The sequence below is a fragment of the Chenopodium album genome, chromosome 23 (genome assembly GCF_948465745.1).
Source record: "Chenopodium album chromosome 23, dcCheAlbu1.1, whole genome shotgun sequence".
Lineage (NCBI taxonomy): Eukaryota > Viridiplantae > Streptophyta > Magnoliopsida > Caryophyllales > Amaranthaceae > Chenopodium > Chenopodium album.
In genome coordinates, this window is record NC_137856.1 from 27,721,194 (window position 1) to 27,781,555 (window position 60,362).

The 60,362-nt window shown below is 33.0% G+C and overlaps 6 protein-coding genes and 1 long non-coding RNA gene across 10 annotated transcripts; 4 read left to right on the forward strand and 3 right to left on the reverse strand.

The window, feature by feature from the left end:
• Positions 1-1,920: 1,920 nt before the first annotated feature.
• On the reverse strand, positions 1,921-2,874 carry LOC145606577 (uncharacterized). The gene is made up of 3 exons (XR_014105387.1): positions 2,771-2,874; positions 2,412-2,489; positions 1,921-2,159 (listed from the first exon to the last, which is right to left on the reverse strand). It is a non-coding gene; the product is annotated as an uncharacterized LOC145606577 (long non-coding RNA).
• Positions 2,875-4,200: 1,326 nt separating this feature from the next.
• On the forward strand, positions 4,201-9,487 carry LOC145607259 (putative disease resistance protein RGA3). The gene is made up of 5 exons (XM_081662975.1): positions 4,201-4,206; positions 4,410-7,667; positions 7,791-7,914; positions 8,328-8,468; positions 8,933-9,487. The coding sequence occupies exons 1-2, from the start codon at positions 4,201-4,203 to the stop codon at positions 5,853-5,855; spliced, it is 1,452 nt and encodes a 483-aa protein (XP_081519101.1). The 3' UTR covers positions 5,856-7,667; positions 7,791-7,914; positions 8,328-8,468; positions 8,933-9,487.
• On the forward strand, positions 6,017-7,621 carry LOC145607260 (uncharacterized). The gene has a single exon (XM_081662976.1). The coding sequence runs from the start codon at positions 6,017-6,019 to the stop codon at positions 7,619-7,621; it is 1,605 nt and encodes a 534-aa protein (XP_081519102.1).
• Positions 9,488-14,545: 5,058 nt separating the features above from the next.
• LOC145607961 (YTH domain-containing protein ECT4-like) lies at positions 14,546-20,263 on the forward strand. Of its 2 annotated transcripts, none has more exons than XM_081663555.1 (8): positions 14,546-14,729; positions 15,401-15,463; positions 15,554-15,701; positions 15,783-15,856; positions 15,953-16,438; positions 16,853-17,392; positions 17,516-17,728; positions 18,839-20,263. In XM_081663555.1, the coding sequence occupies exons 1-8, from the start codon at positions 14,691-14,693 to the stop codon at positions 19,478-19,480; spliced, it is 2,205 nt and encodes a 734-aa protein (XP_081519681.1). In that variant the 5' UTR covers positions 14,546-14,690; the 3' UTR covers positions 19,481-20,263. The 2 variants fall into 2 exon arrangements, with proteins under 2 accessions (XP_081519681.1, XP_081519682.1); XM_081663556.1 differs by having other exon boundaries at positions 14,698-14,787; positions 18,839-20,261.
• A 1,985-nt stretch (positions 20,264-22,248) lies between these two features.
• On the forward strand, positions 22,249-38,170 carry LOC145607755 (putative inactive DNA (cytosine-5)-methyltransferase DRM3). Of its 3 annotated transcripts, none has more exons than XM_081663345.1 (12): positions 22,249-22,544; positions 23,643-23,731; positions 23,839-23,967; positions 25,346-25,442; positions 25,612-25,658; positions 28,100-28,210; positions 29,271-29,375; positions 31,453-31,552; positions 32,285-32,394; positions 33,434-33,536; positions 33,866-33,945; positions 36,473-38,170. In XM_081663345.1, the coding sequence occupies exons 2-12, from the start codon at positions 23,726-23,728 to the stop codon at positions 37,871-37,873; spliced, it is 2,289 nt and encodes a 762-aa protein (XP_081519471.1). In that variant the 5' UTR covers positions 22,249-22,544; positions 23,643-23,725; the 3' UTR covers positions 37,874-38,170. The 3 variants fall into 3 exon arrangements, with proteins under 3 accessions (XP_081519471.1, XP_081519472.1, XP_081519473.1); XM_081663346.1 differs by having other exon boundaries at positions 22,250-22,544; positions 23,861-23,967; XM_081663347.1 differs by lacking the exons at positions 22,249-22,544; positions 23,643-23,731; positions 23,839-23,967; ... (1 more) ...; positions 25,612-25,658; positions 28,100-28,210 and adding an exon at positions 31,112-31,175 and having other exon boundaries at positions 29,296-29,375.
• A 130-nt stretch (positions 38,171-38,300) lies between these two features.
• On the reverse strand, positions 38,301-42,989 carry LOC145608326 (polygalacturonase At1g48100-like). The gene is made up of 6 exons (XM_081663944.1): positions 42,483-42,989; positions 41,367-41,534; positions 41,222-41,266; positions 40,424-40,631; positions 39,738-39,819; positions 38,301-39,072 (listed from the first exon to the last, which is right to left on the reverse strand). The coding sequence occupies exons 1-6, from the start codon at positions 42,906-42,908 to the stop codon at positions 38,571-38,573; spliced, it is 1,431 nt and encodes a 476-aa protein (XP_081520070.1). The 5' UTR covers positions 42,909-42,989; the 3' UTR covers positions 38,301-38,570.
• An 11,007-nt stretch (positions 42,990-53,996) lies between these two features.
• LOC145606601 (uncharacterized) lies at positions 53,997-56,484 on the reverse strand. Its single transcript, XM_081662394.1, has 5 exons — positions 56,402-56,484; positions 54,849-55,230; positions 54,450-54,646; positions 54,187-54,328; positions 53,997-54,074 (listed from the first exon to the last, which is right to left on the reverse strand). Exons 1-5 carry the CDS (start codon positions 56,482-56,484, stop codon positions 53,997-53,999), a joined length of 882 nt encoding a protein of 293 aa, XP_081518520.1.
• Between the last annotated feature and the right edge of the window lie 3,878 nt (positions 56,485-60,362).

Here is a 60,362-nt window from a genome sequence, read left to right on the forward strand (position 1 = left end):
ATCTTGTACCTAAACCTCAAAAATTTTAATTGTTGAGTTTTAAGCATAAAAAGATTGAAGATATATTTTAATTGTTGAGTTTTAAGCATAAAAAGATTGAAGATATAGAGTTACTTTGTATATGTGGACTACGAAATTTTCCCTTTTTTGATGATGGAATTGGAGTATATAGTTATACTACAAAGAAAAAATTGTAGACAGTTTGATGAATGTGGACTACGTGGAATCATGGATGACTATGCTATATCAACAATCTTTATTTATTTTAATTTTTTTTACAATTGTGAACAAAGTAAACATGGATCAATTTTTTAAAAAAATCCAAATAACTTCTTTTTTTTTGAAGAAAAAACCAACTAAACGTGAGTTGTGGGGAGTTTTTTTTTTAATTTTTTACTAAAAAACCATATAACTTTTTTTTAAAAAAAAAATTATTTGAAGATAAAACCAACTGAAAATATGCTATGAATTGTTTTTTAAAAAAAAGCTCAGTGTGAGAAGTTAAGATTTTTTTTTTAAATATGTGAATTTCTTTAAAAAAAATAGTGAATTAGTAAATTGAGAAGGGCATTTTGGGAAAACACAAATTTATCACCCAAGATGCCCTTTCTCTTTTTTTTTTTTCTTTGAAGGGGAAGATGCCCTTTCTCTTTATATATTACAATAGATGTACTTAATTTTTAATGAAAATAATTTTAAAAATTATATTATGAAACTTTATATTAATACCTATCTAACATCATATTTTATGAGAAAATATGTTTTATGATGTTAGTAAATTTATAATCAAATATAATACATGAATAGTGAAAAAATCTAACATCCAAAGATGCTATGAGACGAAGAGAGTATTACCTTGTTTCATTTTTTTTAAGGGAGTATAACCTTTTTTTTTAGGGGGTATTACCTTGTTTCATATTATTAGCATTGCCAAAAACAAATGTTATACATTATATGTAACATATGTTTAAAATCTTTTTAGGTTGTTACTCCGTATTTCACTGTATTTATCACATGCATTCATATTTTTCTCTTTCACAAGTAAATTTTGACTAGATTCCGTGCGGACCCTAAACTTGCAAATAATATGAATGAAGGTAGTATCACCCTAGTCTCAAGTATGGTGAAAGATTCACAAGAAGCTACATGAACTCCTTACCAAAAAGAGTCACTCGGTCTTGTCACACGTATTGATAAGTCTCAATGTTCCTCTCAAACCTAAACTGGATTACCTTGTTATAAGAAGAGTATCCTACTAACTGAAGTAAATTTGACTTTATTTTTATATAATTAAAATGTTAATGAAAATTATTTTTTTTAAAAAATTATATTATGAAATTTTATATTAATATCTATGTAACAACATATATATTTTATGATAAAAATGTGTTTTAATTATAATACTAAAAAATTATGGCCAAGCTAATACATTATTATGATTTTATAAGCAATTTTTGCCAAATATAAATGTCATACATTATTTGTAACAAATGTTATCAAACCTTTTTAGGTTATCATTTCTTTTTACTCATCACATGCATACATATTTTTGGGTAAATACAAGTTAATCTCTAAGATACACAAAATTTGTTAATCACATGATATTTTTGTAGATAAATCAACAACTTTTTCAATAAACTAGTGGGTCCTACGCACGCGATGCGCGCGAAATTGCTAGCTTTAACAGAAGTATAGAAGTTAGCGCTAATATATTTAGGGTCATGCACGTAAAATGGCTTGCTCTTTAGGGAGAGTTATAGCAGTTTGCGCTAATGTCTTAGGGTTGTGTCCATTATATTGTATTTTGGTACAACAATTTGCGTATCCATGCAATGTTTGGAATTTCGTTAAAAGAATATTATATCGTGAGGGAATTGTATTATATTTACCTTGATATAGAGAATCCTATATAGGTAGGCAGTGAATAAACATTTTCATTACAATAAAATCATGTACAACATGGTACCCTAATATAGATATAATACGGAGTAATTTACAAAAATTCTTGACATATTTATATATTGCAATTTATAACTATAACCTCGGCATATAATTAGCTTTAAGTTATAATTATCTATTTTCTTCATAAGATACTGAAATATACACAAAAGAGGAGCTACATACAACTCGCCCTTCTTCGTCCCAGTAGAAGTAATAGCCTGCAAGAAACAATTAAATTAAACATTAACATTGAAAAATAAAAACAAGTTATGCATTCTGATGAACTTTTTCTCTGCAGTATAAACAAAATTTCAGCAATAACTTTCTTTAACAAAAAAAATCAGCAATAACCTACACTTTAAATATACATTTTAATCTTATTTCTTTGATCCTAACTCACATCCCTAAGAAATACCACCTAATCAACATTTTCATAATTTTTCAAAAATTAACCGGAAAAGAAAAATTACCTATACCACCAGTCCACCATCACCAATAAGAACAAGATTGAAGCTTGAGTAATCAACATTTTGTTGATTCGGCAACGCCTAAACCCAAAAAATCAAATATATAAACCAACATCAGGAATTAAAACGAAATTCAACCGATTGTTATCAAAATATCATTTTAACAAATACGTTCTTCAACACTCGCACGAATTATAAACTTGTACACCAAAAGTCTTTCGATTGTTAATTTGATGAGCACGGTTCATTGATCAAATGATTTGGACCCAAATTTAACATTCAGATCATCTTTTATAATATTTTAAATCAAAAAATTAAAATTAAAAATCAAATAAAGTCTAAATTTTAGGGTAGAAAATGACCAAAGTGAAGGAGAGGATAATACAGAAGATGTGTGCCAGGATATTAGAGAAGAGAGGATGAAAAACGAATAAACTTTATTGAGTCTTGAATGGAGAAGATGAACCAGACAAAGCCAAAGGAGGAAGAATGTATATATTAAAGAGGGGCAAACATGTAACTAAACATTTTGTTGGGGTATAATTGTCTTTGCACTGTTCATAAGAGTATCTTTCCACTTTTTATAAGGTAGGAAAGCGGATCCCACAGTGATGATGGCTGGATAAAACTGTTGATTTATCTACCAAAATGTCATGTGATAAACAAATTATTTATCTCAGAAATTAATAGGGGCTTCCTCCATATTTTTCTCTCTCTAAAGTAAATTTTGACTAGAAGTCCGTGTGGGCCCCAAACTCCCTAAATGATTTTGTATAGTAATAACCCTCAATTCAATTTTCCCCAATTCAATTTCAATTTTTAATTCCAGAAAACCCTAATTATTTCCCTTAATTACCAACTATAACTGCATACATGGGTTCGACCTTCTTCATCATCATCCCCTAATTTAATTTCTTACGCTGTACCTCCATTGAAGCTTACTCGGAGCTCTCCATCAAAGCAGCTTCTGACCATTGTTTCCTCCATTGAACTGCCTTCTAAGCTTTTGAGGTTTCAGGTACTTCTTATTCCTACAATGTTATGAATCTTATGATAATGTTAGAGCTGTCACATTATTATATTATTATTTCAATTGGTTGATTTTTTTCAAAACCGTATTTAATTGTGTATGGAAGTTTGGTTTGTATACTGGTCTTTTGGACTGATAATATTGTTCAATTTGTCAATCTATTTGCGTGTGAATATAGTTTTAAAATATACTGATTTTTAAATGAATTATTTGCCATAGTTGGCACATTCTTAGAGATACAAGTTTGGAGGATTGAATTGAACATGGAGGATTGATTACAATAAAGAAGTTAAAAAAATAATAATATAAGTAAAATAACTAAGTTGGACTTTTCTCGAGAATTCACTATATAATAATGAAGTATGCAAACGAGAATCTAGTGTCATTCTGAAGAGTTCATGATTCTCAAACACAATGTATTCGTACTGCGGTTTACTTTACAACGAAAAACTAACCAATGGGCAGTTCTAATGCATGTGAATAAGTTTTAAAATTATTAACAAATAACAGGGTGATATAAATTAAATATTGGCCATAGTTAGCACATCGTTAGATATACAAAGTTTGGATTCTTGCGAAGAATTGAGCATGGACGATTGATTCAATCTATAAGAGTGTGAATTCAAGACCAACTATGTCACATATAACTAAATTGTACTCCGTATTATTTTTAAGGGAACATTCATCCTTGGGCAGTCCATCTACTTGTGAATGAAGTTTAAAAAATGTTAAATTAATTATTTTTTTCCGTTAGTTCTAAAGATGACCGTTAAGCATCCTTTATTCCTATGTAATCGAAAAAGCTAAGGTTCACCCATTATTTATAGACGGACTTAGACCTTGCATTTCTCACTAACCACAAATAGAATATTGACCATTCTAAACTTTATAACTTCTTCATCCTTTCCCTGCTTTTTCTTCTTGAAAACTTTACTGTAACATGGACGTTGCTACTGCTCACTGTTGCTCAGACGCTGTTTGTGACGTTACAGTGTGCAGAAGTTCGAAAGCTATGCTCCATCTGTAATTATGAATCTGAGCTTAAGAAGTTGCTTGATACTGTTGAAATAATCAAGAGGTGCCTCCTGGATGCTGACTCCAAGTGCCAGGAGCTCACAAATGAAGGCCAATACTGGGTTGAGAACGTCAAGGATGATGTCTATGATGCAGATGATATGTTGGATGAGTTCAACACCATTACTCATCAGTTGAAAGGAATGCCTGGTGGTAAGATTTTTAAGAAGGTACGCCGCTTCTTCTCCTCTAATAACCAACTCATGTTTGCTTTTGATAAGTCAAATGAGATAAAGAAACTTAGAGAGAAGTTGGATAGCTTGGCGAAAAATCGTATGGATTTTGGGTTTAGTGAGTTGTATAAGCCTATGAAAATTAAAGAGGAAACCTGTTCTTATGTGTATGAACAGGATATTATTGGGAGAGATGCTAACAAGGAGACTATTGTGGATTTGTTGTTAAAAGATGATTCGGAGAAAAATATTTCTTTTGTGACTATAGTGGGGATTGGGGGGTTGGGAAAAACTGCTCTTGCCCAACTTGTGTTTAGTGATCATAGGGTTAAAGAAGCATTCAAAGATGAGATGTACTGGGTTTGTGTGTCTTTAAGTTTTGACACGAAAGATATTCTAGGTAAAATGCTTGGGATGAATGAGCTAGGATTTGAGGACCTGCATAAAAAAGTTCGGAATAAGATAGAAGGGAAAAGATTTTTGCTTGTTTTAGATGATGTATGGTATGAGAACGGTAGAAAATGGGATGAGTTGAAGAACTTCTTGATTTTAGGTGGAATGGGAAGTAGGATCTTGGTGACTAGCCGCTCCAAAAAAGTGGCAAATGCTATTGGAAAATGTCAAATACATGATTTACAAGGTCTCTCTAACGAGAAGTCTTGGGAATTATTTAAGGAAATATCACTTAAAGATAGGGATGACGAAGCCATCACTAGCCTTGTTGAGATTGGCAAAGATATTGTGAATAAATGCGCCAATGTGCCTCTCTCCATAAGGGTGATGGCTAGTTTGTTGCGTAATCAAGATAGAGCAACTTGGTTGTCATTCAAAAGTAATGATTTGGCTAACATGTGTGATGGTGAGGATGGTGTAATGCTGACCTTGATGTTTAGCTATTATCACCTTTCACCTGAGTTAAAAAGTTGTTTTAGCTTTTGCTCACTCTTCCCTGAAGATTACATTGTAGATAAAAGAAGGTTAATTCACCTCTGGATGGCACAAGGATATCTAGTTCCATGTGCTAAAAATGAGAGCATGGAAGATGTCGGTGAAAAATATATATCAATTTTATTGCATAGATGTTTTTTCCAGGACATTAATAGGAACAGATCTGGTGAAGTTTATTTATTTAAAATGCATGATCTCATGCATAGCTTGCTAGAAAAGTAGCAGCAAAAGAGTCCACGACATTGACAGCTTGTACAAATGATTCTGAAATGAATGTTCGTCATCTATTAAATGACAGTAATAATGAAGGTTTGACTACCTGGTTTCACTCAAGTAGTTATCCAACTAAAAAGCTACGTACCTATTTGAATATTAAAGTACGCATGACTAGTGATGTTGATGCAATTATTTCCAATTGTTCTCGTTTAAGGGTATTGGAATTGCAGCGTTTTTTGAGAATTAGAAACTTACCAGATAAACTAGGTAGATTGTTGCACTTGAGGTACCTTGATCTCTCATATGATATTGAACTGGAAATGCTCCCTAAATCGATCACCAGGCTTTACAATCTACAAACTTTAATATTGGATTATTGCAAGAGACTAAAAGAGTTGCCAGAGGACACTAGCAAACTAGTAAACCTTAGGGTATTGAATATATATAGATGTGAGAATTTGAGTCATATGCCAGCAGGGATGTGTAAATTAACAAGTCTTCACACACTAACGATGTTTATAGTGCATGGGGATGATGATGATCTCAAGCAAGATGAAAAAGGCAATATGAAAGACTTGATAGCTCTTATCAATAACCTCAGAGGTTATCTCGAAATTAGATATAAAGCTAACTCTAACAGTGTGGTATTGCATTACGTGTCGGTAGATCTCTACTCTTTAAAGCTAAGGTGTCATTTTGATCCTGATCACAAAGAAGGTCAAGAGAAATTGCTGGAGAGCCTGTTCTGTAATCATCAATTTCAGGAGTTGAAACTACATTTCTATGGTGGTACCAAATTGCAAAGTTGGGTGTCAGGGCTTGTGAGTATCACATTATATCGTTGTAACAATATGCAATATCTGCCATCATCACTGAGTCAACTTTGCCATCTCAAATACCTTCGCCTTGATTTTATGGAGAATATGGAGTACATAGAGTGTGATGCACCACCTCCGTCAGTGAAATTCTTCTCAGCTCTAGAGAAGTTAGAGCTAGATTGCATGGTAGCATTAAAGGGATGGTGGAGGAGGGATGTCAGATGGATGGAGAAGGAAGCTTTTTTGATTCCGTCATTTCCTTGTCTCTGTGAATTGAGTATTCAATATTGCGAGAAATTGACATACATTCCTCCATGTCCATTTATTAAAGAATTGTATCTTTACCAAGTCAATGAAGCACTGGGAAATTGTATGAAAGTAGGCAGAGTTGAAAGCAATCCAATCTCTTTGGTGAGGTTTGGTACAGATAATTCATGCATTTACAATTCCATAGGTAGGGAGTTTGTGGGAAGCGCTGTATGGATCGAACTGAGGGGTATAGAAATTTTGGAAACAAATAGGGAGGGATTTCAAAGCTGTGCCTCTTCTCTTCGAGATCTCAAAATAAGAAATTGCAGGGGGGTGGAGAACTTGGGATTAGAGCATCTCACCAACCTAAAATCCCTCAGATTAGATGACAATATAGAAGGGATACCATGGAAATCTCTTCACTCCCTTTCTTCCTTGAAAATATATGATAACAATTTTGTGACTCTTGATAGATGCTCCGAACTCACATCATTGCCAAAGGGGATTCAATACTTGACCTCCCTTCAATCCCTCCTTCTTAAGGGATGCTCCAAACTGAAATCATTACCAGAAGAAATGCGCTGCCTCACCTCCCTCGCTACACTTGAAATACAATACCCCTCCTATGAGATCAAGAGTAGATGCCAACCAGAAGGGGAAGACTGGCCCAAAATATGCCACATCCCGAATCTGAATATTAATTGAAGTGAGCCATCATCAACATAGTTACATTTTACTCAAAGATTTCAAGGTGACAGAACATATTATCTTTTTAATCGATTTATTGATTTATTTAACTGTCTTTTTCGCTTAACCCTGTTATAACTACTCCGAGTCAATCTGAAATGGAGTTTCTATATGGATGTTATAGCAGCTGGCAAAATTGTGTTAATTGTAATACCTACATCTGCTCTGTATCGTCTTCAACTAGGCAATCGACTCCTTGAGCAGTTACAGTTTTGTGATCGGGGCTCGTAACAGCCGTCAGCCAACGTGAGGTAAGTCAGTCCTTATAATGAACATTATACTTCATGTACACTAGCGTACTATCTCAAGTAGTGTTTTTTTTCTTATGTTCTTGTGAAATTTACGAGCAAGGGAAAAAAGCAGAATCTTGCTAGCTTAACTTGTCTGTCAGATAAGTTCTTATTGTTGATGGTAAATGTTGTTGCTCACTTGCTCTATTCTTGTTTCTTTTATTTCTTCAATGAGTTAGGTGAGGGGAGATCTTTATACCTGACTGATATCTAGATTTATTTAAATACATAGTTTATCATCAATCAAATGTGAATGAGTTTAAGATTAAATTTACCTTGGAATTTAACCAATGGACTTATATATTTGTACAAGTATTACATTTCCATTTGCTTTCTGATGTATCTCTCAATTAAATTGTTTTATGCTTCTGCAGAAACTATGTTGGTAATGGTCATTTGACATCAAAATTGGTGCAACATTGTGAGCCGTGGTGATTTTGAGCTGCAAAGTGATTATAAAGTTATGTGATGACCTTGGGCCCTTGGCAATAGGCTCTAGCTTTCTTACATGTAAGGTGCCTTACTAAATTTGTCACTGCAACTTTTTTTTCCTTTGGACTTTGTCATTGCAACCAAAGATATATATGCATTTCCATCTCTTGCAGCTCTCAAAATGCGTAGATGATCGCAGATTTTATTTCTTGAAGAAAAACCCTGGCCTTATGTCAGTTTGCAATCCGAGTTACTAGAACTACATAATGCTTCCTTTCCCATGTCTTGTAATAAATTGGCCAAAGTCTGAAGGTATTCCCTTTACCTAATTTATCAACAATCAATAACCTTATAGTTTAAGCCTAGAAGGATTTCTATTGTCTCAAACACACATAAATGAATGACTTGAGAGTATATGCATCACAATCAATTCGATCCTCGCCTCATTGGGGGAAACCTTGCAGATTTTATGCATCACAATAAGCTCTTTTTTCCCCCTGTTGTGTAAGAATTATGTAGTAATTTTTACTTTTGTGAACCTTGGCAGAAACATTCTCTTGCAATGGCGGAGCAGAGAAATATTCTCTTGCAATGACGCGGCAAGGTTGGTTAGGAGCAATTGCATTAGCTACTACCTGCATTATACACTGCTTTTGAAGGCTTCCTGCAGCTTGGTGGTGACAATTTACTCTGTTCCGTGCCTAGGTTGTGGTGATCTGTTTTGTGAGCAAGAAGTAGATCCTAGCATATACTTTCCTCCACAACTCGGGTTGTGGCCAACATCTGTGTGTCGTAACCTGCCAAGGAAGAAGTAGAAGCAGCCTCCTCCGCAGCTTGATCACTTGTGGACGCATACTCCCCGTCACAACCCGCTCGTTGAAAGCTTGTTTGACATTTACTTGTATTTCACACTATTTTGGACGCTAAAAGGCTAAAGGAGTCCAAAAGAAATGGTTTGGATGATTTTTAAAAAGCAATTTAATAGGCCTAAAAGAGGATAATTAGTGGAGATCTTATTCAAGTATACTGACCGTTCTTGTTTTGCACGTTATTCTTCCAAGCTTTGTCCATTGAAGAATTACTCAAGCCTTCATTAATTTAATTCAAGTTTTTTTTTTTTTTTTCTCTTTTAATGTTATGACGTTTACTTTTATATTAGTTCCTTCTGTTATTTAATTACTTGTATTACGTATGACTGTATGGCCAGTTTTTTATGCAGGGCATGGTTGATTCTTAAATTGAATTAATTATTATGTATGAGTAGTTTTTGATGGTTTTATTTCTTCAGAGCTTCTGCTGCTTCTTGTACTAATATCATCAAGATAATCAACGCTTTACACTAAGGGTTTGTTCTCTTCAGCTTAATTTCAGTTCAGCTCAGTTCAATTCAGTTTCTAATTTCCTTCTCTCATAAACTATTCAGTTCAGCTCAGTTCAATAAATGAGAACAAGCCCTAAGACGATAATTCGAATGAAACATGTAAAAGTGTTTGACCATCACCTTGGGTCCCCTATGGGAAGAAGAAAGACTGCTTTCAATTTCTCGTTGATAATTGTTGGTTACATAACGGCGCTCAATGTTTTCAGGCTTTCTCAATCACAAAAGTTAATTTTCATTAACTCAATTCTGGCGGCTATGGCTAGGGCTGTTCATAGGTCCAAGACCGAACTGGACCAGACCGACCCAGATGGGACCGAAAATTAGAATTTTAAGAATCGAAGACCGGACCGAAAGAATCGGTCCAAAACCCGGACCGACCGCTTTGGACTGTTTTAAGAATTTTTTTAAAAAAGAATACTAATTTTTTAATAAAGCTATGAATAGCACGAAAAAAGTAAAGGAGAAACTATATTTTGACGTCATTATTACGTCTTTTTTTGTATGTTTAGTACAAAAAACTTATAAAGTTAAAGTTTTCTAAGCTTATTAAGGATAATTTTAACCATTATTTAAGGTTTCACGTATATTTTTAATAAAAAAATCGGTCCGGTCCAAGACCGGTTATAATAGGGTTTTAGACCGGACCGGACCCAATTAGTCTAAGGTGCACCCTTGTGCACCTTAGATAGGTGCAACAACGGAAAAAAAATCAACACTACGCTCTACAAAATGAACATTTAGTAAACAAATATGAACATTTAGTAAAAAAAATATGAACATGAAAAAAAATGAACATTTAATAATAAAAAATGAACACGTAAAAAAAATGAACATTTAATACTTATAATGCATATGTTTCATAGTCATATTATTTTTTATTTCTTTAAATTTTTATGTTCATAATTAAATGCATTATATTCATAATAATATTTTATATGTTCATATATAATTTCAAATATTCATAATGTAAATATGTAGTGTTGTTCATGAAATATTAATTAAATCTGTTTATACATATGTTGTCTTTATTAAAGGTTTATGTTCATATTTTTTTACGTATATGTTCACCTTTTAAATGCTTATATTCACTTTAAGAAAACCAATGCTTACGTTCATATTTTGAAATGTTATGTTCACATTCTGAAATGCATAATTCATATTTTTTTATGCCTATGTTCACTTTCTGAAAAACTAATGTTCACATTTAAGGGAGCCTATGCATATGTTCATATTTTGCATGATTATGTTCATTGATAAAAAAAAATGCAGAAAATCAGATAAAATTCAATTCGTTAGAATTAAGAAAATCATATACTACCTCCGTTAACATTTAGTTGCAACTTTAGAATATTTTATGTCTCTCAAGTAATACCCCAAAAGTTGCAACTAAATGTTAACGAAGGTAGTATAACCTAATCAATCGAAGTTAATCACAAAATCACCACATAAGAAATCGAAAATCACACATTTTTATGCCTATGTTCACTTTCTGAAAAGCTAATGTTCATATTTTTTATACCTATGTTCACTTTCAGAAAAAATGAATTTCAAGACCCGAAGACCGGACTGAATTATTCGGTCCGGTCTGGTCCATTTTTTCGGTACATACCAATTTATGAACACCCCTAGCTATGGCTTCTCATCTTCTTTCCTGCTTTGAAATCCCAATCTTAATTGCGGGGAAAATTGATGGCTTATTATTGAAATTTTTTGTCACATTTGGGAAATCAAGGAATGCGTTGGGTGGGTAAAGATAAAATGCATCTACCTCGGGGTATAGGTGGATTGGGAATTCGGTGTATCTCGACTCTAAATAAAGCTCTTCTTATGAAGCAGGTTCGGAGAAAATTCTTTCCAGCTCATGCTCGGTTCTTATCTCTTACTCCACATCAGGCTCGACGCTACTCGGGTCGAAACTCATATGGCCTTCGTGGATTGCTTCGCGCAAATGAACTTCTGTCAAAGGGGTGCAGCTAAAAAGTTGGCAACGGAAAATCCACTTGCAGGAAGCTCAAACTAGGTCAACGATACTACTCCTGAATTTCAATCCTTCTAGCCACTGCGAAGGATTGGACAGTTAATTTCTTTATTCATCCGCAAACTCTCAACTGAGATGTTGACAAAGTACAACATTATTTTCAATCGGCAGATGCTTCCAAAATCCTTGTTATGGAATCTCCTGCTATACAGGAGGAGGACTTTTGGTTTTGGGCGCGTACTACTTCGGGGAATTATATGGTCAAGACGGGTTACACAATGCTCATACAACTGCTTACTCCTCAATTGATAAGTCCTTTTTGGAAAATCCTTAGGTCCCTTCATTTACAGCCAAAGTGGAAACTATTCTTATGGAAGTTATTTCGTAATGTTTTAGTGGTCAAAGGTTAACTTCATCGCAGGGGGGGTTCCAATACAGGATGTGTCATGTGATCATTGTAGTACGTAGTTAGAAGATTTTAACCAATTTTTTAGGGATTACAGTTGGTTTAAAAAAAAAAAAAAAAAAAAAAAAAAAAAAAAAAAACCTAGCCTCCTCTCCCTCTTCTCTCTCCTAAACTTTAGCTTCCATTGTCAATTTTGAAGGGGTTTCCATCGGATTTCACCGCTGGAAAGCCCCAATTTTTATTTTCTTTTAAGTTTTTTGTTTCTTAGGTTACAATAATGTCTCCCTCGAAAGAAAGGGTTTATCTCCTTCGAAAGACAAGGTTTTTTCGATCTCCTTCAAAAGACAAGGTTTTTCGGATTCCTTCGAAAGACAAGGTTTTATTTGCGCTTAATTTGGACTCTGGTTGTGCGGGGCTACTATTGATTATGGCTCGGATTCGGGTTACGGAATCAACACAAGAATTTACTTTCTCGCAAAATTGCGAAGCTGCGGCGGATCCACTCAAAAAATTGTATGAGACAACGAACCGAGAATGTGCCAAATTGTTATATTTATGTATTTGGATTCTTAGCCCTTCCCCGATTAATTCTTGTTTGATTTTGTTAAAGTCGTTTTTATTATCGTTAATTGTCAATTGTAGATGTCATATGACTATTATTAATGAAATTTAATGTCCTTTAGGACTTCTTTTTTTTTAAAAAAAAAAAAAAAGAAAACGTAGAACAAACAAAATAAAGAGAAAAGACACACAAAAAACAAAGACCGGATTTTTTACCGGTAAAATCTGATGGAACCCCCTCCAAAATTCAATAACGGAGGATAGGGTTTTTAAATACAGTGTTAACTTACAAAGAATATGCTTGTCAAAAAAACTTACAAAGAATATGAAAAGACATAAAAGACGTTACTAAATGCATTTTATGACAAGATTAACTAAGAGCATCAACATTCATGGTATAAAATCTAAAAATTGCAAATTTTTACTACTTTGGTGGCATAAAATTATACCATCAAACTAGGTTAGGTCCCGTGCCATGCACGGTTATTTTAATTACTCCATGTTTTCTTTTTATAAAATAATTTATGACATACAAAATAAAAAGTTAATATCTTTATAGAATAAATTATACTCTGCCATAATTATATCTTATATGTAAAAAGATTATTTATTTCCTTATTAATCTGTACTTAATTGCGCAATAACATAAGAAAGGTAAATATTATTGCTTGTTTATTTGGTTGACAAAAAAAACTTTTCTTTTAAATAACTTTCTTAAATAAATCTTTTCTAATTATATTAAATAATTAAATATTAAATAAAAAAATACTAAGGACACACCAGGACATGACACGTGTCATTGCTGGTGTGTCTTTTAGTATATAGTTATTGATTGATGGTATATACCATTCCATGGTAAACTTTTGCTTCGTTCCACGTGAAACATAAACCAACCTATCATACATCTTTTATTTTTTTTTTTTTCAATTGCATTTTAAGAAAAAATTATAAAGTCAAAAATTATGAAAAAATTACCATTGTTTAATAATTTTTCAAGACATACACATAGACACCCATATTGATATAGTTTTTTATAATTTTTTGAAATTCTCTTTTTTCTACCTTTTTTTCTACCTAAATTGCTTATTTTTATTTAATTAACTTTATAAATAGTAATTAGTTATTTTCAATATAAAAAAAAATATAATTATAATTTAATAAAGTTGGTAATTCATACATATAGGAGAGAGAAAATGTGTTGGTAAACTTTTTTAGAGGATGGTATAAATTTTTATATCATGAGTGATGATGGTATAAATATATTACTCCTTCCGTCCCTAAATTACATTCCTCTTTGGAAATTTACACGGGAATTAAGGAGGAAAGAATAAGACAAATTACAATAATTAGATAATGCAATGAAAAGTACAAAGATAGATTTGTTATTACTCATGACATGTCATCAATCCTTTGCAAAAAAAAGGACCAATCACATGCTCCTAATTGAAATTTTTTAACCAATCATATTCATTGTAATTTGGCACAAGGATTATGAGTGAGATTAGGTAAGGATGAGTGAGGAAGCATTAAATACAAAACAGAAAAAGAGAGTTGATTTACTAAAAAAAACTTACCAAAAATAAAAAGGAGGAATGTAATTTAGGGACAGAGGGAGTACTTGTACATGTTTTTTTTTTTAAAAAAAACAGATACTTAAAAACCAAAAGAGCTCCAAAAATCTAGAAACATCTAAATTCCTAAACCCAAAAAAAAGGAGGGATTAGAGAAATTTCGAAAGTTTTGAGTTTTGTGGTTGAGAGGGCGTTTTCGTTGAAACGGCGCGTAGCATCCATCTTATATCCCCAAAACGCTATTTTTCCTTTTTATTAGCGGAATCCTATTTACATTTCTCTCATCTCTCTCTACATTTTTCCCAGCTTATTCTCTCCTCATTTTCCCCCCCTTTCCCTTTCTCTCTCCTCTTTCTAGGGTTAGGGTTTACTTCTTCTGCTTGGCGATTCAATTTCAAAGCTCCTACTATGGCGATTGAGACTCCTTTGTCTCCCTATCATTGCTCGGTATCTTCTCTTTCAACTTTTTAGATCAAGTTATGACTTGATTCAGTGCTTTTTTCTGGTAATTTCTCACTGCTTTTTACGAAAAAAAAATTACTTTTTTTTGGGTGATTTTTTATATGGGAATTATTATTTTTTGGATTCAACAATGGAAATTTTCGCTGTAGTTGTTATTGAATTTTTAGGGTTTTGAATTGTTTGATGGAGAATTGTTATCGAATTTGGGTTTAATTTGTGAAATTGTTGTTTTCTGGATCTGTTAGTGTTTACAGGTAAAATTACTGTAAAATGGGGTTCAATTGATGGTTTAAAATTTTAATTTTGGTGTTTTCTACAAGGGTTTTCGATATCTCGTTGCCCTTTTATTCTTTTCGTGTTTCTAGGACTTGGGATTTTTGTTATGTGTTGTTGAAGTTTAATAAACGAATTTTAATGAACGAAGTTCTCCTTTTGCTGAAATTGAAGTTGAATTTAGGTGTAATGTTGTATGTAAGCAAATAAATTATGCTCCCCCTTTTCATGTTTTGAAGCATGCTACGGAGATGATTCTCTGTTATTATGTGCTGTTAAGTGTGCAATGCTGGTAGTCATTTTGCAGTTTTGTCATCTGAATGCTATTTTATAGACTTAAGCTGTAGTTGATATGTGCTGATTTGGTACCTGTTCGTTTACAGGGTGGCAGCCTTGGATTTGAGATGTATACCGTTTCTGATAATGGAAATACTGAGACTTACATGGTATGCTTTTTGTGAATTACTCGTGATGTAATGGTTTTTGAACTGTCCTGTGTATGTAATTCCAACCATTTTTGTGTGTTTCTTTATCAGATGCCAGGTACTGAGTTGAACCCACGCTTACCCAGTCCAGTTATCGAAAACTTTCAAATGATGCCTAGTGATGGATCTGCTGCTGACTTTGTTGTTGATCCGAGTTTATACTATCCTGCTGCCCCCACCTATGGCTATTATTGTACAGGTGTTGCTTTGTCTACTTTATGTTGTTTTAAATAGAAGATGAAATTAAATAAGGGTCTTACCAGCCTAATTAAATGTGCAGGATTTGAATCACCTGGCGAATGGGATGACCACCATGCAGTTTTTGGTGTAGATGGTGCAGATATCCAATATGCGGTGAGATTAGATTTCATGCTGAGTTTTATATTATCATGGATTACTTTGTTTACTTTTGTGCTCTTCTAAATTCAAATGTTTTTCTTTTCCATTCAGGGTGCTCAAAGTGAAAATTTGCCTTATGTGTATTACACTCCTAGTTATGGAATGGGAGACACTCCATTTAACCCTTACAATCCTTATATACCTGGTGCTATGGTAGGTGTTGATGGGCAATTGTTGGGGACACAACCTTACTATGCCGTATCACCATATCCCAATTCCGCCTCGTCTTCTGGATACTTCCCTGTTCTTGTCCAATCTGGTCATGATGCTGCAAGTAGTGCTACAGACACCATGACAAATGTTGCTCCATCTACCATGAATCGATCAAATGGTTCTACTGGAAAGGGGCGCACTCATTCCTCTTCCCCTGCTGCATTCTCCATGAATTCTTCTAAAGCTGCTTCCAGCCAGACGCATGCACTCACTGGAGCATCACAAGGTTCTAAAATTAGCACTGGAACAAGCAAGAGGCCTATGAGTAGTAGAAGTGGTGGTTCTATTGGGTCAGTCCATGGAGCTTCGTCACATGTACCTCAGGTATGCTGTTAATGATGGGGCATTGTCCCTGTGAATAATAAATTGCTCATGTTTTCTAATAGATTTGATAAAGGAGATCCATATATCATGACTTGAGAATGACTATTGTCAGATGCACATTTTCAGGACTTGAAAATCGTAATTTTTTTTTTGTTTATGTTTATGTACATTGAGGTCATTGACAGATGCTAATATCTCCCGTATTTCTGTGCTAGGATGTGTTACCTTAGATTTTATTCTTGTTTTTTTGTTGGTCAAACATTAGTATGCCTTTTGGCATTGTTTTACTTGTTTAGCCTTTTTTTTCCTCACCATTCTTATCTTTATATTTTTGGTTGAGGTTTTGTTATATGTGTTCATCTCCTTTCTCCTTTTTAATCATTCTGAAACTGTTGTCATCCCATATCTTTACAGGGTGGAAATGTTCCAGAGTCGTTGCAATCTGCAAGGAACATTTCATATGGGAAGCTTTTATCTCAAGCTAATCAAGTCAAATATTCGTATCCTATGGGTGGTGGTTTGTCAGACTATGGAGCAAGTACCAATGGTCAAGCTGTTTTGAATGACTGGTCCAAATTTTATTACAGAAGACCTAACGATAGTAATGGTAATCTTGATCAGTTGGGCGAGCAGAACAGAGGGCCTAGAACCAACAAATCAAAAAATCAACTTATTGTAAAAGCGTACACAACACGGGCCGGGGACCGCAATGCTGAAGGAAATATTGTAATATCTGCTGATCAGTACAACAAAGATGACTTTACCGTGGATTATACCAATGCAAAGTTTTTTGTCATAAAATCTTACAGTGAGGACGATGTGCATAAGAGCATCAAGTATAATGTATGGTCATCCACACCCAATGGGAACAAGAAGCTAAGTAGTGCTTACGAAGATGCTCTAAAGATAGCTAATGGAAAACCAAGAGGCTGCCCAGTCTTCCTCTTCTTTTCTGTAAGTGTTTTTGCTAGTAGGTTGAAGCTTAGGAGGAGTAATATACTAATATTAGAGACTTTAAATTTATCTATTGTCTTCTTTAATATTTTTTTTTACTAATCTGAGTTGTCTTATATGCAGGTTAATGCAAGTGGGCAGTTCTGTGGTGTTGCAGAGATGATAGGCCCTGTTGATTTTGATAAGGATATGGACTTTTGGCAGCAAGATAAGTGGAGTGGAAGCTTCCCTGTTAAATGGCATATAATTAAAGATGTTCCAAACCCCACTTTTCGTCACATTATACTGGAGAACAATGAGCATAAGCCAGTGACTAACAGCAGGGATACGCAAGAGGTATATCATGTTTGCTCTCTATATATGTCATTGAACCTGTTGTGGGCCTTGTGGCTTAAGGACTAGATTACTATTTGTTTTGGTTCAGAAGGAGGGGGGGGGGGGGGGGAGGTTGGGGGTGGTCAATTTGATACAATTAATAGCCTTGACACGTGTTATTTCACGTTTCCCCTACAATGCTCTCATTTTATTGACGTTAAATCTGAGTTGTATTTTCATCAAGCAAATCATGAAGTCAGTTGACGATAAGGGGTGGATGAATTTTCTTCTTGGATTGTTGGCACATTATTTAGGATAATGTTTTGTTGGCTATGTGGTGGACTGTTGATTCCTGATGTATTCGATTTTCAGACATTATGTTTGATGTGTGTGTTTTTTCATAGTTGTTGAAAAGCAGTAATATTTATATTCGATTTGAACTTGAAATCCAATTAGGAAATTTAGCAAAGGTAGTATCTGTAACTCTGCAAGTCTTGGCAGATGTAATTGAAATGGGAATGACAGTTGATTTGCAATATGAGAGAAAAAACACGAACCTAGCTTGGCTTTTGGGATAGAAATTGAGTGTTAGAAATCACTTGAAGCTATACCATCAAGTTTTGCTTTTTTGAGCAAGTTTGGAATCTTATTCTTATGATTCTGTAAGCAGAAGTCGACTAAAATGCTGTTTCGTCTTAACTTGCCATGACATCCCATATTCTGGTTTATGAATAATTGGTGTTGCATTGATTCTCTTTTAATATCACTTGGGGGGCTAACGCGCACGATGTGCCCTACGTAGCTAGCCATGTCCGTAGAACTCTTTTCAGTCTGGCCTTATGTCACAAATTTAGTTATTGACAAATGAGGGAAATTTTTCTTCGTAAATATTTATAGGAATGTAATTATCGGCACACTATTCTTTATAGTTGATAAAAAGAGGCAATTAACATTTATGAGGGCAAATAAGTAAATAAACATTTTAGAGAGTGTAATTGTCCAAACAATTTGAGTATTTCATTTTGTTTTTTAAAGGTAGGGATACTATATTCTTTAAAGTTCTGGGTATGTGTTAAGTTGATTATGTTATGCTTTACATGAGCTTAAGATTTTAAATATTGTTTTGTGCAGATAATGCATAGGCAAGGTGTGGAGATGCTTAAGCTATTTAAGAACTACACATCTAAAACATCTTTGCTTGATGACTTTATGTACTATGAGAACCGACAGAAGATTATGCATGAAGAGAGAACTCGTCTATTTCGCAGGGCTAATGGACATGTTCATCCAATTGAGACTCCTCTCAAGCATAATTCTGCTATTGATCATTCCCAGAAAGTAGATGAGGTTGGTACCTGGGTTGAGAAAGGTGTGCAGCCTAGTAATTCAAGTGGGTTGAAGACACTGATCAAGTCTTCAGAGGTATCATCTGGCGATGGTGTTCATGTGCCTGTTGCAAGCACAGTGCAGGATCCCTCAGAGCTGCAGACGGGCAATGTTTCTACCTTGAAGATTGGTTCGTTATGTATCCATCCTAAGCCAAGTGAACGGCAGTTGACAGCACCTGCTACTTCATCTGCTGCTGCTGCTGCTCCTGCTGTTTCTAAAAGCTCTAATTCCGCGTCGAATGTCGTAACAGTAGGTTCTATGCCGATCAAAGTTGATGCAGCCAATGTATCGACAGAAACACTTACTATCGGGACTATTGCACTTGATCCAAAAGCATTGCAGCATGGAAAGGTTGGTTCTGTTAAAGGGGGTGTACGAAAGTAAATATGACGGGGGAGTATTGTGGAGTGTGGGTCTGCGGGTGTCTATAATGTGGTTGATGTCTTGGAGTTGTTGAGGGTTTAGTTTTTGTTTTCGACAAGAGTGTACCATATCCATGTCTTGTGGCAATATTGCGGTAGTTCTAGGAGTTTTACTCTATTTTCTCTATGCATTTTTTTGGGGAGGTGGGGGGAGTGGGAGAGGTTTGGCTGGGCTGTATTGAGGGAGTGGTGGTAAGGCGGATTGATGTGGACTTTGAAGGGTTTAGGATTTGTTCATGGAAGCAGTTCTTTTGGGTTCACCTTTTGGCCATTTTAAGTTCTTATACTTGATGTAACAGTTGAAAAGTCCTGATTTTTGTTGGCAAAAAATATTGCTGATGGTTCCTGTTAATTTGGATTCTCTAATGTCTTCAAAATTCCAATACATTGTATCCGGAAAAGATCTCCAGTTGCTAATTTTCAAAAAAAAAAAAAAAAAAAAAACAAAAAGAACTTTTATTTCATCATGTTTCCTTATACTTATGCTTATAACTTTATAAGTACTTTGTAGTTTGTGTTAGGACTTAGGAGGCTTAGGAGTTCTTATGTCCTCTTTTTCTACTTATATGAAAAATGGTGATGTTATGTACAAAATGAGCTCTAGCCAGTAATTGTGGAGCAATTGTCAAATTTTACTCCCTTGTGTTCATTTTATTTGCTCCACTTTGACTGAAGAGCTCTCACCAAAAGTAGTCAAATAGGCTTAAATAAGATTGAGAGAGTATTTTGTTTTTTTGGTTTTCCTTACTCTGTTTCCTATTCTTTATGTTCCCTCTGTTTCCTATTCTTTATTCCTATTCCTTATGTTACCTTTGTTTCTTGTTATTTCTTCGTTTAAACAAAAAAAAACTTTATGCCTCATTGATAATACCTATAAAAGGAGATAATATTTTATTTTAAAGTCCGTATTATTGCATGAGTATGCCATGTATCTCTTGTGGTTGAAATGATTCATTCTTGTTTTGGGCGATCTTTTTAGAAGTTTAGAACGCACTATTCACAAATGTTCGTGTTTGGATGTCTAAATTTAGGTCTCGTTTGGTTGAATGTAGGAATTGCAAATTCGTTGGAAAATTGAATTCCCATGAAATTGAACTTCCTAGGAAATTCTAAAAAGTGTTTGGTTAGCTAAGGGAAGTGGAAAATTCCATGGGAAGTTCCACTTACCATATGGGAAGTTCCACTTACCAAGGTCTCCCTAGGTAATTAACTTCCCCCATTTTGTGGGTAGTGAAAATTTGTCAACCAAATAACTTCAAGCAGTGTTTGGGAATCAATATTTAATTTCAAATTATTCATTTCAATTATTGGAATTGAAATTCTTATTTTTAATTCCAAAAATGGTGTTTGGGAAATTGCTAGAATTTAGATTCTAAGATTTCAAATTCTACATGTTGTTTGGATAGACTGGAATTTTAATTTCAGAATTGTATTTTTTAATTGATTTTTTTGAAAAAAAATAAATAAAATAAAATTCAAATCATAGTTTCATACAACACTACTGTCAACAATGTCGTCCCTTCCGATGTTCCGAGAACTCCAATGGCAGTTCATCAATGGCGACGCAGCATTGCGAACTCCAATGGTGGTTCAATAATGGCGACGCAACAGGACTCCAATTAGCTAAATAATGGCGACAAATTAAAGTGTCGATAACTCCAATGGCGTCCAGAAAATGCAGCTTGCCTGTTCTTGATTATGGTCTTCTCTATAAAATCATCGTTTTCTTCTTCGGCAAAATTAAGGTTAAGGTTCATCATCAGTGCTTTGTCGGAAAGTGGAATCCCTCGTTTTTTCCGACGATGAATGTTAAAGCAAGGAGCCATGAGAAAGAACTTTTTTGTGGTAGAAGAGAGGTGAGAGAAAATATGAGTAACTTACCCGGTGAAAGTAGAGGAGAGAGAAGTTGAAGGTGAATAGATCACATCACTTGGAATTGAAATGACATATGTTGAAAATGGATTTACAATTCTTTGGTTCGGGTTATTTTTGATAAGTGTCTGGAATTCTGCCAAATTCAATTCCAAATGCTTTGAGTTTCCAAACGGCTTATTTGGGACAAATCCAACATTTGAAATGAAATGACAATTCCCAAACAGACTATCAAATAATTTCAATTCCTAGGATTTCCAACTTCCCATGTTTTTATTTGGTAACCAAACAACCCCTTAGACTTTTGGATGGATATGAAGGGGGAGAATGGGAGATATTGAACAACCCATACCAATTAGACTTATACAAAAGTATATTTTGTAATAATAAAAATTTGGTAATTTTAAAATTTTTGTGTGGGTCGGTGTAATTAATGTTTATTTGTACATATTTCTTTTTTAGGTAGTCATGTACGTAATCGGCTACATATAAGCCTATAATCACGCATAAGTCGGTGTATGTTTATCTATCTTAATTATTCATTTTGAGTAATATATATTTAGTCGAGCCTATAGTGGTATAAGCATTAAACGAATTTCCTTTACTGTTACAAAGTATAGATATGAGTATTCATGCTAAAAACACGCGTGAATCAATGTATTTAATGTTTATTTTTCATTATACGAGTACTTTCCCTATGGGTGAATAAATTCTCTCTATCCATCCACGGAGTAGGTATAGCGAATGGGGAATAAGATCTCGATACTCGAATTTCTCACGGGAAAAACCGTAAAAGGGTTCATTTATTTTATAGCCAAGTACAACCAGTCAAGCATTAGAGTACAAAACCAAATGTTGGTTTCGAAATGTTAGTGTGAATCCCAAACACAAAAATAAAAATTCCAATTATTTAATTGAATCTACGGTCAAAGCAGTAGTCATACACACAAACACACGCGCGCACACTCACTTTCTCTCTCCTCCACCGTCAGCGCCACCTGACGCCGCCATCTCCGCCGCCGCAATCGCACTCTACGCCGCCATTCTCGACCACAGTATCGACTGACACAGGCGACGACATTGCTGGATTCTCTCTCCTCCAGTTGCATCCTCTGAGTTTGCATGTCGTAAATTCGCCATTTTCTGTTTGTGAGGTTTGTGAGAAACCCTAAATGTTTTCCCCCTTTTGTGATTGTTAGAATTCTTGTTTTTTGGATGAATTTTGGTCTGAGTTTGCATGTAAGTTTGGTGTCTAATTTTTTTTTTTGTTGTTGAATTGTAATTTTGATTTTGGTGTTAATTTCTTGTTAATTCTGTCGCTAATGTAGGAAATTGGTTCAATTAGGACTAAATTTGAATTATTTGTTTCTGTTTTGTTGCTTTCGGTTAAAATCTGTTTCGGTTCGGTGCGGTTTTTGGCATTGTCATTGTTGTTCAAAAAATTTGTTCAAGAAAGCTTTGATGTTGAGCCATGTTGAGATCATTACTTGTTTGTTTAACTTTAATACGTGTGAACTAGAATGTGATGTACTATGTATTATATTGGACTGTTGGAGGTCTGGGCTAGTTTTACAGAATCGAGTAGCGAATGCCCTTTCCTTTCCTGTTCAAAGTGTAGGAACGTATTGCCTTTGGCGTTGCGAAGGAACATTTTGGTGGTTTTGTTTGATGATATTGTTTTGTTGTTGTCAATGTGGTTGAATTGAATGATGCTCCTGTTATAGGCGATTTAGTAAGAATGTGCCATACTGCCATTCATGTATAGTGTGTTTGGATGTGAAAAGTTATAGGGAAATGAACGGGAGATAGGTTGAATGAACGACCCGTTTTTGTCTTGTTTTGGGTGTGAAATGAGATAGGAAAGGTAGGGAATTGAAAGGTATTCAAACTTAATGTAAATTATTATAATATTCTCCTATTTTTTGTGTTTTTCCGTGATGAGGTGATTGCTTTTTGCTCATAAATCAAATTGTCCTACTTATCTGGTACCAAATGAAGGAAATTCAGCATATGTGCTTTGCTAATACATTGTGGCGTTGTTTGGTGCCTTTTCCTTCTATTAATTGTGCTTTTTATAAGCACGATGCTAGTATTCCCTATATTATATGGCTAATGCACTGTATTCTTAAAATTTTTTTGTCTCTTTAATTTCATCTGAAGAGTTAAAGTAATCAGAGTATATCTCATTTTTTTTTAAATAATAATTATTATTTTTGGTTGCTTCACTTGCATGTGTTTGTGTTTTTTTTCAGGAATCTCAAGAAAGTGCTCAGGTTGTGTAGTTTGGGGAATCACCAAGTACACATCTTGAGCACTATTGCTACTATTGTGTCTCATGATGGTATGCTCTCAAATTTTCTGTTGATTTGATGGATAATCCATCATGTCCGCAATGTGTTTTTTGGCTAATATATGTATTTGTAATGTTTTTTTCTATGGCTCTTTCAGCCTAAGGTTTTAAACATCTCAGATACAGAAAGTTTATCTGATGGGGAGGATGAAAACCAAAGCATACGTGACATAGATGGATTGGGGTTTGCAATGACATCGGAGGTTCCAGAGCCAAGGCATCTTGGGGTAATGTGAAATTTTCTGTTGTTTGCTTATTCTAAATGTTGAATGGAGATATTGCAATCTGTTAATTTGTCTCCCCTCTTGCACTTGTAACCTCCTGTCCTCCTAACTTTGATATATGTATGCTAGTTCCATAAGTAACATATCAACATTATGATGGTTTTTCCTGGGTTAATTATTTAGTGGTCATGCCAATGACAATATATTTTCTATCTTTTATGCTCCCTCCGTTACGTATTACTCGCAACAAACTAGGGGATAGTGGACTCCTAGGCTAAATATTGAAAGCATGCTTAATGAAAATTAAGGGCATACACTTATGTATTAATCCAACAACAAAAAAAACTGATTAAATCAAAGTTCACAACCAGCAACTTGAATTCATGAACTACCACCGCCACCTATCACTACCACCACCCAGCTCTGTAGCACCATCCAACCACCACAATCAAATCCAGCAAACCACCAACGGGCCTAGCACCACCAACTCACCAAGCGAACCATCGATGAACCCAGCACCACAGTCAACGAACCCAACACCACAACCGAACCACCATCGAACCCAACACCACAGTCGAACCACCTAACACCACAACCACCCAGCAAACCCACAACGAACCCTTGAAAACCTAGTGAACCCACAACGAACCCACAAACCAACCACGAACCCACAAACCCTTCTCTATCACCAATTAAAGTTTTAATTGTTCAAATTTAACCATCAAAACTCTAGATTTAGAGGTGTTATGGTTTAATTTGTCCATAAAAGTTCAAATTTGTGCTTCAACGACAATGATGAAACAACAAGAAAAGGAAGAAGAGAAAACGGAGGCGGCGACAGGCGAGGGGACAACGACGTTACTTCCGGCGAGGTGTTGTGGTCGAATTGAGGGAAGATGAACAAAGAGAGAGAAATTTTTGGGTAGATGAAGATAGAGTGGAGATCGGTGGTGGTGGTAGTAGTGGTGATGGTTGACAATTGTAGGTGATGATGAATATAATTGTGAGGGGAATGATTTTGGGGGAAATGGTTAAGTTAATCAATGTAGGGTTTAAGTTAATAAGATAAAATCAGTAATTTAATTAGGGTGATAAAAATAAAAGTAAGGGTAATTTTGTGAAATCACACAAAAAACTTACTATAAAAGGAATAAAAAAGTTTGTTGCGAGTAATGTGTAACAATCATTTTTAGTAATTGTTGCGAGTAATATGTAACTGAGGGAGTATATTTGTGGTTCCAAGTTTGGGGACTTGCTTTTCTTTGCGACAAATTTAATTGCACTGATGTTGTGCAAATGTGAGGATTTGGACTCATGTTTCTGGATCAGAAGGTTTCTTTCAGGACATATTAACGTCTTTTATTGATAACATATTTCTCAGGAAAATGTTGCCAGCTCATCGGGAACTAATTTGAGATCCTCTTTCATTGGCATGGGATTTACTCCTTCTCTAATAGATAAAGTGATTAAAGAAAAAGGTAACAAATGTGATTTTATCTTTGTGAATATTTATGCAATGTATGCTGCAATATGTCAAATTAGAAAAAGGAAGTTGCAAGAAGAAATTGACCTAGTATTAGCTAATTCTGTTTGTGTATATATTTATGTGATTATTACTGATAAAATATATCTTTCTGAAAACCATAGGGGAGGAAGATGCTGGCTTGTTGTTGGACACTCTCTTTGCATATTCAGTAAGTAAGAATGATTTGTTAGCTCAATCTTGTATGGTTTTTTGTTTGAGGGTTTGTTTATTTTGTGCATTTGATATATAATTTGCATGACTAGCTATTAAGGGATTGCCAAGCATTGCAATTTTGTCTACCATTTTCTTATCATATTTTTCTTTTCCAAAACTTGTGTTAAAAGTCCTATAATTTTGACATACCTATACACTTTCCTGCTAGTTATTTATTATCGGCATTCGGGAAAAACCTGTATGTGGAAATTCAAGAATTGCATTGATTTGTAATTTTAAAGCAATATCATATTTTTTTCCCCCTCTAATTTGTTGCATGATTTTTGATGTATAACTTTGAAATTTATTAGGGTTAAATAATCTACCTCTTTTGTTCTTTTAATATTGCACCACGGGGGGAGGGCACAATTTTTTTTTGTGGGAAAAAGAAAGAGAGAGAAAGGACAATATACAAAATTGTCCATGTGATTGTAAGCATAAACTAAACAAACAAGTGCTAAAAAGTAAGGGTATATTGGGTATATGCAATGTGATTAGAGATATATTTTATTTCCTAAAATGGGTATGGTGCAATGTTTGTAAAACAACTCTAAAAGGCAAGTAGTGCAACATTATTTGAACGGAGGAAGTATCTAGTTTTCTTGGTCAAATCGAAAAAACCACATTCAAATTGTATTATATAATGAAAAATTGACAATTCAAAGATTATAGGTAGTATTTTGTGTTCAATTAGATTGTGATTGCCTAGAGGTTGTAGTTCCTAATGGTCCGAATTCCAGAAATTTGTTTGGATACAAATGGCACATATAGGCTCTGTTTGGCAACTAACTTTTAGGCTTAGCCGTTAGCTATTAGTTGTTTGCATTAGCTGATTGTAATTAGCTATTTGTGTAAAAGTGTTTGGTAAATAGTTGTTAGCTATTAGCTATTTGTGTAAAAGTGTTTGGTATAAACATTTAAAAAGCTAAAAGCTCTTTTAAACTCCTCATATGAGCTTTTTAAAAAAGAGTTTTTTTTTTTTTTTTTTTTTTAATTCCCCCAAAAAGCTCTTTTAAAAAGCACTTTACCAAACACACCAAAGAGCTTTTTGAAATGGTTAAACATCTTTTTTGCCTCCAAAGGCTCTTTTTACTCCAAAAAGCTCCTAACAAAACACCTCCATAGTGGCTAGCGATGTGTGTTTTTTCCTGTTATTTTGTTGTGTGCTTAGCAAATGGTGGGCCTTTCTTTTTCTCAGCTAAGAATTTACTATTTGAATTGATCACATGAGATATAATGGGGGTTTACTGGGCTTGATAGCAATTTATGTGTTTCATTTTACTGGATAATTGTGGAAGCTCTGGGTGTTCTAACTGATCAAGGTAAGTATTGGGTATACATGAACTTGTTTGGTGCTGTCCCTGGATATCATAGAGTTCTGCAACATAGTCCCATGGCCCATGAATGGTGATTGGTGAGCAGCAAGAATATGGGATAGAGTAGTCTACCTCTTTTTTTTTTTTTTTTTTGGGTATCACGATGATATAAACTGTGATATTGATATCAAATGCCTCATTACATTGTTTGTATTTCCTTCACAAACAGTTATTGTGTTTTTGGGATTATGGGGTAATTTGAAAGCTTTAAACATTGTAATTGTAGTTCTGTGTGTTTTTTATTAGTCGTACAAAGTTGCTTTTTAGGTGGATCTCGTATCTTTAGTTTTAAAAAGATTTAGACACACCAAGGTGCCAAGGGTCCTTGGAGCCTAGGCGAGGGCGCATGCCTTTCGTATTTGATGCACAATTGTTTAGTTTGAATTTTATTTTTAATTTACTGTTTTTCTTGTGTTAAATTTTTATGGGGGGTACTACGTAAGGGATGATTAAATGGCTGATGGGTGCCACAACTTCAGCTTCGTCGTATTGTTTTCTCTGTTTTTCTCAGTAGAGGTATTGAAATTGATAATTATCTGCTTAACATTGGGATCTGAGATTCCAACAGTGTAAAATACTTTCCAAAGAAGAGGATGGCGAGAGGTTTTGGTTTTTGTTATAATAGTGTAGAAGTCTAATCGAATTGTTTAAACTAAATTAGTTCTGACCAACATCCACTTTGAATAAGTTTTTTAATTTTGATCACCTAGTGTTTTATCTATCATGTCAGTAATAAATTATCTTGGTAACACCTTGATACTTGGCTTAATTGTTATGCTGGTGTTAGTTGCTGACAAGTGGAAAAGACAATGCTTAAGAGCATCTTAGAAAAAAGAATAGAAAATGAAGGTGTTATGTCATCATGCATGATGTGAATAGAATTTATAATGATCTATTCATTCCTTCTCCCTTGGTTGCTAATGCGTCAAAACCTTTGTCACTTTGTATTATTCATTGGTAGTTTTTCTATATTTTAAGCTACAATGGCTAATTATACATGTTTTTTTTCCCCTTTCTATAGGCTGATCAAAAGTCAAATTCTGAATCATCAGATTCGTTGGGTCCATTGGTTGATGAACGTAGTTACAACAGAAGCCCACCTGTGTCTGATGCTCAGAATCATGTAGAGAAGGTATTTTATAATTGGTTTTTCTGCATTTTTGGAAGTTCACGATGTGTCCTATTAGAGCTTCTGTGAATTCATTAGATTCCAAAGGAACTTCTTAGTTCTGTTTTAGTTCTTAATATATATGAACCTATACCTCTACTATCCATTTTATGATATATTCATGTGCTATTACTTTTAAATTAAATGGAATAAGTTAAAATGGCTCGCTATTTTACGTTGCATCTTAAGTAGTATGAGTTTGAAAATGGGTACCGCATGCTGAGGACAAGCGGAAAGTTTGGGTTTCATACTTTTTACCTCCATTACCCTGCCTGGGGTGAGATCCTCTTTTAGAAGCATTAGGATAATATTGATGTTGATGTACAAATTTGAACCTATCTCAACCATCCAAAATGGGCATTAAAGGTTAATTTCCCTTTGTACAAAGCATTCTATAAAGATTATTATGATGAAAAAAGAGAGACACAGAATGAGATAAATGATCTAATGAATTGCCACCTTCCTTTTTAATTAATAGATCAATCAACCTCAGCCTTAGTATGCGTCGGTGACATTGCAGTTATGAGATGATATTTCTGCAACTTTAAACTATCATCATGAATGTGATTGCAGGCATTGCAGCTGCAATTTTTTCTTCTATGCTTTCAAGTTTCAATCCTAAATGACCTATTTTACAGAGGTTGCAAAATCATAATTCTCAATAAATGAACTTAAATATGGTAAATATTTTTTAATCAATCTTCCTTAATAAGAACACACTCGATACCTGACCTGTAAAGTTTAATCTTTGATGAGTGTTGACAAAAAAATTTGCTTAGGTGTATCTTTTGTCTTGTCAAAATGAGAGCACTTTTTTGGAAAGTTGGGAAATGATCCTCTATCTAAACGTGTCTCTGCTCAGTAGCAAATGATTTCATTTGTTAATATATAATATATATTAGATCCAGATAATAACTTATGAAGCTACATTTGGTATACTTTCCCTAAAATGTCTCATCTTTTCATACTGAGTCAATCATATCTTAAATTCTTAACTTTGTCTGATTCTCTTTGTTATACACAGACTCTGCAAGGAACAAAATCTATGTCGTCAGAGTCATTGGATAGCTTGTTTGATGATGATAAAGATGTAGAAGCCATTACATCTGCAGAATTTCATCCAAAGCAGGTAATCTATGGTTATGTTTTTGTAGTTTGTTTTTCCATAGCGTGACTCATTATTCTATGTAGTTTTGCAATGAGAAAGAATGAATGCTATACAACATAGGAGAAAAGGAACAGTGATCAACTTGCCCATGGTTTCGTTTTTGTAGTTTGTTTTCTCTTTGTAGAGTGAGTGATTTATTATGTAGTTTCTACTATAAGAAAGAATGAATGATACTAATGTTGAAGAAAAGCAATTGTCCTAAGGTTATACATGCTTTTTAGGAAAGGAAATAGTGATGAATCTTGCCACGTAGTATGATTTAGGTAAATGGGTGAGTAAATTATGCAGTGAAGTGGATGCCTAGAGTTTGAGTCTTCTACTTTCTTATTTATCTGTATGAATTGACATAGAAATAGTGCACTTAACAGTTTGAACAGACATTCCTGCTGAGTTATGTATTTGTTTTGTTTTAGGGAAATATTCTATCAGATGGCTTTAGATGCCTTTGTTTTTTTATTTTTTTGTTTTAAATCTATTACTACTTGCAGTCTTGCACTGTCAATCTGTCGTTATCATTGATATACCCTATAGTTATAGTAGTTATTTTTTCCCTTCTTTCTTTCTCTTTTTAAAAGCAAATATTGAATATATTAACAACTAAAATTTGGACAACATTACTAGTTAACTCAGTTTGTATGAAACTCATCAAGCAACTCTTAAAAGGCCAATCCAACATACTTTATAATGACACTTTATAAGTAATTTTGTCCCACAACAAACTAGAAGATAAAGAAGCTTGTGAAAAGACGCTGTAGTTTTGGCCCTACCAAACTTACCATATACTTCCTCCGTTTTTATTTACTTGACCTATGGCCTTTGGCACAATATTGAAAGAAAGGAGAGAGAAAGTGTGGTTGGTGCACATGCCTTAAAGAGCAGATGAATTGTTGTTCCCTCATGAATTTTATAAGGGTAATATATTGAATTTGGCTACCAAATGTTTACGTGATATAGTATGGGTCAAGTTATATGATTTTCCCATTTTAGGAATGTTAGTCAAGTAAATAAAAAAAAGGAGGTAGTAATTGCCATAGAAGCTAGTTACTTTTTTTTTTTTTTTTTTTTATATTATTTTGATTTTTCCAACATCAAATAGGTGAACAGGTTACTATCAGCTCTGAAAATCAGACAAATATCAGGTGAAAATTATGAACCCCTGCCTTCACTCTTGGAGCATGTCATTAGTATTATTCCTACCCAGTGCCAATATTCACTATAGATCCTCATTAGAAGAGGAACCAATTCCTTTCTAAATAAAGTTTGCTTTTGGAATAGCTGGAAATCAAGGGGCTATGATCAAGCCATCAAAAAGAAAATAGTTTGATTTACTTGATTAGGACCTTGAAGAATTTCCCATCCCCATTATTTGCTTTCTAGTTGAACAAGATTTAGTTCAATCTTGCAATGATGTTGTCTTCATGACTTGTCAGTTAGTCTAATAAAATTTACTTCTGGTTTGTGTTTGTAAGATACTGTCAATGAGTGCTTTGGTGGACCATGGTTTATAAAATTTACTCCCTAATTTCTCCTCTATAACCACCATCCATTGTGCACCCCTCCATCGCCCAAGAAGATTAATAGATTAAGTTAGCATATCTAAAAAAATAAAAACGTAAAGGGATTGAAATTGATTTAAAACAAACTTACCAAAATTTCTCAAGGTTGAGAGAAAGCCACTCACAAATGCTTGACTTTAGGAATTTGAAGATGGCCATTGAGATGCCGGAGTCTTCTTGGTTGAATTTGACCTTCCAAAGGCTGGTATGCTTTCTTCCAGTAATATTGATTGGTTTTTGAATGTGTTGATGAGGTTGGCTTAAAAATATATACATTTTCCAATTATCTCATATGCTGTATGTACTACTCTTTCTTTTTACTCAGCTTTGCCTAACTGAAATATGTATTATTTTTAAATAATTCCATTTTTTGCTTGATGACCTCCACTAGTGTGTGATTTTAGTCCTTTATAAGTTATAGCGAGTGTTCATTTGCATTATCTATGCTTCTTGAGTTTCACCTTTGGTCCCATTGTCCGTAGGAGCCTGATGCAGTTGAGGATCTTGATGGTGACAAGAGGGCATCATTATTAATGATGAATTTTCCTATTGCTGATGTTGACTTTGCAATCAGTAAACTTGGTAAGCTGAAGGTCAACCTTGTATTAGTTAAAACTTTTTTTTTAAAAAGTTAGTATTATAGCTCATATTGCTTATAAAGAAGATAGTTACGTGTTATTATGTACATATGTGGCAAAGTTTATATGAATTATTATTTAGAGCCAGTTCTCCTAATTAAAATAAAATCTGGAGACCAATTAGGATGTGACACACGGCATTTTAAAAATATTTTATTATTGTTATTTTAGGAAGCCCACCTCACTATGCATTAACCTGGGATTTTTTTCAGTTAATCAAAAGGTGGGACTATTCAAAGAATGAATGTCAGGATTGTTCTTTTTTTTTTTTTTTCCTTTCCCATTTTACATTCTATTTTTTATACTCAAAAGTCTTTACTTCTTTTGAGTTTACGGAGTGGAGAGATCACCAATATGCTGTATGACAACAATAGTTTATGGTAATATAGGACAGGTACTCTCTATATATTTCTACATTATGTTTAATCCTTCTTCCTGAACCTTCTGGCTGCTTGAATTTATTTTATTTGCCCTAATTTTATTGTTTATTTATATTTTGTGCTATATGATTGTAACCTTATTGTGCTTCCTAGGCATTTCAGACATTTGATCCCTTAAATATAAAAAGTTTGTTGGCATTACTGTATTTTCTAAATAAGAAATTAAAGGGTATTGAAGTATAGTTTCCATACATCTGTAATTGTAAATAGATGGATTATTTTGGTGCTATAACCAGGTAAGAGTGCTCCAATCAATGAGCTAGTGGACTTCATAATTGCAGCTCAGATCGCTGAGAGTGAAAATGGTAACAGCCTGCCAAATGGTGATCATGTGGACAGTAATGAGGTGTGCTGTTTGATTATGCTGTGATATTTTTTTTGAAGCTTGGTATTACTATTCTCTTAAAAAGGGTATGAACTGTGTTACATCTTAATTCTTGAATTGTTGGTTTTCTTTTATGCTGTGTGACATTTTTGAAGCTTGGTATTACAAGTTTCTCTTAGAAAGTGCATAATTGTATGTTACATCTAAATGCGTGAATTCACTGAATTGTTCATATAACCAAGCTAGTACCCTCTGTCCCAATTTAATGATCATAGGAAGGCTTGCACAGAGTTTTAGGTGATAAACTGTTGTTGGCTTATCCATTAAATTTTAATTGAAAAGCATGGAATCTAGTGGAGTTTTAGGTGATAAACTGTTGTTGGTTTATTGAATGAGAGAGTGTGAGATCCTTACTACTTTTAATAGTGGGAAGAAAGAGGTATTAGAATATTGGTACAAGGGAGGATGAGAATTAAGTTGGGACAAGGGAGTTATCTAATGTTATACGGGGTAAACAATTACCTAATACAAAGTAGTGAAAGTACGTACAAGTATGTATATATTTGTTTGATGCACCAACATAACATAGCTAGGCAAGACAACTAAAGAGAGAAAAAGAGCTCTGACAATTCTATTAACGATTCTGTATGGCTTTAATCTCAAATTCTCAACCGATTAAGGTCCCCCTAGGATCCTGTATGACAATGATGTTTTTGTGTCTTGATGGGGACCTCCTGCTGTATCCCTTGCATTTTGGATTTATTTATTCGAGTTGGGATTCCGGAATTAAATTAAGACCCCCACATTCTACTTTTTGTTAATGTGGAATCAAAAGATCCTAGTACGGATCTGAGATCATGTGCACTTCATAGATCATTGCATCACAAGATCCAGAATTAGATATCAGCAACCTTGCCATGTACAGTTAAAGGTCTGCAGGAAATGGCGATCCATCATGGGCTGGAGCAGCCTTGTGGTAATTTACTAGGATAAAGATGTGTGGTAGATTCACAGAGTTGCATGATTTTCTTTTAATTATTTAATACATTTTGAACTACAGAATTGTAGTACAGATGCTTTATTTGGAACCATGGACAAGACTCTGCAGCTGCTTCAAATGGGATTCAACGAGCAAGAAGTTTCACTGGCTATTGAAAAGCTGGGTAAGATTTCTTTATGATGTATGGTAGCTGGCTGTTCGGAGCCTTTTGTCAGTGATAAAAGGGTGTGCATTTGGCTATGTACCTCTGCTATATATAATTTGAAAAGGCTATTCTATTTGATTTCAAACATCACTTAAATAAATGCTTTCTGGTGTGGGTGGGTCAACCAGGGTTTGATTTTTAATTCACTGAGGGGGGCATTTTGATCTATCTCACACTAGTAGCTGTGTGCATGGTTACGGCGAGCTTGTTTCTTGTCGTTGATTTTGCTTGTGAGTTGTGACCAAAAATGAAGTTGCTCATTATTTTTTATTTTTATTTTCTTTAAGGTTCGGAAGTGCCGGTCATAGAGCTTGCCAACTGCATATGTGCTAGCCAAATGGGTGAATCTTATCGCCTAAGTACTAAGGTTTAACAACTCTTTCCTTCTCACATTTTTATGTTTTTGTGTACAATATGTGTAACTTGTTCATAGTGAGTAAAGTTTGTGTATACAATATGATATGGTTATTATGGTCACTACAAGGGCTTTGAAGGCCATTTAACTCCTAGTTTTTCTTTTCCCCAAAGTCCAGTTTGTTATTTAATTTTGTGTTTTTATACTCTTAACTTCACTATCTATGATTTGTTAAGAGTTAAGCTTTATATCTTCATATCCTCCTCTAGAGGTAGGTCTGTCAACTCCATACAAGCTGGCTGCTGCTGCTGCTGTTGGTTTGGACTTTGGTTACTCAAAATTTTATAATTCAGTTCATTGGTGAAGTAAATATTTCTTACTCAAGGGTGTAATAGAAATTGAGACATTAGCATCTAAGATTATGTCAATTGTCATTCATAATCACACTTCTATGCTTTACACTATGTTTGCCTAACAATAGTTAAAGGAAAGGGAGGGGAAGGAAAGAGAGGGAAGAGAAAGGGAGGAGAGGTTTGAGGTGAGAGAGTGACCTTCCAAATCTCTCCTACTATGGAGAGCTTTTGTATATTAAAATGGGAAGGAAAATGGATCCCTCCATTATCATTTCCATTCCCTTGCCATATGTGTTATCCAAATAAAGGAAATTATATCCGTCACTTTCCCTCCTAATATTTCTACCCTAACATAAGGTTTATAGTTTATCTTGATTACCTCTTTAATATGTCCCTTTATAGGAGCCTGGAAGTGAGTTGAGGGATAGAACGACCTTGAGGAAAATGGATCCCTCCATTTCCTTTCCCTTCCCTTGCCCTATGTGTTATCCAAATAAGGGAAATTATATCCCTTACTTTCCCTTCTCTCCAAGTTTTCCTATCTAACCATAGTGTTAGGGTATACAGTTTATCTTTGATAACCTCTTTGGTATGTCCCTGTATTTCCTCATCCAAATATGAGCACTATGATAGTATGATTTATGTGTTTTATGTGCTTCTTGTGCATAAGAGAGATAAAAGAGTGAATGGAAATCAACAAAACTGGTAGCATATAAATCAACTACATGTGAGCCTATATGGAAGACCTAGAAATAAGACAACTTGTCAACTGTGTCACTGCTTGAGTGGGAGGTTGGTCAGATTTGTGCTTTCCAATTTGCTTATGTATTTCCTTTGCTTGAAATTGCATATCACTTTCCAAATGGTGTGGTATTTGCTGGGAACATTTTTGTAAAAATGAACAAGGATGGGATGTTAGTACTTTCGATAAATTGTCACTCGTTTTAGGGTTTAGGGTAGATAAGTTAGGTACGTGCTTTTCATGTTAATATTTTATTATTGTTTCTGATAGATATAGAGGTAAAAAAATGGGTAGTTTTGATTAGGTCTGTTGAGCATTTGGTTAGATGGATCAAAATGGAATCAGTGATTTTGTATCGAGTGGTTATCGGGGTGGGTTATCATTTGGATTTGTTGGGTTATTTGAGTTTTGATCAAAAGACTCTTAACTGGGTCAATTTGGGTTTAATTGGGCATGAGTCAGGTCAATGTTGAACTTTTTCTTGATCATTGATGCAACGACTGTTGATGATGAATTTTTCTGCCCCGATGTGGATTGGAATGACTTCCGCAGCTGATTAGGCTGCATGCTATATTTGTTTGGTTATATTTTACTGTACTTTTGACATTAAATCTTTCATTGCTCTTGAGAAGTGCTGCAAAAGAGAGTTGTCTTTCTCTCTCTATTTTCACTTTTGAATTAGTAGTTCACTAGTTTATTGAAAAGAGCAAAAAACTAGTTTTAACCTTGGCAATTTTATGGATATCTGTTTCTGTTGGTAATTTGGTATTAATTCATTGAGAGTTACACTTCTTTGTTGTGGACTTGTGCTTAATCAATCATTATTTTGTTAATCATGTTCTCCCTTTGTTCTATTATGGTTTACACACTTTCATTCAAGTTTGTCCGAGATTACTATTTTAATTGTATCTATGCCAAAAATGGCCACTATCACAATGAACAATGAATCGTTTTCTTTTTTAAAATTAATAAAAGCACCCCACTATCTTTATTACTCTCATAAATTAATGCATACAAATATACAATGCCTCCCCCCCAGTCCCCCACCCCAAACCTTACCGAGATAGAGAGTATCAATTAGGTTTTTATTTGTAATAGTTGATAATGTAATCTGCTATGTGGAGAGCTGTCAAGACAAGAGTTTTAAAAACAATTACTTCATATGAAAGAAAATAAATAAATCATTGTTAGTGTTTGATTCAGTAATGCTCTGGTCAACTTTAATTTGGGTCGTTATCAGGTCGATCAGTTTGGTTCTTTTTCGGTCATAATCTGGTCTTGGGTCTAGGTATATACAACTTGATGACAAGCAACCTGGTCCTATTATTGGATCAGCTAGGTGCTATATTTTAGATGCATTAATTATATTTTCCCTTGCACAGCGTGATCAAGTATATTATTTTCCATCTGGTAGTGATTGCTTATTTTGTTATTTTCTGTGCAGAATGCTTCAGTTCCTTCAAAGATGAGGAGTTCATCTCATGATGGTTCTTGGTATCGTATCAAGGGAATGCATGGGCATAGTGGTGGTGATATATTTGCTGTTAAATCTGAAAAACTTGATGAAGACTTTTTTTCTCAAAGGAGCAGCATGGGCTTAGGGAATATGTACGAAGATATAAAGCCAAAAGAAGAATATTTTGATGAGCCGAGTTCTTCTATGAGGGATTTTAATTTAGCTGATATAAAGGGTAAAAGGCCAAAAGTAGAATTTGAAGATTTGAGTACTTGTGTTGGCTATTCTCGGAAAAAATCAAAAACTCTTACGATTGGTGGCAATAAGCCATCACCACAGGGTAAAACCTTAGGTGATAATTCTGGGGTACCCAAGCTGTCAAGGCCCTCTGGAAGAAGTATTGATAAAGTGCTTCATGGACCTCCTTACTTCTTATACGGAAATTTTGTGAAATTATCTGCCGATGAGTGGCAAAAAGTATCTCAGTATTTGTATGCACTCCAACCGGAACATGTTAATACTCAACATTTTTCCGCCTTAAGCAGAATGGAAGGATACATACATAATCTTCCTACCGGAGATCGGTTTCATGTTGATCCAAAGTCGCCAATGTCAATTGAAGAAGCAATACCACACTCGAAGAAGTGGTGGCCGTCATGGGATACCAGGAAGCAATTAAGCTGTATAAATTCTGATAATGCGGGATCAACTCAAATTTGTAGTAGCTTGGGAAAGATGTTAGTCAGCTCTCGAGGTGTACTTTCAAGTGAACGTCAAACAAAAGTAGTCTATTATTGTCGTACAATGAATCTTGTTTGGGCTGGCCCACAAAAGCTTGCCCCCATGGAACCAGAACATTTGGAACGCATTCTAGGATATCCGATTCACCACACAAAAAATCCTGACATGAATTTGGTGGAGAGGCTCGAATCCTTGAAGCTTTGCTTTCAAACTGATACATTAGGATATTATCTCTCTGTTTTGAAGCCCCTGTTCCCTGGTGGGATAACTCTGTTGTCTCTTTACAGTGGGATTGGCGGAGCAGAAGTGGCATTGAATCGGCTTGGAATTTATTTGAAAGCTGTTGTTTCAGTGGAGTCCTCTGAAACCAAACGTAAGATTTTGAGAAGATGGTGGCAGAATACTGATCAAGCAGGGGAGTTGGTACAGATTGAAGGTATTCAGAAGCTGACAATTAATAAACTGGAGTTCCTCATGAAAAAGTTTGGTGGTTTCGACCTTGTTGTTTGCCAAAACCCATGTACATCTTCAGAAAAAGGCTCTAAGATAGTTCCTGGAAATGGTGAAGATGTAGGGTTGGACTTCACATTGTATTATGAATTTGTCCGTGTCCTGCAACGGGTAAGAGGTATGATGGGAAGGACATAACAAGCAATAAAGTCGCTATTCTGCAAGAGTTTAGTGTAGCAGACTGGAATGGCGCTGCATAGATAACCCATTTTTCAGAGCTTGAGATTGTAATAAGCTGTCATAATGTATCTCAGTTTCATTTACTGAGTGGTGAACAAATCAAATGAACATCAAATGCTTAAAAGGAGCTGCTCTACAATGTTAATCAAAGAAGCATGCTCCCCAGTTTGCTAACTAGTAATTTTTTTTTAGTACTGCTCGATTAGCTGATAAATCATGTATTACTACCATTCAGATCTCGTATAATTCTTGTTATTTCTAATCTAATGATTTCCATCTATCTTCTTGTTCAAAGCCATTTGCATTTAGTTCATCATTGAAATGTTATTCCATAGTTCTCTATTGTTCAAAAAACTTAACCACAGACCTATAGTTTTCTCAAGGGTGAGATCAAATAAAAGTGCTTCAATCTATATAAACATATCAAATCAATCCATACAATAGACATAATCATGTCCCATAATTTCATCACACAACAAGGGAGAAAAATCCCAAATGGGATGAACTATTACTACATTGTATCCTAACAAATGAAAATCATCAAAGCCCCTCCAAAAAATAAATGCAAGGACTCTATGTTGTATACATATATAGATCATTCACCTATCTAAAAAAAATGTAGCTTCAAATAAAAATCATAAGCAAACACTAGAAATCAACACCCATCAACATGTTCTCCAAGAGAAAGCGGCATACCATCTTGTAAACACTCAATAGGAGGTATAGTTAAAGTCTCTTGAATCCCATAAGCATTCCAACAAAAGGGGTCATCCACAAGCTCCCCTTGAGCAGGCAAAAGCTCGACTTCTGACATGGTTATATTGGTGCAGGGCACTGCATCACTGCAGGCAAAGTGAATAGGTGCACTACGAACGTTGTTATATGTGCCCTTAATGTTCTTGTAAGTCACTCCTGAGAGGTAAACAGCCGAGGTTTCGTTCCTGCAGGCCTTTGTAAGACAGTAGTATTGGTCTATTATGATGCTGTTGGTTGTGTTTTCCATCTGAATATCCTGAAATGATATGTCTGAAACTGTGCCTGATCCTCCTTGCCATGTCTTGATTCTTACTCCATTGTCTGAGTTCTTGATCAAGGCGCCTTTAACCGTTATGTTTGATACACACGAGCGCGTATTGTGTACTCCAAGACTTCCAATGCTAACAATTAGACAAGACAAAGAGTGTTGGTTAGCTCAATATCTTTGGGAAAGGAAGAATTGAACAAAAATTCTTAGGCTTCGTTCTTTTTTGAAAAATAAGGGCTAATGTCTATTCAAAAAAAAAAAAAAAAAAGAAAAAAAGAAAAAATAAGGGCTATATGTATATATTAAGTGTAGATATGCGCTACTCAAATTCAATTAATACACTATATATAAAAGGTAAATAAATTCAAATAAGTTCGGGTATAAGTTTTCTGCTAATGTGATGCACTTTTTGTATAATCAATTTGGTGAAACAAATTTTATTTTTTAATCTTATGAGCTTCAAAATTGATCGCGAAGCTATTATTTTAAACTTAAAATAAATTTAATATTAATACTACATCTTAAATATTCTATGGAAAATATTATATAATTTCAGGCTGATTTTTCAATTGAATTCGGCTGTTTCACTGAACACCATGAATATTGTATACAATTGAACTTAGTAAAATCCAATTACACTAATTCCAACCAAACATAAAAAGCCAAACAAAAACACACCAAAAAAGTCCTTTTCTAGGAAGTTCTTTAGCATGAAGAAAAAGACAATTAAATTCATGTGTTAACATTAATATTGTATAATTGAAAGTAAGAGAGTTCACGTTAAATAACACTATTCACCTGATCCCGTGACTATGGTCGCACACCACCCCTTGTATATCCACATCTGAACAACCTGGTCCTATTGATATACAATCATCTCCTGTCATCATTAACATAATTAATCACATTAATTTTGGCATCAATCACTAATTAAAAGGAATATATTTACTAATAACAAGTTAATCATAAGACTAATTTTTCCGTGTGCCACTTGGAACTAGGGGTGTAATACAGGTGAGTGGAATAGATCCTTAGCTCGATAATCTTTTTATAATTTTATAGGAAAAGGTTAATTTTCTTTGTTTGGTCCCGTTAAAAATAATTCTAATTCGATCCCGATTGGAAGACAAATAAAATTATGTGTGCCACTTGGAAGCAGGGGTGGAAAAGAAGGGTGCGGGTTGAAAGTTGGAACCTTACTCTACTTATAATTTTATAAGCAAAAGTTAAAATTTGTTTGTTTGGTCTCTTAAAACAAAAATTTATTATCGACTATGGTTGAAAGACAAATGTTGAACTTATTTTTTCTAATAAAAGTACAAATCATCACAATATATACATATATACATATATATATATATATATTCAAGAAAAAAGTTGCATTTGATCTTTGGTTAGTTTGACCTTGATCTAGGAATAATTATTTGACTAATAGTATTAGCACTAATACAAAATTAAAAGACCAAGTAAATAATTTAACTTACCATTAGCAATCATGGAGTTGTAAATGCCAACATTTCTAGTGTCCTGAACATGGATGCCATCAGTATTGGGACTGCTTTGAGGAGAATTAATTTGGATCTTGTCTATTAACACTCCATCACATCCATCAAATTTTACATGAAATTGTGGACTGTTTTGAATTCTTAGGCCACTCACTCTTGTATTGTTGCTCAAAAAGAACCTAATCATCTGCATAAAAATTAAAATTTGTAAGTACAAAATAAAAAAAATTAAAGCTCATAATAACGTATGTAATTGTATTTGTGATATGATCATACATATCACGATTATAAATCGAAACTCCTCTCAAAGGAGCAAAGGAGTCAATCCCTTTGAATTTTTTCAAGAACATGTTGGTGAATAATAATCCACGGGATTAAATATTAACTAACTTAATAATCCACGAGATTAAATTATATATATATATTCTGAATTATTTGAAGCAAATATCAACTAAGTTAATAATCCACGTGATTAAATCCCATTTACATCACCTGCTTTGCTACTGTATGCCCAAATCAATTGACTATTGGCTACTTAATCCTTTCCTATGTACATTCCTTGCTCAAAGTATATTCCATTCACATGTGTAAAAACAAAATGCTCAATTTAAGGATCAAAATTTCATGAATAGCAAGATAACCTCATACAAAAAAGTGAATTCCCCCAATAAAATTCCAAAATTAAATGAAGAATCTTACAATTATAATTTTTAATTTTTTCCCTTGTAAAATTATGTTAATAAATTAAAAATGTAAAAGTAAGAAATGGTAACTTACAGCAGGACTATCACATGGTCCAGGCAATGTTGATCCATGTGGACCCTGAAACATAGAAACAACACAAAATTGTTAAACCCAATTAAGATTGCATTAGTAATAAAAAAATTAATAATTCAAATTAGGTTAATTAAGAAATAATTACCTTGTGAGGTTTACAAGGTAGGTCCCACCATTTTTGACCATTACCTTCAATGGTTCCAGTGCCATTTAAGGTGAAGTCATTTAATCTGTAAAACACTAACCATTGCCTTTTGCTGTCTGATTCCGGCCAGCAATCTGGTCCTTCTGGTGGCATTAATATACCATCAATCTGTACCATACAACACACGTTTGATCTCTTTATTACACCAAGCTCAAATTTCGAGTATTTATTACGGGGTATTCAATTGGACTAAAAAAAAAAACAATATTTCACGTCCTTAAATTAAATGGTAAATTAAATGGTGATACGTAAAAATATCAAGAGGAATGAAAATTGCTGCTTGTGTAGCTGTGTATCACTTCCAACTCTCCCCACATACTTATTTTCGTAATTTAATAAATGCTTTAATTTCTTTTGGCAACATAGTAATTAATATTACAAAAATGTAGCCAAATTTTAGTATTAATAGAATTTAAACTGGTGCAAACTCTAGGATGAGCCGACTAATTAAATTTAGTGTCTATTTTCTAGCTCTACCAAAATTTAAATGTGTGAGCACATTATAAAGTAGAAAAATTGTGTTATATTGCTTATGGTAAAGTTTTGGGTGAGACGGACTCACGTGAGTCCACTATCATGTTTTTGGTGTTGCGGGCCTCGAGATCGGGTTTAGTTAGCCCGCGCCTTTTTATTGGACTTTTGTTATTGAGCCCGGTCTCATGTGAGTCCGGTCTCACACAAAACTTTTTAATTACTTATATACACATTTCTTAAGCTTAATAAGTTCAAAGTTCAAACTATGAACTAAAAATGTATTACTAAAATGTGTAAGTTTTAATTTAATCTTTCCTTTATCAATCTCAATTAATTGTTAATGTAATTACTATTTCTTAATCTAACTATAGCTCCACACACATCCTCTACCTTAATTTTTCACCCCCCCCCCCCCCCTTTTTTTTTTAATTGTTAAATTAAATAAAGTAAAACTTAAATAAAACCAACTTAGGAGTTTATTAATTCACTTATTAATAATTAAAAGTCAAAAAATAATTTTTTGGAAGGTAATTAATTTTTTTAGTGACAACACTATGATAAGCTTCAAAACATAGGGTTTACCTGCAACACAAGGCCGGGCTTACACGGGCCGCTAAAAATAGAAGAAGTGATCATGAACTTCCCTCTAGTAGGAACAAGAACAACACTCGATTCGACGGCACACGCCGCCTTCCAAGCAGCCTGAAATGCATTAGTGTCATCACTAGACCCATCTCCGACTGCCCCGAACGAGGTCACGTCGAATATGCACGGCCCTTCCGAGTCCGCCGGGCTCGGGTACGGAGTCGAAGGAGCAACAGGAGAAGGTGAACTCTGATCATCACCCCTTGGAACAGGGGCATAACTAGGAGAAGATGGTGCTAAAGATTTCCCACCTTTTTTCTTATGATAATGAGCTCTTCCTTCTACTAATAACACATTTGTAAAATGGTGGGTTAAAATTATGGATATTAATATGACAAATGTATAATAAGAACAATGCTCCATTTTAAAATAAGGAGTGAAAAAAAATGTAATGTTTTGGTTAGTTTTGTTATAATGTGTTTGTGAAAATGAAGTGAACTTGAATGAGTATATATAGGGGAAAAAAGGTGTTATAGATAAGTAAGTGAAAAAGAATTTGAAAACAAAAAATTGGTATATTTTATTTGGTTGTTGAGTAGTTTTATGGTAAAGTTTTGGGTGAGACGGACTCACGTGAGTCCACTATCATGTTTTTGGTGTTGCGGGCCTCGCGATCGGGTTTAGTTAGCCCGTGCCTTTTTATTGGACTTTTGTAATTGAGCCCGGTCTCACGTGAGTCCGGTCTCACACAAAACCTTTTGTAGTTTTATAAACAATGAGAAGTAATTTATGGAAAATATGTAAAAAGAGTTTAATGTAAAGTGTCAAAAGAAATGAAGTATGGGACCATTTTCATGAAGTTGAGGCTGTGAAGTATACTTGGAGTTTCAATGCCGAGTTGGAACACCAAAGAGTTGTGCTTGCACTCGAAAAGCGACACGTGTCGGGTTTTGGTTGATCCAAGATCTCTATGAAGAGACTATGTTTTGTATTTACAGGGAAATAATGGTGTACACTTATTCATCTCACAAATTCACAATTGAAGCTTGCTGTTCAAATAAATGGGTTAGGTTTGGATTTGATTTATTTTTTACTTGTTACTTCAAAATTTGTTTATAACACAATGTATTACGATAAATGAAATTGTGAAATTAGGTTAAATTTTAGTAGTTATACTAATTTTAATTCATATTTATCAAATTGGAATTTCTCTTGATATCTTTGGTCATATCATATATACATGGTTTGTTTAAGTTAATGTATGTGCAAGTAGCTCCACCATTAAATCATATAGATGGTACAACGACGTGAATTGAATAAGACTTATTCTTGAGTTTTAACGCGAAAATAAAACAGTTACTTCGCATTATCAAGTGCGGGCCTGTTCTCATTGACTGTACTCAACTGAACTGAACTGAACTGAACTGAACTCAGCTGAACTGAACTGAACTGAACTGAAATGAATATTTTATAAGGGAAGGAAATTAGGAGCTGAACTGAACTGAACTGAATTTCAACGTAAGAGAACAGGCCCTGCATATATATTTTGTAAATCCTAACTCTTATCTTGTATATATTGATGGAGAAAGTTAATGTATTATTGAATAGTGGGTCTCTCACATATACGTATACGTATATGATTTATGTCTTTTACCATTATCTTTGTCCTCTTTCAATAAAATCTTAAAGAATTTTTATTTTAGATATTTGATTTAGCCAATCATGTCTAAAAAAATCTTGGAGTTATGTACCAACTGTTAGAGTTCAATAAAATTCTGTCTCAATCTGCTAGCACTTTCACAAGAGTTATACTTGATAATTTCCTCTTTTAGTATAGGATTTTTTTTTTTAATAAAAAAAGGAATAATGAAATTCCTTCAATCAATAGAAAAGAATAATTATAATTGTTTGTATTTGAATAATAATGTAGAAATTATCATACCAATACAATCCAAACTTATTGTTTAAAGATTAATTGGTGAAAGCTCTAATATCTAAATCAAACACCTCATATTCGGTATGCTTCTTTGGTCCAAGTACTAGTATAAAATAATGGCTACGTAGATATATTTAGAGGCAAAACTATTGTGTGACTAGGCAATGCTCCGGTTTGTTACTTTGATTGTTGATGTCTTATTGTATTTTCGGAGTTTCAAAATATGAAATCCTTGTTAAAATTAGCAAATAATAAGAGAGCTAATGATGAACAAAGTAAACACACAAAATAGACACACCTCAATACAAATTGTAGCAACATAACCTAAGATAATGTAAATGTCGATCACATTTGCTTCGAGTTTGGTTCAAGTTTAATTTGCTCAAGTTTAGACATATTTATTAGGCTAGGTCAATTTTCAATTAGTATAAATTGTATAACATGTATCGTTGATCAACGTATCACATAAGCTATAAGCTCAAATTGTTTCAAATCCGAACAATTTAATTCACAACAATATCAATTATCTAATATCAAATACAACGAGCTTCAATCAACAAATCATTTCAAATCGAGTACTTCACAAGCTAGTAATAATACAATTCCATTTGCTACATAATATGAAGAAATACAAATTGGGCTCCATAATACAGTACCTAATATGGTATTATACATGACGTGCCTACTGTCTAGTTTGTACTAAATAAGAGGAAGAACTTCATATAGAATTATTTATTAAATGAGTCGGCCTCTATTTTTAGTGGCATATTTTGGCATCATGTAGTTGTTTTTATTAACTGAAATTTCTACCAAACTTTGGTTACATTTTTTATTTTTATGTTTATCGCTTTCGTTCTATGTTTTTTGTGAAGTGTAAAAACAAGGTAGTAGTATTGTTTTTGTTGTATATTTTGTGGCTCACAAACTATCTAAAATGTCCCACATCCTACTTTTAATCCCTGTTATTTTTCAATTAGTATTATATACACCTGGAGTACAATAGATCATGGTACTCCTTACAAATATGTTTGAGTTATTTTGCATACCACTTTGTGTTATTTTGCTTAAATGTTGTGTTATTTTGTTACAACAATATGTTATTTACTTATTTACTTCAACCTCTATTCATGCTATTTTTAATTTACAAAATAACAAATACTTATTTAAAAATAACATGTGTATAAATTGAAATAATAATAAGTTTTACATCAAAATAACATTAGCAGCTTTGAGTTTAAAGAGAATCGAACACTTCAGGAGGTACTAAATTTCTTGATATGAATACATTTGAACCCTTAAATGGCTTCAAATCAATTAATTTCTAAGAAACCTAGAAAATTGGAATAAGAAAAGAGGAGATAGAAAGTGTCTTTGATTTAGAATTGGAGTAGTGAGAGGAAGAGAGAGAGTGAGAGGTTGATTTCTGGGAAACCAGAAAATTGGATGAAGAAGGGAAGAGAAAGTGTGTGATTTTGAGTAGGAGTAGCTGAGAGAGGAAGAGAGAGTATGGGAGGAAGATGACTGAGAAAAAAGGCAAAATAACATACATTTATTTAAAAATAACATATATCTAAATTGAAATAATAAGAAGTTAATATCAAAATAACATGAATTTATAAAATGTGGAGTACCATGTGCACGGTACTCCAGGAGTAAGATAGAAATTGCGGTTATTTTTTAAGTCCCCCCTTGTTTGTCGAAGCTTTGGAACTAGTTCATTGTACAATATGATGCAATTTCCATTATTTCCTAGCCTTTTTTTCTGTCCTTTTAAGGTTCCTAGATAGCTCAACACGTCGGTAACTCTATTGTGTACTGCCAGTGCGAGCTTACATACCTCTCCGCTCTCCCCATACTTCACCAAGTTTGGATGATAATGGGTCGACTCGAGTACTCGAATTATTATCGTTATTGGATATGGTATATAAAAACCAATAATGAAACGAACGAGTCATTATTTCATATACTTAAATTGGTTTTTTTTTTTTTTTTTTTTTTTTTTTTTTTTTTTTTTTTTTTTTTTTTTTGTGTACAACGATAAGGGGATTCGAACACCCGACCTCTTATAAGAAAGATGATTATTTAACCATTTAAGCTATTTATCAACTATGTTATAAACATGAAAAATAAAAGTATATAATTGATAATCACAAGGTCTAATTTTAAAAAAAAAAAGACATTATAAATATTAGATACATATGATCGCAAGGAATAATTAAAGTAGCAACCCGGTGCAATGTCCGGACTACACACTAGTTTCCTTTTAAAAGTAGGGAACGTTGGCTATGTTGCATGCACATTTCTTTTCTCCCATCCCTCTCTTTCCTTCAATTCACTTTCGTTTTTCTAGCTAGTTACTCTATACTTTTACTTGTAAGAAAAAAATAAATTATTTACAATTATATTTGCCTTAAAAATTGATTTTGTAGAGTATTAATTATTTAGATAATGATCACGGTCAATGAACGGAGCCTAAATTAAACTCATTTGAAGGTTATTAAAGCCTTAAAGATAAGAATTTTCTTACCCTAGCTTCCATTTCACCTCAAGAGTCTTGTTGTAAAATAAGTGAAGTTAAAATATTTAAAAAAGTTGAGACTTGACATTTCCTTATGTACTAAAAAGAATACTTTGTATATTTAATTATTTATAAGTAGACCAATTTAATTCAGGTGGAATAGAGGACAGAGTGCCCATAGTTTCTTTAATTGAAATTAGTTGTTAGTGGTTTTTCTATTCGTTTAAGCGACAATTTCACATTTGTTTAGTTTGGTACAACAATGATAATATTCCCTCGTTCTCCTATTAATTACTTCGTACTTGGTCTTTAATTTCAAAAGATTGGGGTTCAAATTTATTTGGCCTTTGTACAATTGTACGTCGCTTCATACAGAGCATTACGGTGTATTTTAATATTTTTTTATATATATAAATTTATAAGATAATTTAATAAAATTATACTTCGTACATCTTAATAAGATATATAAAACTTATTTTTAGCATTAAATTCAAGTGAAAAGAGTAAATCATTACGTCGTATAATATTTAACTAGAGCCCACAATATTGTCATATACACTATATCACCAAAGGTTGTACGTTATCCATGGCACCTAATGGTATTTTTTTGCTCATTATGAATTTATGATAATTAATGCTCATTTAGGGTGTAACCTATTCACCTGATTTTCACTTATATGAACTATCTGAACTTAACTTAACTTAAGCAAGATGTACTCAAATTCACCAGATTCCAATTTGAGTGCATCTTGCACCCCATACAATGTATTTTTAGGAATTTCCACTATCTCACTAATTAAACTTGCTATTCAGGCATGATTTATAAAATCATGCATACCATAACAAAATTAAGAATATGGAATCATCAATCAATCAATCAATCAATCTATCAATCAATCAATCACTATATACTAAAAGACACACCAGTTTTGACACGTGTCATCTTCTGGTGTGTTTTTAGATTTTTTGATTTTTTTTTGGTAAAATATCTGTAATATAATCCTAACTTTTTAGGCACTAAAAATAAGTTAACTTTAATGATACTTTCTCTGTTTCATAATGTTAGTCTCATATGGAATCAATCACATAAAATAAGAAAAGAAGAATATTTGAAATCTAACATTAAAGTGCAAAATAATTCATAATTAGTTTACCTTATTTAATTTTTTTGATTTTGTTTTAGGAAAGCATAAGTCATAATTGCATAATTCAAGGTAGAGATATCCTTACTTAATTAAATTAGAGTCATGTCATCAATTCACAACCAATTAATTCCAAAAATTACATCCAATATGGGTAGATTTATTTAAAACGCCCAAAATAGTATATGGGACTAACATTATGAATCGGAGGGAGTACCATTTTAATTTGTAAAGGAACATTAATATTTTCATGTAATATCTTACTTATAATAAAATCCTTATATTTTAGGGTTCGTTTGGCATAACTGTGGTTTTTTGTTTTTTAAAAGTATATTATATATGTCACATAATGAATGAAAAATTATTTTGACTGATTAAAATCATGATAATTTTGAAAACTGACAACAGAAAAGTGGAAACACCTTTTTCTTGTTTCCTGTTTTTGGTTTTTAGTTTTAATAGAAAACTAAAAACCAAAAATGATGCCAAACAAGCCCTTACCTAATGATTTTTTGTTAGCTAAAAAACACTAGGTACAATTACCACTTTACATAAAAATATTATTTTTTAAAAAAATCTTTTTTGTTATGACTTATGACGCAAGCTTAAGTATCATATTAAAACATAATTACATAACATTAGCAATTTTATTTTCTGATTAAGCAAGTGTTACTTCAATTGTAATTTTGACTTGCCAATTTTTGCTTCCAACACACACACACACACACACACACACACACATATATATATATATATGTATGTATGTATGTATGTATATATATATATATGTATGTATATATGTATGTATATATGTATATATATATGTATATATGTATATATATATATATATATATATGTATATATATATATATACATATATATATATACATATATATCACTTTGTGATTTAATCCAATCTTCTATTACTTGTGTAGGTAATACTCCCTCTTTTTTGAAGATTGTACTGTATAATTACAAAATCGTCCTTTATATTGGTGTGTGCATGGGCGCATGGCTATAGCATGCTTGCAAAATTAAACTTATCTAATTCTGTTAGAGATATAAGATATTGGAAAATATATATGTGTATGTTTTCTGCAAATATATCTTTAAGAGAATAATATATTTTAGGTTTATATGTTAAGGTAATATATAGTGAATATATCGTTAGGATATATGGTATGTCTTTTAGGAAGATTGTTTCCTAACTTATAAGCGTAGATTTTGTATAAATACTTTATCTATTGAGGTATATTTTTCGATAATTTATATCTCTAACAAATTCTTATTAATAAAAAATAACCCTAATTCTGATTAATATATTTTTAAATCGCCAAATGCATGATGTGTGTATATAGATTTTTTAAGATTGCATGATACACAATTACATTTGTATTGATTTGAGAATAAGAGTAGGATACAATTGCTTTATTTCAATTATCTAAATTATGATACAAATTTCTTTGGTGCACATTAAATTATGAGAATTGATAAACATTTCAATTCATTGTAATTAATTTCCTGACACATAAAGTTGTGATCAATTAGATTTGACATACATCATTCTATGATCTTCTTCAACATATAAAATGTCATGTGATTTCAATAATGGATTGTTTTTTAGTGTGATAAAAGTGATAAAGAAAAAACTTGATAAGCATTGTTTGGACAATTTGATGATGGAAAGAAAGAAAGAATAAAAGAGGACAGAAAGATAAATCTATAATCTATTTGTTGTGGTTCATGTCAAATAACAATTAGTCTAACCTAAAAAATAAAAAATAAAAACACAAAATCTCGTGACTCTTTTTTGTTGGATTGCTTCTTGTGGCTGGAAGATAGAATATTATAGGCGTAGAATGAAGAGATGAGACAACAGAATTAAACGATTCACGGGCCAATTTGATACTCTCCACGTCCACTACCAACCATGTAAAGAAAATATAATTTCATAAACAAATAATATCAAAAAGACTTGAAAATAAATTTGATGATCTATCTATAATCTATTATTGAATATTTACAAGAACATTTGCTCTTTGACCAGTAATTCTGTATAATAGAATCAAATTTTAAATTCAATTTGAGAATACTATTATTTGATTGTAGTAAGGGTCTGTTCACATTACTGAACTGAACTGAGTTGAAATGAATATTTTATGAGAGGGGAAATTTAGAGCTAAGTTGAACTAAACTGAACTAATTGAAGCTGAACTGAACTGATTGGATTTGAACTTAACTGAACTGAAATTAAGTAAATGTGAACAGGCCCTAATTTGAAAATGATTTTCTCAATTTATATTGCTGTATTCACGCATATGTAATTGTTACAGCAATTGTTACACTTATGTAGGAATAAGAAAGAGTCATTTAATTAGTAGAAATTGAACTTAACCCAATTAGGGCTTGTTCACATTTACTGAGCTGAACTGATTGGAGCTAAATTGAACTAAACTGAAATAAACTAAAATCAGCTGAAATGAATATTTTATGAGAGAAGGAAATTAGGAGCTGAACTGAACTATTTGCTGAACTACACTGAACTGAACTGAGCTGAAATGAATATTTTATGAGAAAAAGAAATTAGGAGCTGAACTGAAATGAACTGAACTGAACTGAACTGATTAGAGCTGAATTGAACTGAAATTAAGCTAAAGTGAATAGGCCATTAATGATTAAAGCAAAAGCTAACGAGCGCCCCTGGATAAACTAGCTAAAAGTAGAAAGATTAAATTAAAATTAACATTAATTACACCGATCGACTCATAATTTTGCCATATTTTCCCAAATTAGTACCACTTTTAGGCAATATTTTAATTTGTTTATCCAACACTCCTGGATGTTCGTTAGCAAGATGCTAATAATTTATAGTCTTTAAATCTGAACTTACCTAACTCGAAAAACCTACAAATTTCGCATAACCTATATCAATCGGACCTGCACTTGATCCAAATTATTTTATGATGAAAAGTTCATCAAAATCAATGTAATTGTAAAGTTATAACCTATTCTTTTACCAGCCGAAATCATAAATTCATATGAAGCAACTAAAAATATGTGACATGTGCCCTGGAAAAGCTGTATTGGTATCTACCAACTACCAATAAGGCAGTAATATACGTGACCTATCAAATTATTTTATGATGAAAAGTTCATCAAAATCAATGTAATTGTAAAGTTATAAGTTTGTATGTTGCATACGTCTCTACTTGTGTTCATAGATCTACTTTTGGAAGATTGTAAATTATAAATTATCAAATTTGTCTTTAAAATCTGTTTATTTGTATAGATCCTCTTTCAATTACAACAAAACAAATTATCCTTCTTCACCACACTGTCAACTAGCTACTGAAAAATGAACAATGTTGTACTAAATAATACTTCGTTGGTTTTAAAGCCCTAGACTTGAATTAATACCATAATGAATAAGTTTATACTTACATATTTTAATATTTATACACACTAATGTGGAACAAATTCGATCTTTGCGTACCACTTTTAAAACTTTAACCAACTAATCTAGTTGACATCCACAATCCACATGCTTATAAACAAATTAAAGTGATGGTTTACATTGTTGTGTTTGTTATCATGTTGAATTGGATTCATTGTTTAATAAGCAGAAGAGATGTTGTCACCGAGAAGTTTATTAAATTGGACATATCATAAGACCGGACTCATATTATTATTATACTTGTAAGAAGGCCCATTCTAGGAGAGGTGATTTCCTCTTATAATAATAAGTTTGGTGAGATTCGATCCTTGGCATCGCGCCTAGAAATTATAGAGCTGAATAATTTCTCTAGCCTCTTATCTCAAGACCGAGCTCATATTAAATGCATGGTGCACATAAATAATAAAATTACGAATCATTTCTAAAGCATATTTGCACAAAAATATAGCTAGTATCTTTACATTCTTAGAGCAATGAAAACCTAAGTTATTCCTCTTAAAGATAGCATAATTCGAAGCAAGCAGCACGACAGTTGTTAGTGTAGCCTATGTAATCAGCACCTGAGTAGACATAATTTACAGGAATCCTTGGAAGAACAAAATCGAATAGAGTCCGTGATCCAAAAAGTATCTTGCAAGTAATACTAGGCCAAGTCATAGTCATGTATTGTAAGGCTCGTACCATAAACTTGTATTCGATTACAAGGATATTAAAATAGTTTGTCATCAGTTAAATAGATTGTTGTACAAGACAGAAGAGAAGTACATAAATGCCTCAAAGGTATACATACTTGTATGTATTAAGATGGACAGAACATATAATTATATAAACATGTTTTTTTATAGCAGCATCAATGGATTTCATAATTAGAGAGAGTTAAAAGGAATTCTGTAGCGCGTAATCTATATGAAAGGCCAAATTATCTTAGCTTACATTGATAAAAACCAGCATTAGGTGAAAGAACTACAAAATTTTATGGACATTGAAACTAAAGAATGTTTTCTTATGCTGATGATCCAGTCTAAGGAGGGTCGAATCTCAGAATGGCTAAGTAAACCTTTCAAGTGCACATTCGAGCATCTGAAAAAAGATATATTCTACTTTGTATACATCTTCAGTAACAAAATCATTTGAAGATAAGATAGAGAATTCATGAAGGGTAATCCTAAACGTTGGTGAGCCAGGCAGACAAAATCTCCTAGTGACGCGACAACTTTTCTTCCTTCTTTCATCACTGCTTCACAGATAGTCTCTCTGTTGAGAAGAGAAAAAGTGTATTAGCAATGGTAAAGAGGTACACTTAGGTATGAAAGGAGCTTGTTACGTAGTATACTAAATGATGATGATGATCTGTATAGCCGAAATATACAGAGTAAAGCAGTTAACAGATGGCAGCAATGGAAATATATGGATGTATATGACCGGTAACTACCAAAAGACATACCTAAGTCAAGATTTCCTATGTTGCCAAAGGATCTTACTCATGTATCCGTGATACAAAGTCTGATGATCATCCAAATAAATGAAACAGTTCATCTGTTCATCATTCTTATTTTGCCCTTGCAGACAAACTATCCACACAAAAGCCTTGAACATTTTTCAGGATATTCATTTTTTAAATTATACAGGACTGTAATGTGGAAAGACGATATATGATGCAACAACTTGATCAGATACTTTCTTTTTAATCCAAACAGCAGTTAGAAAAATGGAACTATTGAAGCTGACTATCAGGAAAGAGTTTCGATTTGTGTCAAAGTGTCCATGACTTCCGCAAAACAAACAAAGTGATATTTTGATTGAGATGAAGAATGCAACAGACACGATCAGGAAGAATGGAGCAATGAAAATCTAATCTTGATAGCATTTCTTGTATATTTTTTTATCTTTTAAGTAACTAATTAGAAGTGTTGTGAGGTCAGGGTTCGGTAACAGCCAAATTTGGATCAAATAATCAAGTTATGGAATTGGTCAAGAGTTCAGCTGTTTCTTTGGAAGTTAAGGCACACGAAGTATATATATTCCTAAGGTTATGATGCAATACAGTTCATGTGCTTACTTTATCTAAGTATGTCTCTGTACTTACCTTATACATGAAGGTGCAAAGACTATTAAAACGCGCCTGATACCTGCTACTACTTACATACTAGTGGAGTAAAGCTAAGTATGACATAATTATAAGCAGGTATTGATTAAACAATTAACGATGCAGCCATGCAGGTTTCCTAAATTAGCAGAAAGTATATATATAACATGCAAGGGCAGTTGTTAGCCCTCACCAAAGATGCATACAGAGCAGGTTCTGTGTTAAAGGATGCAACAGCAACATGAAAATGCACAATGGGAATACCAATCATAACGATGAAGAAACAGACTTACTTATCAGCTCATAAGTAACAATCATTGTGGTTCCATAGAGTGACATATTTAAGAATCGCGGTCCAAAACCTCTGTAAAATCCTCACCATCCATCTTCTTTAAGAAGTGCCTTCGCTGTTTTGATTACTGAAGGTCTTCCATCGCCATAATTGTCCATGACCTAATCACACAACTAATCCGTTACAAAAATACTAAGAAAAAAGAAATTGCAGCAAATTAGCTGAGCTCCATCCTCAAACATGAATTCTTATTTATGCTTCAAAGATGATCACCTGTAGCCGTGTCTTGACAGTGTCAATAGGAGTAGTAATCACTGAGGAAGCAGCACCGGCAACCATTCCTGCACTGGCTTGAACAGTTACCATCTCAACAGAAGATGGTTTCTTCTCTACGTCATCCCTATATCCCAAGCTCCTAAAATGGTCAGAAAGACATTAAGATCAGTAGATGTCTATCATACTCTCGTGTGTAGGATCTAATTTGCAACAGTTGGGGAAGAATACAGTTAGAAACCCCGGTATTAATGCAACTTTACCTCCAAATCATATGTTGGGCTGCACCATATGTGCCCCACCAAAGTGCTGATGCAGGGGATTGAGTTAAAGCTGTCAATCCAAACCCTCTATAGATGCCACGGATCCCTTCTGACCTCATCACTTTACGTATAACATCAAATGGTCCATTGCAAGGCATGGTTCCTGGAAGCCCTTGAACCATTAATCTTTGGCACACCTGAACATACATTTTCAAAAAAGCGAAGTTGAAAGTAATGCATACAAGAGCTAAAATTGTATAGCAATCCTAAGTCCCTATGATACTAAAATAAATTCCTGTAAAACATAAGTCAATCTTTAGTACCCTCCAAAATTAATGCATAATATAGACAACTCAAACAAAAGGTTTTATCAAGAAAGGGTAAAAATATTTTACCTACCACATCCAGTGGAACATAGTATACACAGGAAACTAAGTTCGATAACATGCCTGCAACCCCATTAGCAATGCCAAGACGAGTAGCCTCTGGCATATTGGATCCCTCTAAATACTTGAGTGACATGTCTTTAGACATTTCAAGAGAACTCAAGACCAGAACCCTCCCTGGTATTGATCCAATGGCCGAAGTGCCAAAACCTCTGAATATACCAGGAATGCCTTCAGTCTTCAGAATTTGTGCAAATACTGATACTCCTCGCATATGAGAAAGGCCTGAACCAGCCACTTGCATTCGAGTCTTGACAACTGCAGTAGGATGTAGCAAGCCACACTGAATGGTAAACAGAATAGCACCTATAACATGAAATCTTGTCTTGTCCAACCTGTTTCAGATGCATACATTGTCATGTATTCAGCATTTTCATACACAATTCTAGACCTTAAGTATCAGCTATGCCAGAACACTGAATCTAGTGTATAGATTATAGTGGCATATCCACTATAGTCCTGCTAATGGTGACATAAGAAAGTCACAATTTATATTTGCTATTTTACTGACAATAACAATGTCACAGCTCAAGCTCATTTCAAGGTAATATACTACAAATTTGCATACACCAACAATTACTCAATCCCTTTTTTCATCCCATTTTAATAGGCATTAGAATGAAGAAAGGGTCGGAGAAGATAGTATGTGGTCGGCATCTTGTTTTACTCCCTCGATGCAGAGGTTCGAATTCTACCATCCTCCATACATACAAGAGGGGTTCCCCTTCCTTTAACTTGCCCCTCCCACTCTGCCAGGGGACTAATAATAATGAGACAGCTCACAAGTTACTCGAGCTTGACTCAATCACAACATAGAGTGAAGAGCTTGAATCAAGACACTAAGAAGCTGAGCAACTACTAACTCGTCTAGAAAAGCTCGTGAGACACTACATTTCTTTTATATGAAGTATATGTTAAGTTCAATATTCTATATACTACCTCAATTCTTAATTGTCTACAATAAATGAACATTTTATGTCTCACAAATAATACTCCTTTGTTTCACGTACTAAGAAACAGAGGTTTTGGTATCATGTCGAGCTCACAAGTTTACAAGTCAAGCAGCTCAAGCTCCCATGACTTTCAATCCCAGCCCCAACCTTCTCTTGCAGTCAAAGCAATAGTATGGACAAAAAACAACAAAGCCTTAATTCCAAAATGATTTGGGGCCGGCTAAAATGAATCGTCATAAGCAATAGCATTGAAAAGTATATATTATTTAAAAAAAAAATGCAAGACATCCCAACAATATTTATTAAAAATGTCATAATACTCCATATATTACATGATCTATTATATTAAATGTACAGGGAAAGCATACATTAAAATTACATATTCATAAATTCCTGCTCTTATATCACCTCTATCATATTAAATCATACATGCTAATAATTAACCTATGCTGCTATGCAAACAACAATTACTACTTTAAGTAGTAAAACAAAAAAAAAAAAAAAAAAAAAAAAAAAAAAAAAAAAAAAAAAAAAGGGGTGAAGAAAAGGAAACCTGTCCCAGTGAATATTGGTATCAGCAAGAGCTTCAGCCAACTGAGGTGGTGTACCTGCCTCGGCCGCCTTGAATGCCGCCATAAATAGATTAGCCGGACAACCAATACAAATACTTTTTTTTTTTTTTTGAGGAAAATACAAATACTTATTTGATCACTACTTAATTACTACAAAATGTCACTTGTTATACAGTAAGTGCTTTAATTTTCTGGTGCAAAGTAATCTAACATCAAGTATTGAGGACAAGAAATTTGATGTGAATGTAGAGGTATTTTCAAGTAATAAATTCATCTTGCTTGTTACTACAAATTTCTGGGAGACTTGAGAAGTTTCTATATTATGTGAATAGTGTCTAACAATAAAAGAATATTGAAGCGTTCTCGAGTGAATAAATGATATTATATGCAAAGGAAGGAAAAGGCAATTGTTGTATTATTGGTGCAAATAAAGTAGGGTCAGTTTGAGAAGCTTATGCTAACTAATCTTTGCGCATTTTTTTAAACTAATATCCGTCCACCTTATTTTTGCTGAACTTAAATTATTATTGCTAAACAGAAATTATTTTTGATGAACTTAAATTATTTTTGCTGAACTGAAATTATTTTTAATGATATTTTATTGGAATATTTGTTCAAAAGGACCAAGAAAGTGTTCACTTTTGTTCAATAGGACCATTAAGCCAAAAGTTACTCAAAAGGACCACAAAACACACTCTGAATTGTTAAGTGGGACCAAGTCACTTTTTCAGGCAAGTCAACGCCGAAGCCGGCATTGATCTTGACTCATTAAGTTGGATCAAAATTTTTTGTATGGTTTTTTAATTTTGTTTGTGTTTTCATGAAGTCATTAAATTAAACAAAATTAAATTAAAACTTTTTTTTTGTTTTAATGGTTTCTGAAGACGATTATAATAGAATTACTAGTAATTTTTAGTTCTAAAAAAATATGTGCATGTTGTTACTATAAAATAATTTGCAGCTTGATAAATTTATAAATAAAATGGATTAATTGTTAAGTATTGAATTACATTACTTAGTAGTAATAGTTTTTGAGTAATTCTACATTAATTAAAGACAGTTATAGTGAGAAACAGAACTAAAACTAGGTTAGTTCTCATGCCATGCACGGTAATGTTTAATAACTAACTATTATTAAAATATCATTATAATTGTTTTTTTATGATAAAAAAATCTAAAAATATAATTAACAAATTTTGATCAAAAGAAAGGATTACAAAAGATATGTTAGATATAAAATGATGTAGAAAATTATCAAAAATATGTTAAGAAATATTTTATAGTGAGTACAAAGAGTATTGAATTAATATAGCTATAAAAATCTATTTAATTAACAAGAAAATAATGGTATCATCACACTGGAATACATAATAATAATAATAATAATATTAATAATAATTAATAGTAGTAGTAGTAGTAGTAATAATAACAATAATAATAACAATAATAATAATGATAATAAATAATAATAATAATATCTTGGGTTCGCTATAGCTAAAGGGTGGGGGTCCAGATTGTATATCGGCTCCCTACCAATTTCTTGTAAATTGATTGACTTTGTAAGTTTTTTTGATATTTTTATAATAATAATAATAATAATAATAATAATAATAATAATAATAATAATAATAATAATAATATGATCATATGCATAGCTTTTTTCCATTCAAAAAAAAAATATGCATAGCTTTTAAATACATAATTAGCCAATTTTCCATGATTATTTCAATAAATATTTTTGTAATTTAATTTACAAAATTATTAGAAAATTTTCTTAAAATAATCTTTGTTACACTAATTAAAATAGTGTAGAATTGATAGTAATAGTAAAAATAACTAACCTAGTTTTTTTTTAAATTAAATCACATGACTTAATTAGAAGTTAATCAACTGATAAAAGAAAAACAATTTTATCAAAACTTAAAATTCTAACATTAATTATTTTTTTTAAAAAAAAAATTAATATTTAAACCAATTACTTGATGACACGTGCTATGAGCAACCTATTTAACACGCTACAAGTTTTTTTTATCGTGTTTCTAATTAAGGTCTTATTATTCAGGTATAATTCAAAGATTTATTATTAAAAAAAAAACAAGTTGTATTATTATTGGTAACTAGTATAACATCCGTGCAATTGCATGATTTTAAAGTATAAATACCAAATCTCACAAAATCAACTAAGGTTAGTTTAATGCATAGTGAAATATTTTATATTAATTGATCAAAAGTTACCATCGTGTTAAAAATAAATTCATCCACTTAATAAAGACCGTACAATTTACATTAAAAAAAGCTAAACATTATTGGGTCATATCTTTAGGTACTTAAGTTATATTTTAGCATCTTTTTTCCCTTAAAAAATAAATTTAATTGCTATCCAAACTGGTGACTTTTTTAAAAGACATGGATCGGCTAGTTATGTCCAAATATAAGCTTATCTTGTTAGTTGTTATGTGTAGTAAGCTTATGTCCTGCGGATAAGTCTAAAGACAAAAATCGTCCCTTACTTTCTTTGTTACAGTTTATGATGCATGAATTCTTCTAATGATCATCGTACTCGTTCTGGACACACAATACGCATCCGTGTTCCTATGGATATCGAGTACTTTAATATATAGTTTTATTATATTTTTTAATAATAAATTTGCTAGAAATTTATTATATTGATGAAATTTTGAATGATTTTTTCGCTTATTAAAAATATGCAAGTATAAAGTAAAATTTATCAAATACTATTGAAGATTTTATATGTATAAAAAAAAATCAGAATATATTATACCATACTTAATTTGTCATGTACCCGTGTGCAACTTTGTATTTCAATTCATTTCCCATTTACATACGTGATTAAAATCTCGAACGATCTAATTATAAGTAACTATTTTTTTCTTTGAAATATCTTAGTATTGAGTTGAGATTTTAAAAAGAAATATGATATTGAATGTTTTATCTTGATTTTTTTTAATTATGAAATATTACACCAGATCAATTATATATAACATTTTCTATATCAAAACATAAATGCCAAAGGATGATTGAATTTTGTATAAAGTGAGAATTTTGTATTTATTTACTAATTATTATGTAAAATTATATGATAGATAAAATATTTTGTAAAATTGTCTACTGTAATGAAAATTATAAGTAATGGAAAGTTAGAAATATTTTGTAAAATTTTAAATCAAGTACTTATAAACCAACGTTGGACGTTGGTTCCTAAGACTCTAAGGCCTTGTTCTCTTCACCTTGAAAAAATAATATTTAGTAAAAATAATTTCAACTCAATTCAGTAAAATTAATTTCAGTTCAATAAAAATAATTTCAGTTTAGTAAAAATAAGTTCAATTCAATAAAATTCAGTTTTCTTAAAGAAAAACTATAATAGAAAATCAGTAAAAATAATTTAAGTTCAGTAAAATTAATTTAAGTTCAGTAAAAATAATTTAAGTTCAACAAGACTTCAGGTAGATAAAGCAACTATAAAAGCTAATATAATTTTGTTTGAGTAAAAATAATTTCAGTTCAGCAAAAATAATGCGAAGAGAACGGGGCCTAAGAGTAGTATAATCTGCTTAACAATATCGTGCTCAATAAAATTCATATTTTATTTGTGTAGACAACCATTTGTGTCTCCCCAAAACCAAACCCAGAGATGAATGCCTTTCACGTCGAACCATAATCGAATGAGGTGAAAGTGTGGAAAAGTCAAGTGTTGCGGTTTAGTTTTATTTAAAATTCTCTTCTCTCTGTTTTCAAAAATAACTCTATTTATTTAAAAATAGCCAAACCTGTTTAGTTTGGTCCATAATTAAGGTCCAATTATAGTGTAGTTGGATGGGGCTCGAATAGACCTTTCCAACGATATATTATAAGCCCGATTCCGATGAATATTGAGGAAGTTATGGCCAAAATACTAAACTGGGCCCGGTTAATTATTTA

What these genes read in the sequence shown, in the direction of transcription:
- LOC145607260 (XM_081662976.1), top strand. Translation starts at nt 6,017, where the DNA reads ATGACTAGTGATGTTGATGCAATTATTTCCAATTGTTCTCGTTTAAGG.
- LOC145607961 (XM_081663555.1), top strand. Translation starts at nt 14,691, where the DNA reads ATGGCGATTGAGACTCCTTTGTCTCCCTATCATTGCTCG. An exon ending in CTATGGCTATTATTGTACAG is followed by an intron (nt 15,702 to 15,782) that starts GTGTTGCTTTGT and finishes TTAAATGTGCAG; the next exon opens with GATTTGAATCACCTGGCGAA. An exon ending in CAGTCTTCCTCTTCTTTTCT is followed by an intron (nt 17,393 to 17,515) that starts GTAAGTGTTTTT and finishes TCTTATATGCAG; the next exon opens with GTTAATGCAAGTGGGCAGTT.
- LOC145607755 (XM_081663345.1), top strand. An exon ending in ACACTCTCTTTGCATATTCA is followed by an intron (nt 25,659 to 28,099) that starts GTAAGTAAGAAT and finishes CCCTTTCTATAG; the next exon opens with GCTGATCAAAAGTCAAATTC. An exon ending in CTTATCGCCTAAGTACTAAG is followed by an intron (nt 33,946 to 36,472) that starts GTTTAACAACTC and finishes TTTTCTGTGCAG; the next exon opens with AATGCTTCAGTTCCTTCAAA.
- LOC145608326 (XM_081663944.1), bottom strand. Translation starts at nt 42,908, where the DNA reads ATGGAGCATTGTTCTTATTATACATTTGTCATATTAATATCCATAATT. An exon ending in GACCATGTGATAGTCCTGCT is followed by an intron (nt 40,632 to 41,221) that starts GTAAGTTACCAT and finishes ATTTTTATGCAG; the next exon opens with ATGATTAGGTTCTTTTTGAG. An exon ending in GACCATAGTCACGGGATCAG is followed by an intron (nt 39,073 to 39,737) that starts GTGAATAGTGTT and finishes TCTAATTGTTAG; the next exon opens with CATTGGAAGTCTTGGAGTAC.
- LOC145606601 (XM_081662394.1), bottom strand. Translation starts at nt 56,484, where the DNA reads ATGGCGGCATTCAAGGCGGCCGAGGCAGGTACACCACCTCAGTTGGCT. An exon ending in ACTATGTTCCACTGGATGTG is followed by an intron (nt 54,647 to 54,848) that starts GTAGGTAAAATA and finishes ATGTATGTTCAG; the next exon opens with GTGTGCCAAAGATTAATGGT. An exon ending in CTGTCAAGACACGGCTACAG is followed by an intron (nt 54,075 to 54,186) that starts GTGATCATCTTT and finishes TTGTGTGATTAG; the next exon opens with GTCATGGACAATTATGGCGA.